Source organism: Melanaphis sacchari, unplaced genomic scaffold, assembly GCF_002803265.2.
Source record: "Melanaphis sacchari strain LSU unplaced genomic scaffold, SCAv2.0 Contig241_pilon_pilon, whole genome shotgun sequence".
Taxonomy (NCBI): domain Eukaryota; kingdom Metazoa; phylum Arthropoda; class Insecta; order Hemiptera; family Aphididae; genus Melanaphis; species Melanaphis sacchari.
In genome coordinates this window covers 2,210-74,298 of record NW_020271116.1, presented here as the reverse complement: position 1 = coordinate 74,298, position 72,089 = coordinate 2,210, and the positions used below count along the sequence as shown (strand labels likewise).

General features: G+C 24.7%; 4 protein-coding genes across 5 annotated transcripts; 2 read left to right on the top strand and 2 right to left on the bottom strand.

The window, feature by feature from the left end:
* Window positions 1-9,784: 9,784 nt before the first annotated feature.
* Window positions 9,785-36,347, bottom strand: LOC112594843 (MFS-type transporter SLC18B1-like). Its single transcript, XM_025339854.1, is given in 15 exon segments — window positions 9,785-9,955; window positions 10,080-10,244; window positions 10,246-10,278; window positions 11,370-11,463; window positions 11,727-11,801; window positions 13,045-13,140; window positions 15,185-15,378; window positions 16,822-16,976; window positions 17,058-17,148; window positions 17,239-17,307; window positions 17,423-17,570; window positions 19,760-19,833; window positions 20,315-20,410; window positions 26,685-27,245; window positions 36,200-36,347. Coding segments are annotated over 14 exon segments (1,896 nt in total). The 5' UTR covers window positions 36,254-36,347; the 3' UTR covers window positions 9,785-9,955; window positions 10,080-10,088.
* A 15,225-nt stretch (window positions 36,348-51,572) lies between these two features.
* On the top strand, window positions 51,573-55,576 carry LOC112594842. Of its 2 annotated transcripts, XM_025339853.1 has the most exons (10): window positions 51,573-51,635; window positions 51,714-51,821; window positions 51,890-51,970; window positions 52,031-52,325; window positions 53,290-53,602; window positions 53,684-53,783; window positions 53,901-54,250; window positions 54,328-54,586; window positions 54,740-54,907; window positions 55,011-55,576. In XM_025339853.1, exons 2-10 carry the CDS (start codon window positions 51,759-51,761, stop codon window positions 55,554-55,556), a joined length of 2,175 nt encoding a protein of 724 aa, XP_025195638.1. In that variant the 5' UTR covers window positions 51,573-51,635; window positions 51,714-51,758; the 3' UTR covers window positions 55,557-55,576. The 2 variants fall into 2 exon arrangements, with proteins under 2 accessions (XP_025195638.1, XP_025195637.1); XM_025339852.1 differs by lacking the exon at window positions 51,573-51,635 and having other exon boundaries at window positions 51,648-51,821.
* Window positions 55,577-57,085: 1,509 nt separating this feature from the next.
* LOC112594840 (cytoplasmic dynein 1 light intermediate chain 2-like) lies at window positions 57,086-60,771 on the top strand. The gene is made up of 10 exons (XM_025339851.1): window positions 57,086-57,248; window positions 57,479-57,552; window positions 57,615-57,731; window positions 57,830-58,060; window positions 58,888-59,015; window positions 59,467-59,696; window positions 59,841-59,952; window positions 60,013-60,222; window positions 60,285-60,402; window positions 60,491-60,771. Exons 1-10 carry the CDS (start codon window positions 57,226-57,228, stop codon window positions 60,685-60,687), a joined length of 1,440 nt encoding a protein of 479 aa, XP_025195636.1. The 5' UTR covers window positions 57,086-57,225; the 3' UTR covers window positions 60,688-60,771.
* A 5,607-nt stretch (window positions 60,772-66,378) lies between these two features.
* On the bottom strand, window positions 66,379-68,425 carry LOC112594845. The gene is made up of 2 exons (XM_025339857.1): window positions 67,408-68,425; window positions 66,379-66,401 (listed from the first exon to the last, which is right to left on the bottom strand). The coding sequence occupies exons 1-2, from the start codon at window positions 68,423-68,425 to the stop codon at window positions 66,379-66,381; spliced, it is 1,041 nt and encodes a 346-aa protein (XP_025195642.1).
* Window positions 68,426-72,089: the final 3,664 nt, after the last annotated feature.

The window sequence follows — 72,089 nt, the reverse complement described above, 5'->3', positions numbered from 1 at the left end:
TTAAAACTATTCATACTATGTATAAGTTTTTTAAACAAATATTCAAAATAAATTATTCTCAGGTGCGGAAAAAATCATTATATATTCACTAGGTGTACTAGGTATATTGTCAGTGTAATGGTTTTCATCGAAAAGTATAATTTATATTTTAGGTGTTTATACATAGTGACATAATAAATAATGATATAGTATAGTGTATAGTAAACTAGTTACTAAATCGTAAGTGTAGAAACATATGTCTATCATAAGCCAGATTCATAAGTCATAACCATTCAATAAAGATTAAAACTCTTGTATATTTTCTTCATTATTTGTATCAATAATAATATACAGTGAAACCTCGATAAATCTAAAATTAAGGTAAATGTAATTATTATGAATTCTTGAGGATTTTAACTTAGTAATTTTTTGAATTATCAAGGTTTTGAAAAAAAAATTGACTTAAGTTTTTAAAAGTATGTATGTATTAAATATTATAGTTTTTAATTATTGTTTAGTCTTTGGTATACACCTACACAATATAATTATTAGAGTGTGTATTGTTAATATTATTATTATTTTAAAATTATTTCTATAAATTTATGATAAAAAATGTGATTAAATAATTAATTATCAATAGTAAATGTTTTTAATTGTGAGGCATTTTCACACTAACTACACCTTACACGTTTAACCGATCGATCGCGAATTATAATATCTAAAAATACCGAATATTAGCGAATATTATAGTGATAATAAACCGAATGAAAAATATAATAATAATAATAGTAAACGTGATTAGGTTAAATTATCGGAACGCATTTATTTTGTCGAATAAACAAATGACTAAATATTTCCAATCATTATCTGTTTATATTTGGAACGCAGAATGTTTGAGTTATCAATAGGTTTTTTTATGAGTAATCGAGGTTTTCGCAAGGGAGTAGCATTTATTTCGACTTTAGAGCTTTTACTAAAGTAATATGTGTATTATAGTGATTTTTTGAAAGACTATACGAATTTTATCAGTTATTAATGACTTATCATTATGTTTCTCCGTAATATTATACAACATACAAATACATTGGATTTTGCATTTTAAAATTGTATTATGATACTATATCAAAATACCTAAATACTTTAAAAAAAACCCATTTTTCATAGTTAATCATTAATTTTGAGTATTGCTTGTTTATTTTATTATAATAGTTGTTAATTTAAATTTGCAGGAAAAATCATCGATTTTAGATATTTGTGCCTACAAATAACACATATTGACAAAAATAATAATTATTATGTACATTGTATAAATTTGAATAATATACTAATTATTAGAAATGTTAAATTGTATTATTATGTTTTTGTAATTTTATTATTTTAGTAATAATTAACTTTAAAGTAAAATAATTCCTAAATCATAATCTTTATGTATAAATCTAAATAAAAAAAATCTTATATTTTTATTGATTGATTATTTATTTTTGTATTTATAAATACATTTTTATCTATTATTAATCCATTTGAAATATTTTTAAATGAATTAAAATAATTTTTTTACTAAGATAATGCACTTTATCTTGGTTTCAAACATTAACGGGTTTTACTTGATCCAGAACGTTTACTAAAAAAAAAATTTTTTATTTTAAAATATTTTAATAATATATACTAATTATAGGTAAATATTTTTTCTTCTGAAACAATCATATAAATCGTGTTTTTGATTAACACTTTATTAATTTTATTTTATCGTTTTAATTATTTATAGGTATAATATGAAATACGAAAAATCTTACCACTTTTGTAGTTGTTTCTTATAATAAGACAAACATACAAATGTAGATTTATTACATTTGCACTTGGAACACTTTCCGCGTAATCCGGGTACTCTATTTCTTGTCATTTTTAAAACCACTGGCCTCATCCATCCAGTTTTTTGCCCGCATTTCACACAAAATGATATCTTGTAATTGGACATAATAGGATTCTAAAAAAGTCATATTTGCTGTATAATTGTATATTCTAAGTCTTTAATCATTAAAATACTTACATTTATAGAAATAACACTTTATTGAAAAGTAATTTACTGGGTTAAAAAATGTTTAACGATTAATTGCAAAATAAATAATGAGCTAGGTAGCAATAAATTTACACAACCTAGGTGTTTCAATAAAAATGTAACATTCTTCTCTGATAGTGGCCAGCACAGTTTTTTTATGTAAAAATTACTATCTGTGATGACTGATGTAGCCAGTAACATTAATATTATTATTTTAAACATTATATGTATATAACAATAAAAAAAATCATTTTAATTTAATTATTTAAAATATTCTTAGTACGCGATCGTATTGGATCAAATTGCTTTGGTATGTATAATGTACTGAACATTTTTCATAATATACGCCAAGCATATAGGTATATTTGGTAAAAGTTAAAATATATGTTTTAATAATCATTTCAACTATAAAAGCTTATTCAATTAAAATTGTGTGACTATTTACCAATCATAAGTACGATTTATTTCATTACGACCTAAAAAATATGTAACAGAAAATATTTTACATTTTCATATAAATAAATAAATAATCATTATAAATCCCTAAATTAATAAATGTCAATATAATTAAAAAATAATTATATTTTTAAAAGATCATTTTTTTTTAATAGTTACGAATCGGTTTTAAAACGCGGTTAACAAAACTTTTGATTTAGTCAAGGTTAAATCATTTCAAGTTATTTGTTAATAAACAAAAAGTATAATCTATTTAAGTCTTAAATAATAAATTGTAACTTAATGAAAATAAACGTTAATTAGATTTTGTAAAAGCATTCATGTTTGAACATGTCATATTTGTTTATTAATAGACGTCAGTACTAGACGTCGATACTTACATTGCTATGAATAAATATTTCAATCTACATTTTTTTTTAGTTTATTGTAAATCGTATTTATTTTAGGCTATATAGTAATTTGTAAAAAATTTCTAAAATTTGATATATTTCACACAAAAATAATTTTTGTAGGTTATGCAATAGGTAAATCTTATAAATTAAATTAATCATGTCACATAATATAGCAAATCTGGTAATAGGTATACAATTCGGACGTCTGCCAAATTTCAGATATACGATATACCTATAGGAACCAAACTAGGACGATGCCAGTTCTTTTTGTTCCTTACTTTCTTAAAAGCTAAAAGTAATACGCATATTATGTTACAAGTTATTACAGTAGGTACATGCGCTTAACACGCTCACACTTGTATAACACTGATAAATATAATGTTTACTTTACAATCAGGCATATACACCGCCGGCGGCACCGTAGCATTGCAATCAATGTACACGGTAACATCGGTAACTCATCAAAGTTTCTCAAATTTCTGTTTGCGAATATTCCGGCCCATTTCACAAATGTTTAAAATTAGTTTCTTAAAGCGCGTTTATAACCGATACGATGGAAATACGTTTTAACGTAACTGTTTTATCGGTAGAGATGTATTTATGATTTTATGAAAGGTGAGGTGTAGGTTACAGCTCCCGCACCGAGTTTCATATTATTATTATTATAAGTTTTTGAAATACGTGTATTTATATATTAATACACTGTTATGCAGGTATATTGTAGTTATATGGTTTTATATGAAAGATATATACAACTTAAATAAAAAAATTGAATTAATAGTAATGCAGGTAGACAGTCATATAATATATTATTTGAAAGAATTACATTTATTGTTAACGTATTATTTCATCGTAAACATTTCAAATATGTATAATAAATCGAAAACTACAGCCCACCAATGTTTTATACTCTTAGTAATTTTTTTAAATTTGACGGCACACCCATCGGCGAATTTTCAATGTTAAATTCATGATTAGATTAATAACTATTCACTTTTAGTTCATAAATTATAAGATTATATTATAATGCCTACAACTATCGTCTTTTTGCACACAGCGTGTGTATACTGATGAAGGTATATACTATAGTAAGGTGAGTGGTGACCATACATACAGCCCGTTTAAAATGGAGTTATCCCTTTTTTGAGCATTTTGTCCCCTTGTCTCAACAAACTTCGAATGAAACATTTTTGGTTCTTTTTTAGTAGATAGTCCCGTTTTAATTTGGTTATTCTAATAATTTTATATCTGTAGATGTGTTCGTAAAAGAAAAAAATAACATAACATTTTACTGTTTTGTATTGAGTTGTTTGTTATTAATGATAGTTATTAAAAATATATTCAAGAGCTATATAACTTATGAATAACAGTTTTTATTACGAGCACGGAATGATGATGAACTGCAGTAATCAGCGATAAGCATGAGACATGTAATTATATTGTCATGTATTGGTTGATTGTACTGTAGTGTAATATACATACGAGTGAACATCATTTTTGAAATAATTTACTAAATACTAAATCATTACAATTTTTAGAACTTTTTTTTTTTTTAGATTTGAGCCAAAATCGTTTGTCTCGTTTTTTTTTTTTTTTTATATTCATAAATACGATAATTTAAATTACAAACTATAATAATATAGTCTATAAATGTTAGAATTTTTAATGATTCACAACAAATTAAGATTAATTTAGGTTCGAATATTTTCTTTTGCACGACATTATTCAACACGGCAGAACCATCTTTTTCTTCCAATCGAAAAATTAATATTTACTCTCCTAAAACACACGCATACACATACTTGTTTTCTCAAATTATTGACGACGATTTTCTTAATATAGGTGCAAGACATACGTAAAACCTACTATACTTTCTGTATAGTTGTTAATACCAAACAGTGTGTAGGTGTCACTCATTATGTATATATAAAATATTGTATATGCGTATTAGCCCGTATATAAACTCAATCCCATATCCCCCACCACCTGACATTGATTTCCCACTGCAGTCATCGTCGAACCCCTTCGGCCGAGCATTACTATGGAAACGCTTCATTACACGCATCACCCCCTTCCTTCCTCTTAACACCATTCTAACCACTCGAGTCACCCCTGTCATAGTCCAAGGGGGATTTGAACGTCCGCATGACGTGTTGATTTCGTGATATGTGTTTGGCACTCGTTAATTAATATGTTTATTTTCTCTTTTGTGCCAATTGCTTATTCCGTATAAAAGTATATATGTCTGTAAGGTATAATATTTATATCTATACAGCACACTAATTCTACGTGTAACTAAAAATATTTTATATTATATTATTATAACGTTACTACAATAACTATTCGATTATTTTACACAGTATTCAATTTTTGGCTATAAAATATTGGTGTTAGATAGGTAGTGGACGGGCAAAAGGATCGATATTAAAATAATTACATTATTACCGGCAATAGGTATCCATTGACCATTTAGGTGTTATTATAATTTACTAGTTTTGTAATAACACGATATAAATATGAAAATTTAACAATAACTAATTTATACATTTTTTTCTTGTATAAAATATTTCGAATTTTGATGTACCAAGCTAGTCTTGAGTAATAAGTTAATAATACGAAAGATATAAACTACAAATTATATATTTTTTCTTTTTAAAAATATATTTAAATATAAATATAATAATAATAATTTAACCTGTATTATTTTTATAGTTTAACATATTTATATAAACGCATACATTATAAACTAGTATATATACATAAAACTTTATAAGTATATAGTGCAGAAAACGAGTGAAAAAAATAAATGAATTAAGATACCTAACTATAATATTCGTCCGAAATTATTTTTAATATTTAATAACTTCCTACTCATAAAAATACAAGCACCTTAAGTTTATGCTAGTTGACTGTATAATATGGAGAGCGCTTTTTTTTTTATGTTTGCATTAAAAGTACAAGCGTGTATATTGCAAATTAATATAAAACTTCTCTAAATTCTGAATTCTGGTTTGAATCTGCCGGTTGAACAAACAACAATAATAATAATAAATAAAATCTGTGCAATTATTAATTTTCAAAATTCAAACTAGCTAGTTTTTGAATAAATGTTTCATTAAAATGTACGCGATAGAACCAAAAGAGTAGTTTTAAAAATTAAAAACACAATTAATAATATGGTCTGATCGTAATGACTGATAACTTATGAAGCCGTATAGAAAATTAAATAATATAAATGATTCGTTGACGATATGATAAACGTACATAGAAATAACTGTGCGCAGTATAACCACACCTATTTATAATATACCAGCTCGTCCGGTCATGGAACCCACTAAATCAAACTTGTAACTTAAGCCACAGCCACTAGGAATTCTTCCACACCTTCGTTTTGCTCAGTAAACTAAGCTTGTGTACAACGCGAAACTACAGAAGGGTGAATATAATATAAGTACTGCAATGTATAGGTGTGTATATATATATATATATATATATATAGATATACATAGTATATGTATACACAAGACACGACCCAGTTCTCCTGTATATGTAAACTGCTTGCGGGGAATTTATTTCTTGTCGTTACTCACAGACCGCAGTGTACGTGTATTATGTATAATATTATAATAAATATATATTTATATACACGGTCAGTACGTGACGCTTTGTTCGCGAATCCATCCCCTTGTCGCACTTGTCTCTTTCATTTGGTACCCCCCCCCCCCCCAGGTTTATACGCTTATACACTTTTGTACAAATATACCGTTCTACGCACTCTGCATGTCAGCACAACGCTGCACCATACGGCGTGGTCTTTAGAACTCAATCCCCATATTACAATATGATAATGCGCGCGTAACTATGTTATTAAAAAAAAAAAAAATTGTATAATCGTTTTTTTTTTTTTTTTATCAACACTATGAAATGAATCCTTTCTTCACACGTGTACAATGAAACGTCTCTATGAACGGATACCATAGAATAATTCAAATGGGTGATTGTAAACTCGGTCCCGATATTTTACAGGTAAAAAACATTCATTTTTTTTTAACTCGAATTGAATCTAAAAAGGGCCCCCCTTTTCATACCTAATTACTAATTACGTATTGCTCTACAAAAAAAAAAAAAACATTTTTACGGTCAACGATTTTCTTCTGTGACGTCCTTTCAAGATTTTAGGGGATTCTATAAACAGAGGTTTCACAGTATATAACTTAATGGCTTTATGTAATAGTTGACTATGTTAAATATATGCGATTATCCTGTCTAAAATTAAAGTTTAATTATATACTATTTGCACATCGTTGTTCTACACTATAAATTATAAATGGGAATATACTTACGTATACCCAAGAATAAAAATGAAATTAGACTCAACGTGTTTTTCGGTATTTAATAATTCGATGAAGGCTGAATTATACACTGAAATAGACATATATTATGCTAGTCGTACAGGATATTCCGTAATAATAGTTGAATAAGAATTCTGAAAAAATATTTCAATTCGTCACGGAGCTTACTAGAAATGACTTTTACACTTTTTTGAAATCAAACTATAAGATTTTTATATATTGTATATTGAGAATCTTAAATTGTTAAAAATATTGTTTAAAAAACAAAATAAATAAAAATAAATGAGATAGTCATTTTAAAGTTAATTTAACGATGAAATAAAATATGTTTGCAAAAATCGTATCGAATAAAATGTATATAGGTTAGCAAATTTCCAAAAGATTGATACAAATAAAAAAAAAAAAAATAAAAAAAAAATATTAACATTCGTATACTTAGTGCATTATTAACAAATATGTGCAAGTTCGGAAGCACTCCACAATTTCTTTAACATTACAGTCACTATACACACACACACTAATGATCATTTACTAAAGCAAAAATGTACACAACTTTCTCGCGTGCACTTAAGAGTATTGCCTATATTGAACTCCTTCAAAACAGTCAATATTATATGCCCTTAAGTCAACAAATGATGTATTTATTTTAATTTCCATGTAATTTTATAACTCATAGTTACAAGTCAATTATGTTTTAGTTAGAAAAATTTTGTTTTTTCAATGATTCCATTATAATAATAATAATTTTATATGATGTCTAATTTGGACTGAACATACTATAGATATTAATAAATATTATTAAAAATGCATACTGAAAAATTTAATTTTGGCCAGATTTATACGAAATATCCCACTGTTTGACGTTTGACCGTCTATTGAATATCAAATAGTAAATTATGTATAATTTCTTATACAAGTTGATGGAAACGTCATAAAAATCACCGTCAATTGAAGCAACGTAAGATAAAGAAGCTAAGAAATTTGTACAATGAGTTTATCGTGAAATCGATACAATTTCGAGTTTAAAGTAATGTATCAAAAGGATTTTAGTGGGTATAGGTAAAAAAGTACGCGAAGTATATTATTTGAATAAGTAAATAACTAATTATTGTTTGATTTTATATCGATAGTGTAGGTTTATAGGCACTATATTTGTATACGTATATTCCTACGATTAGCCTACTTCTAGTATACTTATTTGTATAATTATAATAATATATTAAACGCTAAAGGTACGTATAAACTGCAATTTTATAAAATCTGACAAGGCTCATTATTTTTTTAAATACTTTACCTTCAAATTACAGAAATATGTTTCATGTTACGACTTAATTAATATTAATAATATTTATTTTCAGTCATCAGAACTTTTTTTAAATTTAAATCATATTATTAAAAATAAGTAGTAAAATCTTACACTGGTTAGATATGTATAATAAAATAATATTATTAATATTAAAATTCAAAATATAGTTAACTAGCACTTTTTTTTATAATAGAAAAAAGTACATTTATTTTGAGCATTTAGTTACTTTCACTACAAAAATTAATTTTAATTAAAAAAAATTAATATTTTTTTTTTGTTTTTAAAATGGTAAGATGTAAAATAAACATGATAATTAACATAGATTTATAATATTTTTTATTATTGTTTCTTCAAAACTTAATCAAATGGTTAAATTTAAATAATTAAGTCACTATTAATTTTAATTTAAGTTAAAACGTGTTTGTGAAAAGAAAATGATGAAAACCACCGTGTTACATTTAATTTTATCGAATAATGTACATACTTCTCTGATTCTGTAGTACGTACGTAAAAATGATTTTCTACATAATTTATTGCAGGGGTGGTTTGCATAATGTTCCCGAGAGGGAATGAATTAAAATATTTAAAGCTATATGCGTATAATAATACGAGAGAGAACAATAACTAGTAATAAAAATCTCCAGAGTATACGATCCACTCAACATCCTCAACAGATATTCGTCACTGTTTATTGTTATATTAACTGAATGTTGCCAAGTTAAAAATATTGGCATTTTATTCGAAAGTTTTCTACAACAGTTTTAGGGGTTTTTATTCTATATTTAATTGTATATTAGTACCATACGACTACGCAATACAACTACGTAGGTATTATTACGACTCAAAGCAATCAAATTTTAATCCATAAACTTTAATCATATTTTATTATCTCTCACACTGTTGTTGATTTAAACTTATTTTGTACTTAATATTTAAATCAATTAAAATTATAATAATCAATAATCTTGTACAATAAAATAAATATAACATTATAAAGTAGTATTATGTATTTATATTTATTTTTACAAACAAAATATTGTTTTTTTTTTTTTTTTTTTTTGTGATTCATAAAATCAGTCAATTTATAATGCAATATTTAGTATAACATTAAAAAAACGTGTACTAAAAAAAAATCTTATCTAATTCACATACAATTAGCAATATTATAGTTTAAAATAATTAATACTAAATTTTTAATTTTACATACTATAAAATATATTTTTTGAAAAAAATGTAAAGGTCAAGCATAATTATTTTTGAAATAAAATAATTTATCAACTACCTATATAGTTATTTACTAACTGGAATAATAAAGATAGTTTCTAAAAATAAGCTATTATTAATGAATCATCCTCATGTTGAAAACGATAAACAAATATAAAATGGAACTTTCGACACAGGTAGAATAGTTTACCTGAAATATAAAAAATTATTATTAATAACCTGCTACCTGCAGATAGTATTCAGTTACATTATTTTTTAATATACTAATAGGTACATAAAAATAAGTATTAAATAATGTTTAATTTGTTACTTACAGATTTAATTTACACTTCAGTGGTTTCCGTTTTAGATGAAAAATTTGAAATTAGCATTGATCTACCTCGATCGTCGTTCAGTGAATTATATCGTGGATGTATAATTTTCGGATCGTTTAGCGGACTTTTGTCTGAAATCGTTCGAGGACGTTTTTTTTTTTTTTTTCACAAGACCAAAAAACCCAACCGAAATCACACCCTAAAAAAGAAAGTAATAAATACATGGTACATAAATTGTAATTCACAATTGTATATCGTATTATGAAATCAAAGAAATTTATTGAAAATATTTAATGTTTAAAATTGTATTAAATTTCGTAGTTAATAGCTAATTTATTTTTAAAATAATAGAGCAACAAAAAAAGTCTTTAAAATACGAATAAAAAAATATAAAGCTTAAATATTATAATGATATTATAAATGTTTATTAATATTTATTATTTGTTTTATTATGAATTGAAGAAAAGTTGTGGTTACTTAAGTAAATATTTGACATTACTTTTACTTTTATTACGAAAGGTTAAAATACTTTTTATTAAATAGTTTAATAAATGATATGTATATATGTATATATATATTATAAGAAGATTATGTATTTATTCATGCATAAATATCGCCAAACTTAATTAATCATTTATCCAAAATAATCAAACAATAAGAAGTAATTAAAATAAAATAGTATACCTATTTAACGAATAAAAAAATAATAATTTAAAAAAACATAATATTAATAATAAATTTACAATCAACTAATAATAATTTATTATTTTTTAAGTGTTATAATTGAATTGAAATACGCATTTGCGTATATTGTTTGATTTCGACATGTATTATTTAAAACAATAATGAAAGTTAATTACTAATGGCCTTTACTGCCGAGTTTGTACTTGCGATCAATAATAAAAATAAAAAAAAAGTTAATTGTTCCTTTACGATAAAATTAATAGAATATTGGATATTTTTAATCAAATTTTCTAAAGCATAGTTATTCAATTATAATTTATGATAAAGAAAACGCTTTCCCCACGCACTATGCATGACATATATAACTTGTCCGATAGTAATTGATAATTAATAATTAAACTTTGACGCACCCCTAGATACACAAAAACACAATTATAATATAATTCACAGATAGGTAGTTTAAAATTAGGTAGACGTCAATGATAAGTTATAATAATTTTTTTTTTTAAATAACTTCAATAACATATTAATGTGAAATTCTTTTAAATAGCACACACAAAATAATAATAATTCTTGACATTGAAATTAGTATTTTTTTTTTCTTACCACTACTAAACAAAACAGACCCATTGTAGTCATACATATAGAAAACCCGAAATGTTGTAAAAGAACGCCTCCCAATGATGGACCGGTCATATCACTGAAACGATCAAAAAAACTTGTTAGCTACATTTTATTTTCTTAAATATATTATATAAATTATAATAGCCAATAAAGTTAGTATATGCCGCAAAAAGGAAACAAATATTATTAAGCATAGATAATAACACTGTTGAATAAACTAAAAAAAAAAATTATGATTACATTTTCAGATTTTCATAAATCTACGTTTAAACGAATTTTATTTTAAAAATATTTTGTAATTTAACATAATATAATAATAATAATAATTGTTGAAAGTACCCAAGTGAATAGGCCGACGACCAAAATCCGGCGACAGTTCCAAATGTAGAAACGCTTTCTTGAAATCCATTTTCTCTAAAAATAAATATGTTCATGTGAATTAAATAATTATTGATTGTACAGTATGTTAGTGTACCAATGCGTTACGTTGCTTTATTGTGATAAGTGTACATAATATAATATACCTAAAAGCATAAGACTCATATGACTATAAGAGTAATATATGGTGCTAGCGTAACCAGTGATCCCCCCAAAAATTTACTGAGTTCCCTAAAAATGTTTATAACAAATAAAATCGTTTATGTTATCATATAATCATTTCAAATTATAAATTATGAGATAAATTTTTTAAAACAGATTATAAAAACTATTTTTTTAGCAAGCATATTATTATCGTACTGGTTTCAACAACAACTCTTATACACTCAACGGCTCAACACATTATAGTTATATTTTAATAGTATAATATTACATTTATCACTAAAATATTAAACAAATGTCAGTTTCCAGAGCATTTTTTTTTTTTTATTTTTTTTTTTTAGATCAAGTGAAAAATAGTAATCTTGCGTATGACGGAATTAATTAAAATCAATCCAGAACTGCTAGGTCTAATACTAGAATGAATTGACCTATTTTTTTTTAACTTAGAGATATAAACATTATCTGTGTTCATACATTGATATTTTTACGGTATTTAAATTTGAATGCAAGTTTATTAGTAAATATACATTACATATGTAAACAATTATAGTTTAAAAATGATATTCATGATACAGAAAAATTTAAACATCATTAACCCCTATTGTAAGACACAAATAATGTACTGAACTTAAAATTTGTTAATAAGTCAATTAAATCTAATATTTAATAAAATAGTACTATAGATTGGTTCATCGAACAAAAATTTGTTTTATTTCGCGTAGATCAGAAAAATAAAATAAAAATATATAGTGTGCTAACATCTTAGTATAATATTATTTCAATTTGTCGTATCACCCATTTCTAATTATTTTGTTTTTACTACAGCTATCAATGCTATCATTGTTTTCTATCATTTTTTTATTTGTAATTTTAGTTTGTTTTATGGTAGTTCGGTGAGTGGGGTACAACCTCTCTGACCCTCCCAGGGCGTCCCAGATCTCAGTTATTATTAATAATATATAAAAATGTTTTAATAAAATATGGCACTTAACCTGTAGTAATTTTACTACGACTGGACTTTTTGGCGTACCTACATTTTTTCAGCCTCTTCAACATACACTCAAATAAATTAAGATTACGCTTATATGAATAATATATGAGTTAATGTGTTACTTACATTGCGCTTGATAAAATGAAGTTAAATGCTGGCATCATCGTTAATGACGCGGACACGCCCAAAATTCCAAGTCCAACGAGGTTCAACCATAAAACACTATTAAGTATAATATTACATTCAAAATAATTATGTTATATAATATATATTATATTACACATTATATACACAATCTACAACACATAGCGTATATAAAAAAAATAGATTATAATAATATTTTGTTTTTTTTACACAGTTATTAAAATATATTTTACTTAAACATACACGCCTACATAATTTCATTAAATATTAATCATATCTTTTAAACCTAGTCAATGAATAATTAATAGTATTATTGTGACCTATATTTTCTTTAGTTAATTGGACAATTATTTGACATATAATGAACAATATTACTGACGATTGTAACTAAATAAAATTTAAAGATAAGATCATATTAACAGTATGTCTAAGTAAATAGTAATTCAAATTAATACTAACGGTATATTAACACTTGTATATAACTAAAATACTATATTTAATTCTAAATTTTGGAACTGTATATATGTACTGCTTTATGTTATTACTAGAGCGCGGATTTCTATGCCATTGCATATTTTTTTCCTTTTAATATTTTTGGATTTTTGTCAGTTATCTCCACGAATTATCATAATTTGAAGCTAATGGTGAAATTTTTTTTTGCATATTTCTGCATATTTGAAGGTTATTGCATATTTTTGCATATTTTGACAAAATTCAAAATTTATTGCATATTGAAGCGAAAATTTAAAAAAATGTATAGGATAATATTTTGTCAAGTAGAATGATTTAAAATTTATATCTATTCATTTGGCATTTTTAGTGATAAAAATAGTCATAAAAAAAACTGGAAACTCGAAATATGACTTTATATCTAAGCTTTTCAATAATTGACGAAACGAAAGAAAAAATGCAGTCTATTCCTGGATTGAAAGGTGTAACACTTACAACAAAATTAAACGAGCTTTCCAATAAAAATGAAGGTCTGAAAATTCTACGAAAAATTAATTCAGTGTTATTAAGTGAAAACGTTCATCTTGAAAATCTTTATCAAGATCCGACAATACTAAGTTGCTTCAAATATGCCCCAATAACTTCGGTTGACGTCAAACGTTCGTTCTCAGTCTTTAAAAATATGTTAATCGATAAATGATACAACTTCACAGAAGAAAAACTTGAAATGCATATGATTATTAATTTTAATAATAAATACAATTTTAAAAATAAATTAAGTTTAGAAAATTTCCTAAATTATTTATTATTAAGTATTTAAGTAATTAATTATTATAAGTTTTATTGTAAATTTTAAATAAATAAAAAATTCTTGTATATTTTTGCATATTTTCATAATTTTGACTGCATATTTTCATTATTTTTACTGCATATTATATGCCATATTTCGATACTTTTAAGTGCATAAAAATCCGCGCTTTAGTTATTACACAGCGAAACTAAAGTTTCAAAAGTTCTAAATGTTTCATATGTGTTTATTCTAGTCTTCAAATAATATTAGCTTTTTGTTCCATCGACAATTGTTTTCTTTTACTCGTGATAAAAATACAAAACTGAAAATGTTCACTATATTATATTCCCATTACACAATAAATCTCACTCAACCAATATAGTCTATTCTCAGTCTAAAAATACGTTATAACACTAGTTTTGCCAATTTATCGTGATAACAACAAACTATGGATAAATAAAATAAAATAACAAGGAATATAGATCTATTTTTTTTTATACTCTTAATACCAAAAGATACCTATAAATTATTGGCTTGATTGTTTTGTTTTAATATATCTCATTAAAACATAAAAAATATCGCTGAGGTCACTTAGCTGTATTATATGTTTCAAGTGTACTTAGTTATAGGATAAGTCAATGCTATGTATACACAAATGGGTAAATATAAAATAATAATATAGCCACGTAATGGTGAAAACTTTGAATTCCTTATACGATTAATATTTATTGAATTATAGCAAAATAATTGAAATTATAAATTAAAAAAATTGTTTTTTGTTTGAATATAAAATTGTATTAATATATTTTATTAATTTAGATTGCTAAAAGATATTTTCTAATTGCCTATACAGTAATTATAGTTATTTATTATTTATCTTACTCTTGATTCAATGGTAACCATGGAAGAGGAGCTAAGATAAATAGCCCGATAGCCGATGAAAACAATCCAACGGCCATCATTGACCAATGGTTATTGTACTTGTCAGCAATGTAACCCCAAAATGGACTTGATACTCCATACAGTATTGAACAAAACAGAAATACAAGTCCCACCTCATCAGTTGATAAGCCCATCTGTGAAATTTAATTATTTTATTATTACACTTTATAAGACAAATCTATAATTCATCAAATAATTTTTATTGTTCCGTATAAAGTTGCATACATTTATTTATTATTTCAAAATGTATTCATGTTAAGTAAGTTATATTTGAAAGCTTATATTTTTTTTAATTAGGAAAAATATCAAATAACTTGCTTGAAATAAATATCAATTACTAAACTTTTGATTAAATATTTGTCAATAACTATTATAATTTATATAGTGAAATATATAATATACTTGTATAATCGTTAGTTGTTTGGTTATTCTCACATTCATTGTGTTCAACCCTAGCAATAGCCAATAACTTACATTAATATTTTTTGGCATAACTATTAAATAGTCAAAAATATTATGATTTCTATTATAATTATATAGTTTAAATATACCTCAACTCAAAATTAAAAAAAATTAAAATTTATTTAAAAAAAACCTTAGACTTGATAGTCAGTTTATGTAACTAATTTACGTAGATATTTAAAAATTAAGATTTAAATATTTAATATTTTCTTTAATTATTATTTTAGTAATTATATGTATTTTAAATTTGAGCAAGGGATAAGGATTATATTATATATTTATATAAATGCGTGAGTAGATATAAATAGGTATAAATATACATATTGTATGTGGCTAATTATTATAGTATAATACACCTATAGTTACTCTACCTGCCTCCCGCTTAATATTAAAACGTATTAACTATTTTAATATTTAAAATTTAAAATGAATTCATACACTTTGCATAATCCTATCCGTATTATGGGTAGACCAGGATGGGAAATATTCAAATATATCTCAAATTTAATAATAATTTTCCAAAAGCATATATTAGTTAAAAGTTGATGGAGACAAAAACATTGAGACATTCTTTGTAGTAGGTACTAGGTATAATGTATAATTTTATTACGTACAATATACGTCAATTAGGTTATAACTCTTAATATGATATTTTGCTGTTTAATTTCTATAATTTGCTATGTGGTAATGTGGTATAATATATATTTAGAAAAATACTTTTACTATACATGTATAATTTGCATGCTATATTAGAAATATTATATTATGTAGGTTATTGTTTATAAGTTATAAATCATAACTATTAACTATGTTAAATAAAATGTGTGTTATAACTTATAAATTAACGTATAAACATACAATTCGTAAAAATAAATCACAAGTCAACTACAAATTCGCCTTGATATAATTCCATACAAAATATACCTACTATCGCCCTCACTGTGACGAAGTCTTATTCCCGAGACAATTGTTGTTTGTTTGACTCGACAAACAAAACAAAAAGTACCTAAATCATGCATGGGTTGTAAGTTGACAAAAGTATGGATTTTAAATTTCATTGTTATGATGTAACGAAATACATTGACATGTACGAAATAATTATATTTATTGTATACCTCTCTTAAGTGTGGTTCGAGCGTCGGATCAAGTGACGCCCAAAAGTTGGATGTAACTGTAATGACAGCGCCGACAACAAAAGCTGATGGAATTATAAGTAATTTAATTATACCTTTGGATCGGCTACCAACAGCTTGCGATGCTTTTACATCATCTATTTTAATAATCCAATACATACATATATATTATAAGAATTACACTTCGGTAATATAATAAACAAAAACAAAAAACTTACCTCTAATTGGAGGCATGAGGTAAATGTGTAGTGGCACCGTAGCCACCATTAAGAGACCTACAACGAAAAACGGCATCGCATAACCTCCGACCTCCATGGAAAAATAAATCGAAATTATTTGATTGGTGAGAATTTTGAATAAGTATATATATATTTATAAATTAGAATATTTATTACTTACCGAAGACAACAATCCTCCTATTGCAGGTCCGACACTCATACCTAAACCAACAAATGTTTCTAGTATACCTTTAAAAAAAAAAAAAATGTTACAAAACTGATATGAACACTTAATGCCGCATTTTTCAAAAAAAAAAAATAAATAAAATATAATATGACATGTCCTATATATATTGAAAACTTACTAAAACACTACTGACGTTTTCTGGGAATAGTTGAATGACATAAACAAAACTTGATGTAGAGAATGCACTAGCGCCGATCGCTTCCAGTCCTCGTACTATAAAGCACAGTACTTTAAATTGGAAGTTATCTTGTATCATTGGTAACAGGCTGTAATAATATAATATAATAATGAGAATACTATTATTAATTATTGATAAGTCCAAATATTTAAAAATTATGCCATATATCTAAAATCATCTAAATTCTAAACGTTACATATATGATTTCGAAACTAGATATTGAATTTTTTTTCCCCGTTACACAATGTTATTTTATCTATTCAATTTTTAATTTTATTAAAAATTATTTATATTTTTATAATTAATTTTCTTTTAATATTTTACAGGTTAGCAATAAAAGTATTTCTTTATTTTCATTGGTTACTATTATATAAATAATAAACTTATAAAAATTTGTTAACTTTAAGTTTTTCTATTGATTTTATCCTATTGTTTAAAATAAGAATCAGCAAGTTAATTTTATCCAAAGTTCAGTTAGATTTTAAATATTTAGATAATTTAAAACTTAATATAAACTCATATATGATAATATGATATGATTTGTACTTTGTAGTTATAAATTACTTACATCATACAATATTGTATAAATATGTTTTCATTATTATTTTCAGACATGTGAATTGTGTCACAGAAAATATTAGACAATGAATTCATAAATTGGTTCAATTCAATTTAACAATTATAGATATTATAGCAGCTAATATGGTACCTAAATTATATTTTTAAGTATTTTAAGGAACATTAAATATCTCAAATCTCAATTAATTTATACAGTTTAAATTAAAAATAATATGATACTAGTTGTAATAGTATAATGTACAATTTATATGTACTTTATTTAAGTTAGATTTGTGTATCTATTTTTAGTTAAGAACTAAGTTACTCAATCTACATTTTTCTTACAAATCGAAAAAGGTCCAATAAAAATTATAAATTAAAATTTTTATTTAAATATGAGTGAATATATGATGAATAAAAATAATTTTATTGTCACATCCTTTGAGTGATCAAATTTTAAATTAATAATTAATTATAAATGCATATATATTATAATGTACTACTTATATAAAAGTAATGGCCATATTAGTATTGAATCTATAAATAATAATTGTTACATTTTGAGTAGTTTAATATCTTTGTAATAATGTAAAAGATGCCAATATAATGTTAAGTTAGTAATTTAATAAGACAACTGGACCATTTTTATTAAACATCAAAAAACATTTTTTATTTATATTTAAAGTATATCACTTACAGAATATCCCAATAGAAAAAGTAAATATAAACAATTTAAGTAATATTTCAATCTAAAAACTATTAAGATTAAAGTGATTTTTGCATTCTTACCGACGATATCGGTCCATGGTTCATGTACTTAAATGTATTACGAACGTAATATTGATTTATAAAGATGGTCTGCACTAGGCGTAATTTTCATCAATCTTACGACAGATATTAATTGTTAACTTAGTGGTATGTTAGTTGAAATATTTTATTCTCAAATAGAAATATACAAAAAATACTAAAATTAAATTTAGGCCACATGAACTACAATTTATTCCTAATATTTAAAGTTTAAACAACTTAAAACTTTATAATAGTTTGTTTACTTGTTTTTAATAAATTAGAAAACTTAAATATTAATAGTTTGTTATAGCAGCATATACGTTTAGTTTATTAAAGAGTCTAAGGTATAATTCAAGGCAATTTAAAGTATCTTAACTCTAAAGTTACTCTGAAAGTCTGAAGTTTGTTTATCATACACGAATATTTAAAATTGGTAGGCACTAATTGGTCAAAATATATTATTAATACGGTAAAAATATTAATTAATTAAAAATCAATTTAATATATGCCTGTATATGTGTGTAAATAATAAACATCTAGTAAATTTAAATATATTCTATTAATTTTAAAAATATGAATATTGTTTTTATATACTTTATAAAAAATGTTAACATTTCTATACTTAAATTGATAAGTATTTAAAATTATAAATAATTTAAGAATAATTTACCAGCAATGTCATAAATTTTCCCAATTTTCTCTAAAACTATGAGAAGTTTTTATTTTTTAATGTCATTCGATTTAGTATATAATATGTACAGAATATAATATATACCCACTCAGTACTATTTATATTGTATCCGTGTTACATACTTTAACAGCCTGATAAATTATGCTCTCCAACAAAAATAATATTTTTAAGTCAATAATATTTAAAATAAAAAACCAAAAAAATCATAGTATATTTTATATGTCACAATGTGTACTTACCCAAACAACATATTGCATACTCCGGAAATAAATACGCCTGATATAAACAAACATTTCGTACCGAATATTGGCATCTAAAATAAACATTTGAAATTTATAGTAGGTATTATGGTATTAACAAACGCATTTTATATTTAAAAACGTTAAACTTTTAAATCAAATAGCAGGAAATGATTTAATTTAAAACAATCACATTAAAAAGTGTTTAAATATTTAATTTTCATAACAATATATATAGTTTTGTAAAATTTTGCAGTTTAATTTTTTTAATTATAATAATGTATTTTTCAGAGAGGAGGGGAGTGAACACTTGTTGTATTTTTTGATTTGTCAATAAATCGATCCGTTTTTCGTTATAATAATGAAAATAATATGGTTAGTACCTACAATATATATACTAATTTAATTTTAAGCTTTTTCGTTGAAATAAAAAGTGTTTATATATATAATAAAATACTATGTAAATCTAGCGTAGGAAACTTCTACTCAATGGCGATACTTAATTAACATCATAAATATCAAGTATTTTTATTCATAAAAAAAATTTGCACTTACTATCGATCCCATTGCTGGTGAGAGTAAAAACATTACCAAAGCAAAAAAACTAAAAACAAGGCCAGCTTCAGAAACTGTCATATCTTTTTTTTCAGCCTGAAAAAAATAATGAAAAAGTTTTATTGTATTTTTATCAAATTATTCACATTTATAAATTATACAAATAATAATCAGTAAAATAATCATTACTGAACACTTTTGTTCACATGCCTAAACATATTTCATTATATTTCACATTTAATCACACAATTGCGGTCTTACAAAATAAATGTATAAATCCGAATTATGCTTGAATTAACAAAATGTTTAGTATAATCTTAAGTCATTTACTGTAGATAAGAACAAAAATTATTTTCAACATCAGTGGTTTGTACAGGGGCTGATTGAGAATCATTAATAGATATCCATAAACTATAGTATTTAGAATGTTTTAGGATACTATTTTTTTTTTTTCTTAACAGAAATGTAACTTTATTATATTTTGTACTACCTAGTATTTGTACTTTTTATAATAATACTACATTATTAATCGACGGTTAAGATCAGTGGCACTTATCTCCATTAACAACTACCTCTTAAGAAAATGGTAGGTTAGCGATCATGACAAAGTTATTTATAATAAATTTGCTTTATTTGTTGTAAAATATTTGGAATTATAAGTTTAGGATGACTCTCTTGTTTTCATGTTTATACATTTATGCTATCGCCTTTCAGTATGTTATCGGTAAATAATAAACACTCTTGTTTATGTGTAATACGCAAATATTTATACATATTACCCTCATACATATACATATTGTAAAAATAGTATTTAGTAATATATAATATTATCTGCGCTATATACCTATATATTTAATTATATTATATTTGATATTATTTACATTATTACAAGCGTAGATAGGTACTTACAAACTTATATTTTAAAAACTCATAAAATATCAATCTAGGTTTTTTTAAGATAGTATACATAACTTAATTTTTTAATTCAACGAATTAAACTAATTTTTATCAATAAAAATGCAAATTGTAGAGTGTCAGATGAAAAAATAAAATTAGTATGAAATAATTTATAATAATTATAATATTTTAAAAATTTAACTGTACATAGAACACGACAGTATAAATAACAACGGACAATTTAAAGTGTATCCGCCTGATGTTTTTTGAATTACAACAAAATAACTAACATTATATATATATATATATATATATATGGATATATACATAACAATAAATCACTCAACAAATGTTACCGCCCGGAGTCCAAGCTACCTCCACCCTGCCATCTAAATACATCGCGGATTGGACGTACTATTTATGTATATCTAATACTTATAAATATATAAATTAATATATTCATGATCATAATTGTAGTATATTTTTGAACTATTCTAATCCCTGAAAATTAGGCTAGGTTTAAACGATTTAACGTATCTAAAATGGTAAATATTAATAAATAATACCTAATAAGTCACATCATATTAAAGTACTCAATATTGATACACGTCTACATCAGTAGATAAGTCATGAAATGGAATGAAAAGTTAATCTCTAATGTAAAAGGTACTCATAGAGCCTAATTTAAAGAAGGGCTAAATAGGCTGCAGTCTATAGACTATCATAAATTATGCCCCTACCACAATTTTCTAATATTATTTAACAACAAATATACAAATATTTATTTTATTTAAATTTACACATATTAAAAAAATTTAATATGATCATTTATTTTTCTATTTAAAATTAATTTTTTGTAAAAAAATAATAAATATTTTTGCAATTTATATATTATTACAAACTGAATTACCCGGCTTCGCCCGAGTGTAATTTATGCTTTCTCAAAATTTCACTTAATTTTATCAAGTACTGAATAGTAGTAGTAACTGAATTATAAATAAAACAAAAATATAATAATCACTCGTAGGAGTATTTGGTATAACTTAGTGAAAAAAAATTGGAAAAATATCAAATAGTGTCATTACAAAACGGAAACATAAAAAAGGGCTGTTCTTTTATATGCATTAGGATTGTTTCAACATAATATGTTATATGAGTTTAAATACTAGAATAATCCAGTATTTTTCTTTTGTACCGTCCGTGATCGTCTCATTCGAATATTTCCATCTTTCGAAGCGTTTCAAAATATACTTATACGTGGGTTGGAAAATATACGTAAAAGGTCATAGTTATATAACGGTCAACGACGTATTCAACGTTGTCAAAACCAATTAACATTTAACACTAATATCAATCATCATTATTATGTCGGACGCAGTACTAAAAGTAAATGTTTACACCTTACTAAGTATAAAAAAAATACAAAGTTTTAGTTAAGTGACTATAAACTATAGTACCTATAGTTGTTATTATTATTATTATTATTTAGTCATTTAGCGATTAGTGGTAACGAGTTTATATTTTCTACGCATTTAAAAATGGAAAATTATTTAATAATCAAAAAATGTATTATCCTGTTTAGGTATTCATTTGAAATCCCCATAGTATATTTCACCCTAGTGCTCATATAGCTAAACCCGCCCTTGTCATACACTTTTCTTAATATTTTTAAACTAAACGAGTCATAACATGCTGTATTTTTACCTATAGGGTAATTCAAATAACATGAATTACTGTAGTTTCTGAATATTGTTATGTATACTGTATTTTATTAAAATTGTCATTAGTGTTTTATTTTTCTTTGATACGATACTATTATATTTTATAAGTATGTGTACACTAATATCGACTAAATCGATTGATTTACTTTACGTTAAACCTTAATCTTCGACAATACGTTTTATACATTATTGTACAGTTATTTACATTATTCTATACTGTTATAGAATATATGTATATAATATATTATTATTAAGATACCTACCAATGGATACTAACGAAACGTAAGCTGTATTATACGTTTTGGAACACTAAAAAAGGATAAATATCGTTCTGAAGTCCGCATACACATAAACCCATCACGGAATCCCTTAAAACTGTAAATGTAGGTAACTTTAATATATTGCGCAGTATATATAAATAATAATACGGTTGTGTTTTGTGCAGGATTTTAAGGGTTGACGGTGGTCAACGAGTGAACGTGAGTATGTATAGCAGATCGCAAAAACAATAGTAAACCCACGTCTTCCTGATGTGGGACCTGTAGAAGCCAGCAACCACGATAACGACGTGGTCGTGCGTTTTACATACGGACGCATGAACGTCTGCCGACGTGAGTTAATTATTAATGCGTATAATTATTATAAGACTCGGTTACATAATATTACGATTTAAAGGATTGAGTTTTAGAACCTGTGGAAATTGAATGCGACAACAGCGTCGGATATAAATGCATACATGTTTAAAAAACTTTTGAAATGTATTTAAATACATTTTCTAATAAGTGCTTAAATATAACTACATTTGACAAATGTGTATTTAAATAATACTTGCTAATCAATGAAAACTTTTCTTTTTGTTATGCTGATTAAATGTATTTTAAATTAAATTATTTTTGTTTTATGTATTAATTTTAAACAAAAGCAACAAACAAATTACCATAAGGAATTTAGCATACAAGTACAGTAATTTTAGTATTTGAACTTTTGTTTTTAGTGCTTTTGAATACAAGACTATGAAAAAGTCATTTTAATTACACTTAAATTACTTTTTTCATACGTAAATCAAAATATTCGAAATGTGAGAAAATCCCAGGGAATCATTTTGCTGTATAGTAGGTTTCAAAAATATCTTGTTATTAAGTAGGTAGGTTACTGTAATAAATGAGTTGCATTTGAATGAAATTATGAATTAATTATGTTCATTAAGATTATTTTGAACGTAGCTTCTGTATATATTTGTAACTATTGACTATGAATGCTACACCCATATGTGTTTTTTCTGTCTTACAAACATACAACATATCAAATTGACATTCAGTAGAACAGTTTTTGTGTTGTTAGCTTTAATTTTAGACTCTAATTCACTCTCAATAGAGTGAATATGATAAATGAAAAATGCAAAAATTATCTGTTATCTCTCGTTGGTTTTTATGATATTTTAATAACTAAGCGAGTTCTAAGTACCTGTCAAATACTAATACACAAAAATGTTTATAATTAGCTTAAAATTTAAGATATCGTAAAAAATTGACAAGATAAAACAGATAATGTTCCTTATTTTAAGTTTTATCAAAGGTCAATTCATACTCATATTCTAATATTAAAGCTAACAACACAAAATTGGTGTAGTTTTGCTATGTTCTATGGCTATAAGACAGAGATAACATATATCGGTCTTAAGTTTATCCTCTTAAGAAGTATGTTTGAGATTAACATTACTTAAAGTTTATGTAATACTCGTACCATATTAGATGTATAATTCAGAACTTAATGAATGATTAATTATCGGAATAGCGAACTAAACTTAAATCGTTAATATAAAATCAAAATTTCATTATTTTTGCGTCATTATACAATAATTTTTCCTAATAGATTTATTTATAATATTCAAAAATAGAAAAATTGCATCTCATAATTACTAATAAGGTAACACTAACTACTTAATTAAAATAATTACATATGAGTCAAGTCTTAAGATTAAAAAGCTGTCAAAAAAAAAAAAAAATAAATAATAACAAATAGCATTGTTAGATCACTAGATCTTTCGCTCCACTTACAATCAAAAAAGTATGCGTATATATATAGGTATATTTAATTAGAAAAAAAAGGTTAAAAGTGAATTCTAACTACCTATAAATTTTTATACAGTATGAAATTTGTTTTGTGCAATCGGAATAAAACGCATTTACCTTTAATAACCTAATTTCTTTAAAACTCGTCACACTAAAAATTGCCTATCATTTAATCTCACACTTGAATGCGTTGTATCATAACCACTGGCCAATTTTACTGGTAGTGTTGTTGATATTCAAGTATAGTTGCCGCTTGTCGTACTATGAATAAGGAGCACATACTTATCGGTTGTGCAATTTATCTCCCTCGTTCTTTCAAACCCAGTGGCTCTTGATATTTATACTTATAATCCTATCCAGTTAAGGAGTGGTTAGTTGGCTATTTCCTATACACAAACTGGTCTTGCGATCGGGGTTTTAAACAATTACAAAAAAGTTTTTTAAGTTTTATTTTATTGGACTTAGAAACGTATGACCTGCATTTGAAGTACCTAACAATCGAACATAATATAACAACACATATCTCACATTTATTAAATGTTTGAAATATTAATAAAATAATACAGTAGGTGTATTTGAGTAATCCTGTTCTTTAGGGTAGTGTAATAAACTTTATTTGAACTATTAAGAATATTAAAAAATAGCCAAATCGTTCTATCCGTTTCTAAATTATGTGCTTACCAACGAACAACATTTTATTTGGATACATAGATTATAATGGCAAAATATATTTTGATAAGTAAAAAATTACACCAGTAGTGAATCGATTTAAAATTACTAATGTTAAAAATGCAGATTTCACTGTTATCTTTTGCTTCGTAAGCCAAACCTGACTATTGTCCATGCAAAAAATATATACGCTCGTACTTAACGTCCTTGTATTCTGCTTACCTATGAACAAATTCACCCAGTGTAACATAAACACCGTGACGGTAAACGTTTCCATAAGTCGTGTAAATAAAGTTTAAACCTCAGGTTGGCACGCGAACTCATTTCTAAGTTTCTCGGATGTTCGGACGGAGATATATTGACTCCGCTGTCTACTGTTTAAAATATCTACACATTGATTTTTTCGAATACTGCTCATACTAAGTACCAATTTCTTGGGTTATAAAAAAAAAATTTATTCATAACTATACCCCACAATTAATAATCGCCAGAATCGATAAGTAGTTATTATAAACAATAACTGCCGATTCGATACAAAATCGGTGGGCACAATCGATATATGTCCGTTTAGACTTCAAGTCACAGGTACACAAAATTCCAATCAGATTGTCAAGGGTCATTTCTATATCACTTTATGGTCAGATAATGGTATCAGATATGGTACAGGTTAGATACGCTTTGTAATATAAATAACTGCATTAAAATCAAACATTTTTATAATGTTTATCGAGTTAAATTGAGACTATATGCACAAAAATATCTAATGGAAATGTTACCCCTCCACAATTATGCCATTGTAACTTTCACAAAAGATAATCGTCAATCTCATTCGTTGAAGTTGAAAGTCTACACTTACACACAGTATCCAAGTGCTAACTGCTAAGTACCCGCACTACAACCCCTTACCCCTATCCTTAGAAGACACTATGTGCGTACAACATTTTCACCAACTATTTACTATTCATTTAAGTGAGCATTAGGTAGGTATCTAAATATTAAGTATACGAGTACCTCTTTCGGAAAGGTCGGTGCCATGACAGACATGGAACAAAACCCGAGAAAGTCGACCAGCGCGAGTGAACCGAGCGCCATGTACTGTTTGATGGTGAACCCAAAGTACCGGCGGACGCCTTTATCACGGTCCTCCAGTTCATCACTTCCGCCATTGCCTCCGCTACCACCACCAAGTTCAAATGGCACGGGACTGCGTGAAAAGCGGCACAGTTCGCAATAAGCGTTCCGTTCCATGGACAGTGACATGCTGCGAGCGTTGTGAAATTTTTTCGGGTATTCAATACGGAACTTTTCGATTCCGGTCCCGTTGCTCCCATCACCCCCAGCGCCGCCATTGCGAATACCATTGATGAGCGTTTTTCCGGCAGTCGCCTTGGACGGTCCCGCGAACGACGTTGAGACGATATTGTTGTCGTCGTAGTCGTCATCAGTGTACCGGTTGATTCGTATGTGCTCATCATCGTCTGCACTACCGTCCTCTTCGTCCATGCTCACCCCAGCGGTGGCTAAGTTGTTGTTGGACTCCAGCCCACATGGTAAGTTCGTCAGGCTCTGGAACTGCGTGCGCGTGAGAGGCAAAAAAAAAAAAGTTTTAAAATCATCCATTTTCAATGATTTAATTTGTGAGAGATGGTGGGGGGACGAGGAGAAGTCGGCAGAAAATGGAGTCTACCTACTTTTTATACGTAACATTTTTCATACTTATCAGACTAGAGCGTTTTCGAATATAATTGTATTTAGATTTTAGATGATTATTTAAATAACAGTTAATAAGAATAAAATATTATTCGAATACATATTCATTATGTATTCAAATAATTTAAAAACATAATAATTCGGATAAAAAATAATTTAAATTAATTATTAATTATTTTATTAAAGATTAAGAAGATATATTATAATTTTAAACACGCCATTATTAAAAATAATAGTTAGCTTTGGATTTTAAGTTATACGACTATAAATTTTATTTTATTCGGAATAGATACAAAAATATTATAAAAAAAGCATATTATAAAGAACTATAAAAGAAAGTATATTATAAATCTTAATAATGTTATAATAACTTCGTAAAAGGTAATTTTGACGATAAATTATAGTAAATATTAAATACTAATAACAGAAACAAAAATAAATAATTATAACAAATATTTATATTAATGAAATTTTAAATTCGATTACAAAATCATCTTTTTTTCAAACATGCTAGTTTGTTGTATTTTAGTAAATTGGTCATAGTTGCAGCCATTACTGGTATTACAAATTAGATTATGTACAGTGTACATTGTACACCAACACATTTTTCGATAAATAAATTATTAGAAAAAAAAATTTATTTTATAAATAATATTTATATGAATATATTATTTAAAAACAGAATAGCTAAATTATTCTAGATGAGACTATAATAATGAAAATGAACTATTTACAACAATAATAACGTATTTAATATTTATAATTGGTAAGGTATATAGGTAAGTACGTCATAAACATAACGAAGAATTTAATAATTTTTTATTTATCATTATTATAGTTAATATAAATTATACTATAACACATAAGTATTAAGATTATGTTTGAAAACATTTGAATAAAATATTATCTAAATAATCATCTAACTACAATTTTATTCAAATAACGCCCAATGATACACTCGAATACAGTGATTTACATTTACATTAATACATTTATTCGAATTCTGAATGTTAGAATTTTTAAATATTACTTAAAACACTTACTTACATAACTACCATACTACTTAAGAGTTGTTTCATAGCGATGCAAACTTATTTATGTTTAAATGAAACCCTTATTAGTGAATTATAGTGGATAACATTTTTAAAAATGTAGATGTACCTAATTAAAAATTCAAACGAGCAGTTCCTCAATTACTAAAATATTTATACTTAAGTCAATAGTCCTTAAAGATAATTTTATCCTAGTAAAAAATGAATTTACCTAGTATTTGAACCAATTTTATAAGTGTTGATAGATTATTATTATTATTATGAGGTAATATTTTTAAATCATCTCTCATACTTACCAAAACCATTATCAGAGCCCTTAGTGTACTCTTATTATACGCAAATTTAAATAATTTAATAACCACTCATTCAAATTTTAATTTTTTACGTCAGAAAATTATGTGAAAAATAATTTTAAAAACAGAAGTTTATATCTCCACAGAACGTTCCTTAAGTAGTAAAAAAAATTCTATAATTTTAAAATAATATGTTTTTTAAGTATATTTAAAAACCCCAAAATCAGATTCTGAATAACTGAATAATTAAAAAAAAATTGGGGTGATCATGTTTGATAGATCAGATTACATATATTAATATTGTAATTTTAAGGTACATACTTAACAGTTTTACATAAAAGTACTAACTGTTGTTCATATTTTATTTTTTACACAGTATAAACATTTTATACAGATACTTATTTTATACAATTAGATGTAAGAAAATGCAATGGGTTTGCAAATAAATTTTTATACTAAAATAACAAATCCTAAAGTTTTTGACTCCGTTCCCCGAAATAGATTCATAAGTACTGATATCTAGTAGATACGTAAATAAATATAAATATCTATGTGTATTATATGAATTTAACAAAAATGTAAAATTACTCTTATTTTAGTCATAAACTAAATTTAAAACTAGACAACATTTTTAATATATTTATGAAAATATAAATATAATATAATAAAGTACCCCATAGTTATACATATTTTAAAAAAGTAATTACATCAGTTATATATACATTTTCCAATATAAAAATAAATTATTTATTTTGATATTTAGATTTACCACTTAATAACAATGAAATATTTCTTATTCAGTTCTACAGTTTACAAAATATACTCCAAACTTATTGTTAATCTGGTCAATTTAAAATAAATTAAGTAGCTAAGTAGTTACACTGCTCATGAAAAGTTTCTATAGTATACATATAGCATAGAACATATTATTTTCTTTAATAAAATCTCAAAGATACACACAAGTTTCAAACTTAACCTAATCGTTTTAATTGAACAGAACACGGAATCAAAGATACTATTATAGTATAATTTGATACTAATTATCAACTTCAGAAGCTGCTGTTTCTTGGGATCAGCAGCCTCACACTAATATAATACCTAGTGTATTGCAGGGCGCGGTGTACTGATGATACTTTCTACGATAATAATTAGGCAATCAATTAAAATAGATATACTATATCATATTTTAGATCTTACTGTTAGGTATTTACTTAACAGGAAACGATTATGGGTTACAAACATACGAGGAAAAGTACCTCCTCTCTGTTCGAAACAGAAATAGTACTCATATTATGCTACACAGTCTGAATTTAAAGCACTTCAAAAATCTAACGTGATTATATTGACATTTATAATTATAATATTATATTAGTTTACTTAACAATGAACACATACAATACGGTTTGATTAAAAACGGAAACCCTATACAAATATAGTATAAAAGGTCAATGAAAAGTACATGCTCTTCCACGAATAAATGAAAGAAAAAATAAAATAATCAACTGCTAATTCAAATCGTATTTTATAGTCTACAATTAACTAAGTATTAGGCACCTAGGTAAACTACAATTTTATTTAGCATGCATTTTTAAATTACATGATTTAAAATTTCCAGTTCTTAGTGGTTTCTAGGCTGACACACAAAAAAAGGGTATTAAGTATATTCTATTTTTTTATCTATTCATATAATTATCTATTATGCCATTAAGAGTATGTGTTATGTGTATGTATCATGATAATATTTCGACGAGATTATTTTTTCACGAACTTCTAGATTTTAAATACTTACATGGAAATGTTATTTATGCATTAAAATATTATTCAATCCAATGTTCTAATAAATTGATGAAAAAAACTGACTATTGGTCGAACAATCTATAATACTATAAGGGTAGTACCTATACTTATTTAAGATTTTATAATTATTGAGTATAATTTATAAGTCTGAATAAAACAATCATAATAGTATTTGCATACTTATTACTATGAACTGTAGATACCCATACTGTATAGTAATATCATCTTTTAAATAGAAAAGCATTATTTTATTATTTTTTTTTTTTTTTACATTGTAATATGAGGTATTTCTCGTTTTTGAATATAATAGGGCTTGTCTAAATAAAATAAAGTTATGTTTACATGTACATTAGGTAAGTATATGATCACGTTTCTGAAATGTTTTATTCACATTTATTTTTTAGCTATTTATTTATCTATTTTAAAAATAATATTCTTATATATTATTAACTTATATAGTTATATTTATATACATTTATTATAGTCAACATTTCGCGCATATATGATTTGTTTTGGAATAATAATACATACTTACTGATAATTTTATTGTTAAAAAAATAGAAAACCATCTCGTTGGAGTCACTTTTACCTACATTTTGTCATAATCGAGTCGGTATGCAGGCTGCCCATATTAGTATTATTACGTGTTATGTGTGTTGTGTACAAATTACAAATTAATATATTTTCTAAATTTCTATAGTTATAAATAATTTTCATTGAAAATATTAACTATATCAAAATAGTTAGTCAATACGTATTGACACAATTTTGATCATTGTTTTTATAGTTCAATAACGAAAAGTAATTTAAAATTTAAAACGATATACGCAGTAAACAAACGTCCAATACTAGATAGTAGATACCAATATACGAGGCAATGTAGGTAATAATAATTGTATTGGATTAAATGTATAGTATAAAAACGTGTGTCATAAAAATATGCATATTTATTAATAATTCACTTATGTGTCCTATGATAAGTTATTTTTCAACGTATTATAATCTGAATTCTTAACTTGTTTTATTATTATTGTATACATACATATGAGGCATGTCAATGAATCGTAAATGAACAGGTCACATGTATGTCTATTCTAAATCTTTATCTATACACTTCCATGAAATAATCGTTAGATAAATATCCAATAACCATAAATACCTACATAGATCTCAGTTTTCTCTATTGCATTTAAACCTGTATTTACAAGCATTTCCAAACTCAATACGAGTGTTATGTTTATGTACGTACAGTATATTATTACTGTAAATTATAAGAAAAATATTCAAGTATGTACATGAATAAAAATTACGAAATAACAGTTTTTGCTGTTGAGATGTTATAAGCTACAGAAGTGGGTAGGGTAACGTACCTAAATATACCTATACTAGTATACTACATCAATCGATATTATTTTATGAAATGCAGTTATAATAACTGATATATTTATCACTCCGCTAAGAATCTAAGCAATTCATCTATTTTGAATTTAAAAACAATACCTAATTGTTTTAAAATATTTAAAATACATATAATAAATAGGTAATAATGAAATTATAATCGATATTAAATCAATTATCTTCTCTATTAATAACACAATATGGATAGTGAACATGGTATAATTATTACTTACCTAATTGTAATAATAAATCGAATAAAAAATACTTCACGAAAAATAAATTTTTTGCTTTCCACTGTTAAATTAACCCGGGCTCGACCAAATTAACCGTAACGCACACACACACACATACACACGTATATAAAACTTTTTAGTTATATGAAAATAAAATAAATATATATTAATGTATATTATGATTTATGAGGTAAATACTCGAGAATATTATTTAACAAATGCTGCTCGTTGGAATTATCTGAAACATTATTTGATTTAATGCATGATTGTGGATTATATAAAATATATATATAATATATTATCTACTTTCTATAAGTATGTTTTTGTCAGATAAATATACTGTGGTCGTGAATAATAAACCGCTCATGTTTATCGAAAACAAAAATCCGTGTACCTGGGTATAATACATAAATATAACCACTATACGAGTATGTACCAGTCATCTTATACGACTTTACCCGAGTCGTTATGTTCTTATTCGTATATGTTTTGTAAATTGTACACGTTATTTCACAACACACTTATAAATTTTAAGTCTTAGATGTACAATATTATTAATATATTACTCTGATATAATGACTGATACATATTATGTTACACACACACACAAAAGTTTTAGTTAATATCTTTGTGAATTGAGATGTAAGTCGGTACTCCTAATTATATATATATATATATGAATATTTGAATATTATTAATTATTATAATATATCCACAACTCTGCTCAAGTTATTTACCTAATGGTAATAAATTAGTTGTAAGTATACATTAAACGTTCGGACCAACAGAATTTGATCACAGACCTTTGTAATCCCGGGATTCCGTGATTGATTACAAGAAATCCAATAATACCTTCAGCACTACATCCGTAAACTTGTTAAAAAATTTAATTTATTAAGAATGAATTCAAAAGGATTAAAAAAGTTCAAATTATTCTCGTTTATAACAATTATAACTTTAAAAACCATCTATAACTATTTACAAACGTAATCGAATAGAAATAATCTAAACTGTTTAGTTTTTACATCATAGGTACACGTGTTATAGAGAAAGCTCGTATATATTTATATGTAATACTGCAGAATTCATAATAATACCCATAATATATCGAATAACAAAAAAATTATACTGTGTTTTTTAATTTTTTTTTTTTTTTTTGTGGGGTTTCAACTTGAAGATATTACGTCAAATTGCATACGATATAATACGTGTATGTCGAGCATGTCGTGTATTTCATACATGTATTTTTTTATTTTTTTAATCAATTTTAAATCTAATTTCGAATGAACTTGTTTTGCAAAGGTTGTCTTTTGAAAGTTAAGTATTATTGTTTTTTGCACTAAAACATTCGGAGAGAAAAAAAATATGTACTTATATTTATTTTAGTTGCTGCCGAAGTTAAATAATATAATATATTATTGTATCTATGCATGAAGAAGATTTAAGATAATATGATATCCTCAATTCTTGATCATACACATTTGTTCGTCATAAGCTGAATTATTCAAATAGATATTATAAGTATTTTTTTTCTATTTTTTATTCCCGTAAAAAAAAGGTTTATTTCTGTGAAATAATAATTTTCCCAACAAAATGCGTATTAGTATTTTACACTCAAATGTAATAACCTCGTTATTATTAATATTTAAACACTATTTTTGAAAAATAATTTGAAAACATTTATTTAATCAATACTCGATAGGGTTTAAAGTACTGGTTATTACATCTAATCCATAAAAAAATACTGAATTTATGGTTTTTTTTATAAAATTATGTCTATATAGAACATAATAAATATAAATTGTATCATTTTTTTTTTCCATAAAATATTCAAAAAATTAGAAATTACGTAAGTATACATAAAATAGATAGTTAAGGAAATTAAAATTCATGATGTACAAAAAAATAATGTTCGAATACTTTTTCAAGTATTTTTAATATATCTTCAATACTTTCAAGACAAGGTATTCTTTTACTTTTTCGTTTATCCAAAAAAGTGTTTAAATATTCTGAGAATAAATATTTTTTACAAAACTGATAATTGGCGTAACATGTTAATGATTGAAGTTTAACTATATAATTTAATAATTAATAGAATCATCGGTATGTTGATATTTCCACAGGTTACAAGCCATAATTATTAACTAATTAACTGTGTTCAATGATATGTGTACGTGCGACTGATACAAAGCTATTGTGGGTACCTACGTTTAAAACACAATATCACAGATTTAATATTTTTACAATAGGTGACAATACAATTTTATGTTTACCTATTGAATTACACTTAATATAATTTGTAAATATAGACAATAAATTAATACTTATATTTTATGAGGGTTTTAAAAAATAATTTATTTGTAATTCTGTTTTATGCTGATAGGGAGCATTGATTTTTTTTACACAATAACATTTAAAACGTTCTATTTATAATAATCAAATCAATGATATCTATGTTTTAGTTTTTACGCATCAAAAATATCATTCAAGCGATAAGGCAGCGATTACTTATGCTACATGTACTAACAATTATAATTTTTAAGTACCATTTTGTTTAGTAATTTAATATTTTTCATGGAGTAGGTACTTGAAGCTAATATATTTATTAGGTGATTATTAATCATTTATACGTAGTATTATAATTTTTATTTATTTGTTTATTTATTAATTTTTTTACTTATAGATTATATTAATGAAACTTAGTTTTATCTGAAAATAATAATTATTTTTTAATACTCAAATAAAACGAATAATTAATATGACTTATATAAAAATAGTATAAATTTGGTTTGCGATCACAAAAGCATCTATTACCTTTTTTTTATATTTTATCTAAATTCTAAATATCCACTAAATATTTTTTTATTAACCGGTAATATCGTGAAATTCAGAATAAGTTAATATTTTCCTAAATAGATTATATTTTTTAATACATTAATATTTAGCCGAGTTAAGATCAACAATGTTTAACGTAGTTAATATAAATTATTTTAAATATTTATAATTATTTATTTCAAAGAATGTTAATACTTTAATAAACCTTTTTAATTAAATATATACCTACATAATTAATAATTAAAAATCAGTCGATACATTACATAAACTGACATTTTTAAACAATTTATATTAAATAGTGGTTGTTATAATGTTATCTTTATCCAACATTTTTTATACAATCCGCTCTTAAAATGTATTTTGTACTTAGTAACCAAACTGTAAAAAACAGACAAACTTAACCAAAAACAATATTTATTAGGGTTGTGCAATACTTTTTTATTTTTTCTAACGTCAAGTAAATTTCATATAAGTATTCTATAAACTAATATGAACATTTTTTTAAAATTTAAATACTGAAAAACGTTGGACAATGGGCAATATATAATTCCTTTCCAAGTAAATTTGTTTGGTCACACAATAAAAAATATTTAGATTAGTTTTGTTATGATGATATTGTAACGATTGTGTAATATATGATTATGAATAATTATGATACAACAGTTTATACGCTGACATCTTACATAACTTCCAATAAGTATTTTTAATTTTGTTTTAAATATTATTAAACAGATATATTAACATTTGATAGGTACATAAAAACCCAGCATAATGTGTACGACGTTTTAATTAAATTATTTTACATTAGTCGGTATTTTATCATTGATAAATAATTTAATAATACGACACATATAAAATATAAATTATAATACATTAGTAATTGTACTTTCAAGACTTGTAAGTTTGTAAGTACTTTTCCTATTATTATTGCCACGTTTTATGTATTAAGCTAGTCATAATGAAACCAATAATAAGTTAATCCAAAATTCACCTTTTAGCTGTATACATTAGCATTAATCAAATAAAATATAAATTCGAAGAGATTAAATTAGATGATCTAACATATACGACATTAAGACATCAACACTTTTTATACCGTGGCTCGCGTGTATTTTAAACATTGAACTCAGCTAGGGCATTACCGCGGGTTTGTGATTAAGTTGACTGTATAGATAACTGTAATCGAATCAATGAAGTGATTTACGTACTTTAAGAAGATAACGTTCAATGAAATTGCACAGCGCCAACAATAATTCGTACATGAAGCCGTATGAAATTAAAATTATAAATTACATTGGCTCGAGTACCTGTTTGTTGCTCTCTCAACTGCAGCAGTTTGAATGAAACCAATTAAAACACTAATTATACCGTATAAATACAAATAAAAATAATCGTAAGTAAATAGGTAGGCGCCCGCAGTATTATAGCAAATCGACTGGGTAACAGAAACAAAAAAAACTCTGTTCTCGTGTTAGCTCACCACTAAGTATTATATAATAATATATTAATGAAAAATAAAACAAAACCAACGAGCTACAGACGTATTAATATATGTACACGAGAGAACTTCTCAATTATTAGCTGTATTAAATTTCCAGAGGTACAAAAGTCTTACGGCTTCTGTTGGAACATATTCGTAAACCGAGAACTTTTGTACGAAAGTGTAGAAACAGATATATGTTGTATTAGAAATTATTATATATTATTTATAGTATTATACAAGCACAACGAGATAAATCAATTGGACGGGTTTTTCTATTATTGTAATCCAAGTTTAAACGTATAATTACATCCAAACAAATAAAACCTATTTATAATACATTTCAATATTTTTTTTATGTTAAAAAATAACATCTATCATCGTAAAAAAACTTCTAATGACTATATTAATGGTGATATGGATCGAATAATTTACAATGGCAAAAAAAATCCGGTATTTTTGTAATTGTTTTTAAAAAATGACACAAATCTCCTGGAGAGTTTTTCGGTCTTTGCTAAAAATAAGCATCGAGATCGAGTAAACATAGCACAGAGATTCTTGAATCTTCCATCATCCATAGCACAATCATTGGAAAGAATATTTTCTAATTTCAAATTGTATTATGAAAAATTACTAAATGATAAATTGTGAACATTTGATAACAACATAGTTAAGTATATAAATTTATTAGAGTACATGTACAGAATGCAGTTTTACTGTTTTTAATTGTTTATTAATTGTTAACACGAGGTAATAATATTTATATTAGCGTGTTGTGTGTAACATTTAAAATATAATTTATTAATGCGCTGGTTGTGACGGCTATAGCTTATTTCTTTAAAGAAATTATAATTGTATATAAATATTTAATGTATAATATAATGTTATGTAGTTATTTTGATTGTCTTATTAATTATTTCATTTTTTTTTTTTTTAATTTAAACAGTACACAGTTATAAAATTACACACAGCCGTAAAAAATAGTAATTAAAAATGTTTTGAAGTGAGAAGGTTTGAAGTTTGAAAGTTGAAAAAGGCAAACGAGTGTCTGGCGTTCCGGGACTCGATGGATCTTTAATTTTTAATTAAATTATTATATTTATTTATAACTACTATTAAAGAGCTCTGGAAATCATAATTATAATAATGATAAGTTTAACGTAATTGCACTTAAAAATTATTTCAAACAATAACTTCTAACTATTTATAAATTTCAATTAAATATATTTTTTTACTAATTTATTTTGAATAAATGATTTAATTTTTATTTCGGTCTCACACTGGCACGTTGCTCATTTTTAATTACTTAAACTGATAATGATTCACTAAAATGTCTGGTTATAAAATATATTGTGGCACTTTTCAGCGGTATTACTATATTATTTGTAAAAGGTATTATACTTAGTGTATTGTCGAATATCGATAGGAAAACAAACCAAATTTCTATAATATAATTAAATTGGTTTATAATTTCATCATAATGATGATCTATTAAGTTTGTACAGTTATACATGAATATATTTATAACAAACATATTATTACTTTACAACATTACCACGATGAGTTGATTAAACATAAAATATGTCTGTTTAAAAAAATATATTTTATAAACAATAAAATTTAAATTTAAAAAATATTTAACAGTTTTTTGTTTATATTTATTAATATATAATAATATTGTCTATAACTTATGAAATTTTATATTTTAAAAGTAAACTGTTTTAGGTATTTCTTATCAAAAGTAAGGACTGTTTAAACAAATTTATAATACATCTATAATTTTTATAAAATATTGAAGTATAAAACTCAGCCCAATGTGTTTATGTACTATTGACCATTATTCAGTGTTTTCATTAGTAAAATTTCATAGATAGCATTCGGATAAATTTGTTTATTTACAAAAATAAAATGGTAAGTATTCAAGAAATGGAGCAATACATTTATCGCTTAATTTATTTATTTAAAATTTAAAATTTACTAACAGTAATGCTGCTTTAAAGAGTGTTTTAATTTTCTAATATTTGCATCTTAACAAAAAAAAAATAAAAATATATCCTTAACAATATAGTTAAAGCTTAAAAAAGTCGCCACACATTGACACATTCATAAATTGGTTGTTAAAAACCATTTCGTAAGAACAAGAACCACTCAGATTATAATAGTTCTATAGTTAAAAACCAAATTTTGATCACAAAAATAAACGTTCAAAATTTGACTAAGTAATTTTGTTTTTATTTTTTTCGATAACATAATAAAAAAATATTATTTTTTTTTTAGTCTGTTTTTATATTTATAAAATTTGAATCACCTTTTTTTATAATTGTGATAATATGGATATTGCATGAAAAAAAAATGTACTTCTTTTTTATAATGAACATTTATTTTTAAATTTACATTTTTAAGTATTAATGGTATTATCAACCTTTTCAGTTCTTTCCGGCGTAATACAGTTTTTTTTTTTTTATTATTATAAATTAAAATGTTTCAACACACTGGGTGTTTTTACAAGTATTTTGACAGTTTTAAAATTTTATATGTAACATATTTATAACATAAGTAATTATAATTTTTTAATTATGAAACAACTATATCTATAGATAAATAGCTTAAGAATAGAATCACTTATAAGTTTCTTTGAATTACCTATAGTGTTTAAATATATTTAAAATTTTAATATCGCTATAATCATTACACCAACTTCATATTATTAGCATATACTTTACATTTTTATAATTTATAATTTTATAAAAATACGACCAACCAAATGTTTTTAAATAGTTTGGATGTTTAACTCCTAAGTATAACATTGACATTTGAATAATAACTAATAAAAATAATGTCTGCATTTTTTATTGTTTGGAACTTTAAGGTGTTATACACTATTATTTTACATAATTTTAACTTGTTAAGAAATATATATTTTCTAAAATAATATGTTTTTTTTATTTTTATTTCTATTGTTTTTTAATAAAACAAATTGTATTTTTATCATCATCATTTTTAAATACTTTAATTTTTTAATGACAACGTGCATTTTAAATTCCTTATTTTAAAACAGAATATGTTTTGAAATACTTGATAATTGAATTTTATACAAGAAATGTATAAATTATAAGTACCTATTTAAAGTTTAGATGACCAATATAGATAAGACACTAGACACGGACGTGCATAAAATGTTGGTCCACTACACTCAAATAAAATTTAAATATTTATAATTTATAACTGATAAACTACTTATTCGAAATTTGATTTTTATAAATCGAAATATATCTACTTCAAATAATATTCTGCATAAATATTTAATTTCATATAATTCATATATTATATAAAATATATGTTGTTATTAATAAAAGTGAGATACTACGATACTATATTGATGTATCTCGGTTTTATTGTTATATAGTTAACTGGAAAATCGACATCGAGTGTACCTCACATTCTCGAATAATTTTACCAATATGGTTGGATGAACATGTGAATGATTGGATATAGCATTTAGGTTTTTTTTTTTTTGAACAAGATTCAAACTACTCTTTGAACTTTTCTGATATATATATAAGAACAATTAATCTTATTGGAAAAATCGGTCAAGTATTTTTAAGTTCTTAACAAATATAAGGAAATTCTTGTACATTTGAATTACAAATAATAAATTTAATATTATTTAATAAAAATCTATATTAACACGCATGGGATGGTTTGGCTAATCTATACATTTTTTATTATTATTATTATTATTATTTCTGTTATAAATAGCAACCATATATAATATTATAATCATACAATTTATTATTCGATTTACGTGAGCCAAAACGAAATTCATTTACGAGCCACTCCTTAGATGTTGAAAAAATAAATTGAAAGTTGGTCCTTAAAATCTCACTCAGAATCTATTGATAAAAATATTTATTGAAAATTTAAATCGAACTGTTTCTAAAATAAGCACGTTCAAACATACAAATTTTTCGATTTAATATTATTAAAAGGGGTGACATATATTAATAATTAATGTTTTACTCTATATACCGCTTGATATTGATTGCCGTTATGTTATAACTTATAAGCAATGGTCATTATTGCATTAATAATAGTTGTGTAATATACTATTTTACGCATATATTATTGAAATTAATATATGAAAGCTACACAAATCATGCTTTCATTTAAAGTATCTAATAATGATAATATTTACTTCATCAATATTCGGCATCAAGTTAATAGTAATATAATTTATAATACCGTAATACTATGATTCAGGATCTTACAGTGACGTCAATTCATGTTATTCTATGGGTACTATTGCTAGTGGCATATGACTAACTAAATCAAAACCAATCGCTTTGTTCGTGAGATTGTAATAAATTAATTTTGTATTTGGACATTTACCCGAAGGATTTTCTACTGTAACAAACAAACTTCCTCTCTCCTTATGAGTAGCTAAGGATCAACACAACGTGTGCTACATGAACGGATGTCTGCAGGAAAGAGGCAGTATTCAATAATTGTATATTCATTTATAAATTAGTGTATTGAAAAAGACTTGATAATCCCCCCCTCCTTTCATCTCAAAAAGAGGCCAGTGCTTTACTAAACTCAATTTCTTTCGCAATTGGCATTCAACTTTTTAACATCATCAATAAATAATTATTTTACCGTAATATAACGTATAGTTATTGATCTGATCGATTTCCTCAAAATGATTGTTAACTATATACGACGAAATACTAATAACACAGGAATCATAAAAATATTCAGCTTTTAAACAAATTTTTGAACAATAAAAAACATTAAATACTTAACAGTTTGTAAAATTTAAATTTAAAAACATAAGTTTAGACATTTAAATTCTATGTTTTAAACTAGAGGATCAAAGTAGGTAAATATGCAATTTAAGCGTCTACAGATCAACGTTATTTCTAAAAGTATTAATACATTTATTACCGTAAAACAAATTTCTTTTTATTTATATTTTATATTACTCATCACGTCAACAAATCATATTAAGAAATGGAAGTTTGACGTAGAAATGATCATATTCTTTATAATACATTGCTGTATCTATCACATAAACATAAATATTAAATTGTGTACTGAAATTCCCGATAAAATTTAAATGTTTATAAAACTTTGACATCAATATATTAAATTATTAACTATATTGAGTAATCGATAGTTCTAAACTATGCAACTATTGCACGCAACTATATTGTTTCTGTTAGTTAAATTGATAAAATAAAAAACTGTGTAAACTAATAATATTATCGGTGATATAAGATGCAACTAAAATAGTTTTACTAATTTAATAACAGATTAACACTTTAATAAAAACTATTAGATACATATGTATCTATATTCTATCTATAATAATCATAATATAAATACAAATATCAACGAATAAATGATAGTGTTCATAAAAATATAAGCTCCATTACTTTAGCAAGTAATATAATTTATAGTTTATAGTTTATTTAATTAAATAGTCAGTTAATTATTTTTATTTAGTCAAATTACTTGTTAATAATGAAAGCAGTAATATGTAACCTAATATTTTAATTTACTTTTTTTCATTTTTAATTACTGTAAACAATATTATGTTTTGTGTCGTTGAAAAAAGCTCGTATAAAGTTACAGTTTTTGACCGAATTTGATAGTTCGAAAATCATACAAGAACAATTATTAATAATGTTATATTTTTTGCTTTAACACATGATTTTGGTCACTTCTACTCGATTACCTTTTATTATAATTTATAAATAATAAAATTCTATTCAATATTCACTACCTATTCCAGTTTCGACTTGTAAATATCGCTGACTAATGCATAACATGATATTCATACTATTGATGATTTTATTATTTTTTTTTGTTTACATTTTAATCTTTTTCTTATGTTTGTTAACTAATCTAATAACCATATTTTTTATCGTTTAATGTATCAACTGCGTAGTTATTAGCTAGTAATTACATAATTTATGTAATTTAAATAATCATTATATTTAGACTATATAACAAAATATCAATTAGGTAAATAGTAACATACTTCGGAATATAAAATATCAATTTATTTATTCTTGAAAAACACAACATAATCAAGTATATATTACGTGTATTTTTGTATATTATATTATAACATCTCATGTTAATATAGTATACGTAATAAATAAAAAAATATAGCATCTGTAACATACGTATATTAACAAAATAATATTTTTTATAATGCTCCATCGCATTTACATCGTACAATTTAATGTTCTTTAAAAATGTAATAATAATTATCCTGATAAAATATATAGACAAGTAGAACCTGAATTCTGAAATAGCAAAATGGAATATGTAAAAACGAAAATTGCTAATTAGAGTATTATTTATTAGTAATTACTATAACAAATAAAACGTTGGTACAATAAATTATATTCTATGATGTTCTGAACACGTGATTACATTGTAGACGACCTAATCATTTTAAGTTTATATTTGCAATAATTTGTATGATTAATTGAAGTGTCATTCGTGATTATTTCAATTTATATACTTTATATACTTAAATTATAAATTAATTGTATAGGTAGGTGCCCATAATACTTTTTTCAAAGATTCAAATACCCAAGTAAAACTAATATCATTAAAAAAATCTATGCTTCATAGTTAATACCAAAAAACCACAGGAATATAATAATTATAGTAGGTCAATTACAATGTATAACTATAGGACCTATAATATCAGTTTCTTCCTGTGTTTAAAATCAAATAAAACTTTAATTTTATTATCTCTTGTACATCTGTACCTAAATATGAATTTTAAATAATAAGTATGATTAAAATATTTTATATTTTTGTATATGCCATTATAATCATCGTTGTTTTATAAAAAATTTCAAAAGCTTATTAGTTATTAATAACACAAAATATATATCGTGTCCAGAAAATAATGATTCAAATATTTTTTTGAAATTTTCAAATTTCTACAGTAATTCATTTTTTAATAACAATAAAAAAAGAGCGATTTATCAAAAACCAATTTTGTATTAAAATTATTTTTTCTTTTTCCTGACTGCTTCGAAAGTTATAGAAAAAATATTTTACTTTTGATAAACTAAATACAGTTTTTTTCAGAAATCACGCCTAAATTGAAAATTGAAACATTTTTATTGGCGACGATTGGCACTAAAAATAAAAATTTTGTATAAAAATAGGTACACGTATTACTGTAAAACTATAATAATCGCTTTGTTCAGAATCTAAAATATGAGTATATCAAAAATAAGTGTGTTTACCCAGTGTGTACAATTTGACGATCAGCCAAATTTATTTTAATAATTTCTAAGTTATTAAATGTTTATCATCTAACTAAATATACTTTTAACTTTTACAGATAATTATTATGATCAACTGAAATATTTCAAAAAATATTCTAGATATTTAAATATTTAATATATCTAGTATTTTAATAGTTAATAATAACAATAATTTCAATGCAATTTTAAGATTCATGAACAAATTAATTCTAAAGATAAATAATCAAATCTAAATTTAATAATCATTGATAATTACTTATCTAATATGAATTATATTGCATAGAAATATATTTTATGATTCATATTATTATACATTTCTATACCATTATTAGCATTAATTTTAATATTTGACAAACACATAGATTAACTTCATGGAGCTATGAAATGCATGACATGTCCGGTTAACGTGAACTTTAGTCTTTAGGGTTTATGAGTAGGTATCAAAGACTACAGATACGTCTTTTGTGCATCGTTTCAGTACAGTGTAATTAAATATTGTACTATTTGTTTTGACTGTTTAAATAAACTCAGTGATATGCATTTGTTGATACGTCATTGATAGTAGAATATACAAACAATTATTTTCTTTTGTTTTACATTAGTACATTACCATAATATAGACATTGGTAACTGGTGAATAAATGTATGGAAGAACACACTTAATAACGCGTTTAATGATTTAAACATTCGAGAACAATAATCTGCAATTGATCGTGGTTAAAATGACATACGCATAGCAATTATTAAAAAAAAAAAAAAATTGTAATATGAAAATAGCAACAAATTATAATAATTTAAAGAGATAAGTCTCTAAATTTATATCCATTGTACGAATACACGTATAGACCTATTAAAAAAACTTTTTACAAATGGATATAATATGTTCATAATTAATTTGTAAAAAAATATGATAAAAACAATAAAATTAAGCCGAAAGAGCGTAATAAGTAATAATTAAAATTTGAACTGTCTTATATCTATGTATGTACTATTGGATAATTAATTATTAATAATCAGCGATTATAATACGGTTTTTAAATCTTTTAATACACATTTATTACCTTTATATGATTGGTAAAATGTTGACGTCTGGATTCGTCGAAGAGCATAATATCACGTGTTTTTATCAGACACCGTTAGTTGAAAAAAGTTGAAAAATTAATTACTTAAAAATTACTAAAATAATTAAAAATTAAAAATCAGAAACAATTAATTCGATTGAAATGAATGTAAGTAGTTTTATTGGTTACAGGTTAGATCACTGATGATCACAGGTCGCAAGTGTCTGAAGAGTTTTGAACGATTGTTCAGAAGAAAAAAAGTCAATAATAAGGCATTAGTTATCTTATAAAATACACCCAATAAAAACACGTGAGATAACGTTGATCGTTAAGTGTGACATAGACCCAAAGTACAAAACTATATAGGTAGTTATAACAATAATTAGTGTCATAATAATACATATTATTGGATATTCCTACTGTGTAGGTTCTCATTTATGTATACTATATTATGGGTAGTACTACGGCAAGAGAATTTCTATATAAATTATTATGTTTATTACAATTTCATTAAAATCGATTTATGCATTATTATTCCATTAATTAATATTGATAGGTCCTGTGTAGATAATGTGCATAAACGTACATACACAGATAACGAGATACAGATAATCGCTAGTTATTCAAAATACGCATTACAAGTATAATATTCTATATTATATTCATTTTTACAGCAAACATTGCAGTAGTTTTAGTCGAATATTTTTCGGTCCGGTTAATGACTAATATACAGAAAGTTACAAGGAACGAGCGTTTCAAGTACTAATTGTTAGCAAGTTTATTTAAAACTTAAATTTACCTATAATAAAACTAGACTATGTATACCTAATGGTTATTAATAAGTTAGGACTGTTAGGAGTACTGTAATTATTCGTAAATTGTGATCAAACAAATGATGGAAATAGATATCGTGATAAAATAGATGTGGTAAACACATTTGAAAATTGAAATACAGTATTCAAACTATATATATAAGTCAACAAAACAGCAAAATTCTGTTCCCCGACAAATGTGCGATGAATAGAAGATAAAATGGAAACATTTACGAGACATATTATCCAAACTGGCTACACCATATTATGTACGAGTTTTTGCAGACATTTTCAAGTCCGCTCAAAAGCGATTTACACCAAAGGGTTTTTGTTTTGTTTCTGTCTGCAGTAATATTTATGTATTTGATTTATATTTCATTTCAACGGGTGTCGACGTTACATTCAATAAATTGTATTTGGATAATGAATGTAATAAATGTAATATTTTGCCCCGAAAATGTTTCTATAAAGTATATTGTTTAATGGCTATAAATGAAGATTTGCTGATTCAATCAAAAATATACGGAATGACTCGCCGTCTTTGTATTCCTAGTTGTCCCACCTGCTCACCATTGGTATTGCATTAATAATATAATATAATTATACCTACTTATAAATTCACATTTAAATACGTAATATACCCAGCTGCAATTATTCTTGATGTCAATTTAAATTATATACACATATACCTGTAACTAAGAAATAATTGTATAATGGAGATGTTAAATTATTCAGTTTTAAGAATATTTACATAAATTAGCTGTATACATTTACCATATCATATTTTCAAGTAATTAATGAGAAAACAAATTTTTGTTCTTGTAACTATATAAATGTGACTCTAAATATACATATATATATAGTGATAATTTTCAAGTTTGCGTTAACAAATATTTATCCAAAATATATTCACAATGACAATAATATAATTAATGAAACTTAAAGAGTCAGAAACACTTAGGGTTAAATTTAAGACTTTTCACTTTTGGAACAGTTTACGAATATACCTACATTTGTATAAATATATTTTGACGTTATTCATATGTAACTTCTATATTATTCATTTGGCTTCAATAAATTCAATGTTAATGGGAAAAACAGTTTCAAGAAATCATTATAAAAATAATAAGTGCATAGCGTATAATAAGTATAATATTATATATTGTATAGCATAAATGTCTTATACTCGAATAGTGGAACTTTAAATAATTTCTAAATTATAGAACAGGTGTTTATTTATTTGGCATAATTATTATTATATAATTATGTACAATCAACGGATGTTTTTAATTATTTCAAACTCCTATACATATACGGTGCGTTATAAAAGAAGTATAGGCCGGTAAGGTAAAATAATTATAACCCACAAGTTTTGTTTTTATTTTTGTTAACGAAATATTGTAAATATTTAACTCTTTTTTCCTTTGTATGTACTTTCTGGTGCATTTGAACTACGTGATTCAAATTAAGGCTTAATCATGGATCAATTGACGTTTTGTGAAATAACCAAATCTAATATTTGTGTTAGATTAGATACCGACATAATAAGCGTATAATATATCATCATTTATACCTATGTGGTATTATACGGTGTTTCATAAGAATAGTCAATATTTATAAAGAATTATAACTATAAATCGAAACATCATTTTATCATAATATTTGTATGTGTACCTTATTTATTCTTCCGAATATGAGAAGGATCACGTAAAACAGTAGATATTTCATCATCTACTAATATTATAATTGCTATACTGTTGACATTTGCCCATTAATTATTATAATTTATAACCATATTGACAACATTAAAAACGGTGTTATGTTAATGTTATATAAAATATAGCAGGAGACTTATGCACACCCGCTTAAACGTATAATTCTATGGGAACATCACAATAAATCAATATTAATAATTTAATAACGATAATTCTATTTCATTGTTTTGCATATGCAATGACAAATCGACAGAATTGAGAATAACATGCAACATTTTAACAACTGCGTTTTAATAACCATCCGGATATGTATGTGTTATATATTTAAATGCATTAGCATTTTATTGAACAGTGCATTTATGTACATGTCTGTGTCCCTACAAATAACCATCGGGTATAGGTATATAGCATACACGTATAATATTATATAAATGTAATGTTTTATTTAATATTTATATTAAATCATAATACAGTTTTAAATTAAAATTTGCTGTTGATATGATAAATATTTTCATTAATTGAAAAATCAAATGGTAATGGTAATATACAACAAAATTATTTTAACTCGAATGAAATAATAACAAAAAAAAAAAAAAAATCATTATTTTCATGATTTCAAGATATTTAAATATAGCAATTATGTCAAAATGCTCTGTATAGTGTTCCTTAAAAAATCATTAACATCAATAGTCAAACAAAATAAATGGTACTGTTTGTTTAGACCTGTATAGATAAATAATGATAATGAAATTGTAAATTATTTTTTAAGGTGTTAGTGAAAAAGTGTTGGTACTCAAGTTATCGAGTATCTAGATACCATATATGATATAATTTATTAAAAAATTGGCATAAAGGAAATAAATTCAGTAAGTATAGGTAAGTAGTAGATAAACTACCCACCTATCTAGTTTGCTAAATGAAAGACTCTTTTTTAATTACCTTCTTTAATGATTGTAAATTAGAAAGGTAGGTAAATTCTTACAATACATGCTCAGAAGTTTAATAACTATTGTTTATACCAACATGCATTTGTATTTGTATGGTATTGGACAGTAACTTACACTGTATACTGTCCAATCTGTCCATGAGTTTTCATTCACTCAATATACAAACGAATCTATAGTATAGATGTATGTTTTCTTGAAAATAAACAAAAATTATTTAGTACCTAGTTAACAATTATAGTTATATTCACATTTCACGCCAATCTCCGCTCGTGATGTTGCAGGCCACCAGCTGGTAAGTACTCGATTGAGTAGTCTAGCAATAACGAATACGTTGAAAGACCGTGATGTGTAAATAAATACTTTATTATTGTTAGCTACAGTTTAACATTTAAATATCTAATCGTATATAGTATTGAATGAAATGCAGATCCAACGATCAAATAAAATATTATTAACCTATAAATTCAAATAATAGTGTCATTCGAATATTTTAAGTGTAAAGTAATAAAATTATTCCTAGCAATTTTATGTAACATAATATATTCAGATGAAAATTACTAATTTTTAAGCGTCAAGTAACAAAATTAGTATCGTGACGACTGATATGAAAGTGTTCAGGCGTCAGATTTAGATATGTATACCGATAATAGTCTACTACGATAGCTTTACATGGGATCTTTCTATTATATAGGTGTGTGCTAGCAGAGCCTGTCGATAGAGTCATTTATGATCGTCTTGCTCGAGGATTATCTCAATATATTTTATTATACTTTGCCGGTCAATCATCATTAGTTGCCATTACATTATTGTCTATGTATTATCACTACACGTCTCATTTAGTTATTTAGATAAGATTATAATGCAATGATATTGTGGCTCTACAAGTGGAGTATGGTACATAATAATAATAAAATATTATTCCTATTATATTGCACTATTGCTACGTATTTATGATTATTTTTTCTATATGATGGTTAAAGTCTGTAATGGTACGCATTCAAGCGAACACGTGTGACAGCAAACGATAAGTCTCGATTACATTGTGTGAATACACCATTTACCAAATACGAACACATTTTTACACGAGAGGTAAAGGCTATTCAGCTATTGTATATATGTCATGAGTCATGAAAAACGAGCCGTATGAGACTTTTTCTTATGTATGTCGTATGATAACATTTTTGTTGCGAGTAAAAAAGCTTGAAAATCTTACAGCAATTAAAAAAATATCGAAAATAAATTGTCGTAATTTTTTTTTTTAAATAGTTATTTGATTTTTAGATGTTGACAAAATTCATTAAAATTGTGAATTATCTTATACATATAGACCGATAATCGTCTCAGCTCAGAATCGTTTTTCATCTTCTCCAAATTATTATTATAATCGATAATAAATTGATGAAAGCATTGATTATATTATAAATAAATTATAAAATATATCCTTCGAAATAAAAGTTGACTCATCGTTTCTACTATTAAAGTCATTTTTTGTATATGCAATGTTTGTATGACCCATTACAGTGACCTATACTGGCTATACTATAGCTATATACTCAATGACGAAGTACTCTCATCACCTGCTTCATACAACAGAGTGGCTTTTTCAATTATTTTTGTTATGAAATAATTAGTATCTACGTAGTTATAAAATCATTTTAATATGATGTTTTTTTTAACACTATTTTCAAAATATTTTTAGTTTTTTTATCAATGATTATTATGTATAGTTACTATGGTTAATTTAAAAAAATTGCCAATATGTATAAATCGCAGTCTTATTAAAAAAATATTTTTTAGATGTATTCAGAATACGTATTTAAATGCTTGGTATCATTTGTATTTGAAATAATATTTCGAATACTTTCGAAATGTATTATAATATAAATATAAAAACTTTACAAATACTTTTTTATACCTAGTTCAATAAATTTTATTTTGAAAGATAATAATAATATGTATGTTAATCACAAATAAATTCTTAAACTCATTTAAAAGTATTTACATTAAATACATATATAGTTATAATACTTTAATAGTTTCAAGAATTTCAGATTCGGGACCAATCCGGTTAACTTTTCTATTATCTACTTATTTGATGAAATCTTATGATAAATTCTAAGTCATAATGAAATATTATTTTAAAAACAAAATTTGAAATAGTAAAATATTAAAATTAAAATACTGGTCATTGCTGCCTGGAACAGTAATTATGAAATATCGAAAAGATGGTCACACTTTTTTTTTTTTTTATTGTTTAATAAAATAAGTTGAAATATTTTTATGAAATTCTTAAAACTATGAAAATATGTCACTTATTTTTGTAGTTAAAAACCCTTACGATTTTTAATTTTATCACCTAAGAATTTTTATTTAAAATTGAATTGGTTTTGAATTTTTTTAGTTTTCACCATTAATTACCTATAAAAAAATACATAAATTATTATTTATTTTCTATACGTACTTAATCAATGACATTTTCAACATTTTAAAGTTAATTTAAGCTATTTATTCAACGAATCTATTTTCAACGTTTTTCGAGTGCCTATACAGTATGCTCAATATTGACTTATAAATTAATAACATTAAGTGCTGTGTGCAATTTGTTTTCTATGCTGGTCGCTGGGATATTTATAGAAGAACATTCTGTATAACAGGACGGAGGTAACAAATTATAACATTTTAGTCAAAATGTTTACCTATCAGTTATACAATGTAATAACAAATATTCAATTTTGTTATTATGGATATAATTATAAATTTATTATATTATTTTATCAATTCTTTTACAAATGCATTGAACTTTCAAATTTTTACAAAGAAGTAAAATTTTTGTATTTTACACGATTTAAGATAGTAGGTAGGTACTATCATAAATCAAGATACTTTTTGACTTTTGGTGAGTGAGTAGAAGAACGCTTTGCTCCTTACATTAAATTAGCCCACTAATCACTAGTTCATCCATCATATCACAAGTAATGATTGTACAATAAATTTTGTAATTACTAATTATGATGTTCAACAATCCTTTTAAACCTACCTATCTTAAATTAAATTACCACCTGCATACTTACTTTGCGCTAAACAAAAATATCGAAATCTACCTAGGTACCTACCTAAGTAAATTTGGACTATTTGGAGATTGATAAAGTATAGGTAATTAATAATTATAATATTATGAAAATTGTGAATTATAGTAATCATAAGGATATTTTGATAATATTATCATTGAATGACTTTGATGATAAGAACATTCGCGCCAATTTGCTATCGACATTTAAGAATTTCATAGTACACTAAGACGCTCTGTTGTGTAACACACTAACACTATACGGTATGCAGTCGTTTCGTTGTTAAGTCATTAATTATTATTTATGTTTTAATTGATTAATTTTGAAGTTTTTACATTTAGAAAAAAAAAACATTACTGTATTATGTTCTAAAGTACCATGAAAAAATGATGGATGACAGTACTGAAGAAAACTTTTTAAATGATTTTTATGACGCAGATCTGATAAAAGTATTATAATAGTTATTTATCTAATTATTAATTGAAGTATTTAATTATAAATATTTAACTGATTTTAGAAATTGGACGACGTAAAACAAATCATCAATGATTCAAACTATGAAGGAAGTAAAGAATCCTCTGTACATAAATTATTGCAGGTACTATAATATCTGAATAATTTCTAAGAAAACAAATAAAAAATTTTAAATGCCTTTTAGGATTGCATTGAAATACTGAAAACTGAGAAAAATTCTATGGAATGTATTGAGAAAGGGTCTTGTATATCAAACAGTATAGTTAATAATCTCTTAGCATATGAAAAAAACATAATTGCTTTGTTTAAACATTGTTCAGAAAGCAATCTAATTTATGGCAATTTAATTATGAATGTAAAGCAATTACTCACTGAATTATTCAAAAAGGCGTCTGAAATACAGTTATTATTTTTTGGTATCTTAGAAAAAGTGAAATTTGATTTATCATTGAAAGAAGACTTAAACTTATTGCTTAAAGGTAAGATATTGGTTAATGTGATTATGTATATGATTTTTGGGTAAACTTAATTCTGTTATTGTGATTATTGACTAACACAGTTTAACATTGTGTCTTATATTATTTAAGAGGATTTTAGCGCAATATTTGTTTTCTGCCTAAGGCCCATACATAACATAAATAAAATACATTCACATAGGTACATTTATTTTTATTCTTATATAATTTTTTTTTTTTTTTTTTTAATTTTAATGTACCTATATCAAGTTGTTTTGAATAAAAATTAAATAAATTGATATGTTAAACCTTTAAAAATTAAAAAAAAAATGATATGATTTTTATGTGAATATATTTAGTCTATGTTATATATAATATATATTGACCAAAGATAAAAAACAAATAGTGTGTTGATATTTTCTTATAAAATAATTTTGCTACCTAGATGACAAACTAATAAATTAAGTTTGTTCTACAAAAATTAAAGCAAGAAGTATATTTCAATGGACCAATTCCCTGCAAATTCCTGTAATACAAATAGATTACCAATTTACTTATTTTTTCAGAACTTTTGTTACATTTCTAAAATATCTATTTTCCTAGTATTATTTTGATTTGTGACATATATCTTGTTTATAAAACACTATGGTTTTTAAATGGTAAATCTCAGATATTTGAAGTGAAAATATGCATTATCAAGAATTTGTTTGTTGTTTGTTATGAATTGGTCTTATATACTTTATGCCATACATTTTATTAAACAGACCTATTATTAAATTATTTTTTCTTGTAAATTACAAAATTATCTTTAAATAATAAGACGGTGATAATATGGAGTAGTCTCTTGAATTGAGTTTACCAAAATATTATATATTCAAGATAGTTACGATAACTAATAATCATCGATATATTTACTGTTTCATGTTAATAATATGATATTAAATTTTAAAAGATGAAAATAGGAATTTTAATGTTTGTGTGTCTATAGTATTACAGTATATTTGGTATGGTGCTGAAGCAGTATATAATGCAAGCAACAAAATTATGGCTTCTCATTGGAAAGCATATATTACCATGTTAAAAAAATATGCTGCAGAGTTAAAAGATTGTATCATAAATGATGAACCAATTGATTTTCTGTGTTCAGAAATTAAAAAAACAATTTTATCTCATAAATTTTATGACGAAGCATCATTAAAACTATTAACATATATGATGAGTGTTTTAGTTAAGCTTTGTTCATATGGCCGTGTATCAAAATCTCATAATATATTGTTAGAATTTATTTTATTCTTAAATAGGTATGAATATATAATAATATCTTTTTAATCAAATAAATTTATATTATTTTATGCTTAGTGATTTTTTATTTGTTATTCTAGCTATTGGTTATCTGATACACAAAATGCTGTCGCTGTCAAAGATAGATTGTCACAATTTGTTGATCAGTTAGTGTTGTTATCAGATGATATATTTGTGGAGGTAATTAAAATTAATTTTTATTTATTTATAAACAACAAAAAAATATATGTAATAAGCCTAAGTAAAAAAATTAATTTTAAACTTATTAATAAAGTGTTCAAATTTCTTATATTCTAGACATTTCAGTCAAGCTGTCAAGACATAATTAATAACAACTCTTCAAATCAAAAGATGTCTGCCATGTACATTGCAATGCTGCTAATAAAACGTTTAACAAAAGCTCCTTGTGATCAACAAGCTCGTCAGATTATATGTGTCGTTTTTAATTTGATTAAATCTACAGATTCTATAATGTGTTGTTACAACATAAATATATATGAAGATTTACTGATTAATGTAGCATCCATAATTCTAATATCAGATTACAGCTTGTTTGAAAATGTTGAAAACATTTTAATTCAAAATATTCTAAATACTAAGTATTGGCCAGCCTTGTTCAGTAGTGACTTGTGGATAATTATTATGAGGTTTAATTTAATTTCTTTTTTTTAAAACACTTTTACAAAACATCTATTTATTTATTTATTTTTTGTTTTATTTTTAGATATTTGTCGCCAGATTTATGTATCTTACAATTTTCAAAATTAGCTAAACTCTTTGAAGCATTGATTGTTTTTCCATGTTTTGCACAATGTCCTCAGCACATTTATCTTGAAATGTTGTTAAAAAGACATTTCTCTTTAATAACAAATAAAAGTCAATTAGTAAACTGTTGTCCTCAACTAAAATTACAAAGTCTGAAATCTGCTGTTGGAATACTGCATGTTTCAACACTTTCAAAATACAATCAATTATCAGAAATGGTATTAAAAACTTTTTTAGTTTTGCTGCTTCAATTAATTTTTTAAGTTGAAATTCTTTATTTCAATTATAGTTATTGTCTATGTATATTTTGTGTAATATGTTCGTATAACTAAATTTATTATATTATAATAATTGCATGTTATATTTTTTAGATAAAAATTATACGTATATTACCAGAACAAACAAACTATGAACACTTAAATGAAGAAATAGTATATTTATGGAATTGTATTAAAGATGAATACCCATCTGAATATTTATGTGCACTAGTAGAAGTCAGTATTGGCTCTGAAAAATTACTAAAAAGAATAATTCCAAAGGTAAAGCACTATTAAAGTAAATTGAGTTAAAAAAAATACTTTGAAATAAAAAAAAATATTAATGCTATATTAAAATAATATATTTGTTTGTTATTATTGTTAGACTATTAAAATATTAAGTAGTTGTGCTTATGATGATACTACAGAAATGAAGCGATGCAGACTACGCCTGATCCGATCAATATTATTACACATGCCACGGTTTCAAGAAAAACTGATAATGGATATTTTTCTTCAATATTTATTTGATCATCATCCATTAGTTCAACAATGGACTATTGAAACTATAGTGTATTTTTCTAGTATCACTGAAAATCAAAATCATTTAATTTCTATGCTTTTTAAACAACCTGAAGTTAGAACTATTATAAAAGATTATTTGGAGATGAAAATCAATCATAGTTATAATTATGATGATTTAATTCAGTATTTTGAACAATTATCCTTAAATGGAGAATTTCAACACATATGTACATTTGATGGTAAATTAGGCAAAGTATTGGATACATTAAAAATAAATATTGATTGTTTGAATGATATTGTAAGTAAAACTCAAATAACAGCAGATGAATTAGAAAGATTAAAAGAATATACATCTCTTTTAAATAATATTTGCGAGGCAATGAAATTTAATATTGAAGATTTTTAATGTTTCGAGTCAAATGTTAACTTAAATCAGTAAAAAAAATGATGTTTTAATTGTATATTGTAATGTTATTCAGTAATTATTATTTATAATACATTTTAAATTTTTTTATATAAAGAAAACTTGATGTAATCGGTATTAATTTTTTTAAATATAAAATATTAAGAATTTAATAAATTAAAAAATCTATAATTAAAGTGAGTCAATTCTTTTTTGAATGTAATGAAATTTATTTTATACTAATGTTAAATTGTCTTTATTTTAAATACCTGGATTTTTTCAAATTAATATAAATAATTTGTTCAAAAATGAATATTAATAAAATGTACATGTATGTATTTTTTTTTAATACATGTATCTGAACAAAAGTTGTGTAAAACAAAATGTAAATATGTTAATATTTCTAATTATTTTTTATATAATACCCGTTAAATAGTACTGTACAATCATTTCAAGAATTCATCTTGGCCTAATACTTATTAATGGATTAAATGTCTTGTGAAATAGATACCAAAATTATTTTTATTTTATTTATGAAATATTTATCATCTCTATAACTAAAACCAGGTTCACAACTATGTTGTCTGTCATGATGTGTTCAAAATTTGAGCTCTGTTCAATATATTTTACCTCAGTTAAGTTATAATTAATTATTTAAATGTATTTGTATTTAAAAATAATGCATTTCTATGCATGTTGATATAAAGAAACTTAATATGTAATTTGTTATTACTTATTAGTAAAACTTATCACCGAGCTTAGAATATACACATCATTATAATTATTATTAAGTGTACAACACTGAATACGCACTAGTAATTTACGATATATTAATGCAGTAATGCATATCATTAATCATCAAGCTATATTGCTACTTCAAGACACTGAGTCGGAGTTTCAAAACCGATACACTTACTGAATATTGACATAATGTGTGATAACTAACTAATAAATAATAATTAATGATCTTGTAATATGTATAAAAAAGAATTTTATTGTTAGATACTCAGATACTAATTATATTTAGCCGTGCACAGTATAATTTCTCAGCGCAATGGACTAAATTTATTTAATAACTAATAAGCATATCACGGAAAATGTACTAATTTCAAATACCAATATCCACATAAATCTCAACCACCGCCACCTCTAACTCTGTAACTCAGAACATTTTTTGGCTCTTCGCGTTTGACATGTTTCAGAACACCGATCTGCTTCCAAAATCCATTATAAGTTATAAGTTAAAAGTGTACCGAGGACCTGGCTTGCAGCTTTGGTATATGTGCACAATATAAGCGAATGGCCAATGGCCATTAACTTTCTGTGATAACAATTCTATTATATGTCTATCACCATTTTTTCGACAAATATTCTTATCAAGTCTTGTAGTTTGATAAGGTTTTATCATAATCGCATCAACAATATCACTAAATAACTTCAAAACATGATGAAAAAAAAAAAAACTAACAATTTCATAATTTATTTAGAACATAATGACAAAATTATTTTTTTACTTTATTGTGTATAAGATTTGATTATTTTTTTATTTTATTGACTTAAATTTTTATCGTGTAAATATTAGTGCAAGTTTATTATCATTGTCATAACTTTGTAAGCTAGCAATATATTCTGCTGTTAAATCGTCAAGCATAACATTTTTTTTTATTTTAAAATGCAAGAAGAAGAAAACTTATGGTGAGTGATCAATACCATTATGTAACATATTAAGTATATACTATAACTATACTAAATGTCAACAGTAAAACATAAATGCTTGATTATAAAAACGTCTGTTTGAGTTTGTAAATCATTTAAAATTTGAAACTTGAACAATATGATTCCGTAATTGTCTAATAAAATCTGGTTGATGTTTAACAACTGTTAAATATCCTCAGATGTGTGTAATATTTAATGTTTTGTTGCAGGAATTCCATGTTGATCTCATTAAAAGAAAAGGGCGGGACTCGATTACCGACTGACAAGTCTATGATTATAATAGGTAAACTATAGAAGAATCATATTTTTTTCGCTTTAAGTATTTTAACATTCATTTTTTTACAGGTGATAACCAATGTGGTAAAACCACTCTTGTTGCAAAGTTGCAGGGTATTGATGATCTAACAAAGGGAATTGGACTGGAATATGCGTATATTGATATTCGTGATGAATATAAAGAAGGTTAGTTATTTATTAGGTGATAATGTAACTAAATATTTAAAAATAAAATTTCTCATAAGATATTGGAAGTTTCATTACAAAATAATGCTATTTTCTAGATCATACAAAATTGAATGTATGGGTACAAGATGGAAATCCAAAGTACTCATTTCTATTAAAATTTGCTTTGTCAGAGAAGAACTTTAAGAACACATTGATAATGTTTGTGGTTTCTATGAAAACGCCTTGGAATATAATGGATCAACTAGAAAGTTGGGCAACATTACTGCAAGACTACATTGACAATCTACCAATCCCTAGTGAAGAACTTCGAGAATATAGACACAATTGTAAGTGTTGAATTGAATTTAGTTAAAAACTCATTTTTTAAAGAAACTTAATTTATGCTATAAAAATTGATGAATTTTATTTATTTACATTTTAGTATTCTAGAGAAAAATAATTACGGTTCTTGTAAATGGTATTATAATTACATGATATGTATCACTAGATATACTCGTATGATGTTGTTTATTTAATCTTTAATTTTTCTAAATTTTCATTTAATTATCATATATTTTTAACATATTTAGTCTTTATTTTAATAAAAACTTATATTTTATTGTTTTTATAAGTCAAAAAAGAAAAAAAAAATACTTAACATACTTAATAATATTTTAAATAATTATTAAGTTATAAAATATCCTAATAAATTTAATCATATGTTATATTACTTGACATCATTGTGTGGTACTTGTAGTATACTGTTCTGTATAAAATGTAGGTATTTTACTACATAGGTGGTTTATTTTATTTACTTTAAAATATTATGAATATACTAACTTAAAATTGTATTAGTTGATACAAAGCCCAAGGTTGTACACATATATTGTAAAGTAATTCTCCATTATTAAATAATATTACTGTGAACACAACATTTTATGATTTTTATACACATAATTGAATGACATGAGATTAAAATTACTGTTGTAAAAAAATTAATTGGTGTATTTATTTTATAAAACATTATTTTGTATCATACAAAAGCTATGTTTACTATATTTTACTATGATAATACATTAAATAACATTTTAGATTCAATTTTATGCAATTATTCTTTTTTTATTTAAACACTATTTTTTTTTATCTAATAAATATTTTTGTTTCTTATTTACAGGCATTAAGAAATGGAACGAATACATTGAAGAAAATGTTGGTGATAAAAATGGGTATTGGGAACCATCACTTGGAGATGGAGTACTTACAAGAAATTTAGGTTTAAATATAATTGTTGTTGTTACAATGGTATGTATATTTATTGGTATTATTAATAGTTCAAGTATTTTTATTAAAATAATGTTGTACTCCCAAATGTACTCTATTTTTGCGTAATATAGCAAAGTTTTTACACAGTTAATTCATTTTATAAATTATTTTATTATAAAATTTTAAAGGTATTAATATTATCCAAGGCTTTAAATGGTACAGATTTTAAAATACTTACTAAATCATAACTTACTTAAAAATAAAACTTACATGAGATCATGAATAATATTCTTAGCTTTAGATTTAATAATAGGTCAATTCATTCTAGTATAATAAATAACTAGGTGAAATGAATTCTTCTGTTAATTTTTTTTTTTAACTTGTTGTTATATAAGTAAGACAAAGTTAACATGTGTCAGGTATGACGTCTTCTTAAAATAATTATTTTATAATCAATATTAATAGATACATCCATTTTTATTTGTTATAGACTGATTACATAAGTGTTTTGGAAAAAGAAAATGATTATAAAGATGAACATTTTGATTTCATACAGCAAGCAGTGCGTAAATTTTGTTTACAGTATGGTGCTTCACTGTTTTATACATCAGCCAAAGAAGATAAAAACTGTGATTTATTATATAAATTTCTTACACATAAGATTTATAACTTTCCATTTAAAACACCAGCATTGATTGTCGAAAAAGATGCAGTTTTCATGTAGGTTTATTATTTAGATATTTGAATTTTGATCGTTTATTAAAATGCGAATTTAAAAATTTATGAATTTTAATATAAGATATTAGGTTTTTGCTATTTTTTAATAAACTTTTATGACACATATAGTGCTTGGTTTTTTTTCAGACCAGCAGGATGGGATAGTATGAAGAAAATTAGTATTCTCTATGATAACATGCAGACCATAAGACCTGACGAGTTTTATAACTCTGTTATAACAAAAGTTAATACAAGAAAGGTTTGTACTGTATAGCAATTTATATAACAATTTTATTTATTAACCATCTATTTTTCTTAGGCTTTTGCTAAAGAACATGAAATCCAAGCAGAAGATGAACAAGTATTTTTGAACAAACAATTAGGATTACTGAACCAAAGTGCAAGCCAACAGTCAGCCATTGGTATACCAAGGCAAGACTCTGTAATGAGATCACTGACAGGTGTTTCTAAGTCAGGTGATAGACGTCTATCATTAACCAGTCAAGGACAAGGTTCTCCAACAAAAAAGGTTAAATAGCTCCCTAAAACAATTTTAATAGTTTGATTTTACATCTGTTTACTATGTTATAGATTGATCCAGTAAAATCAGCTAATACATCAACCCCAGGTGAAGGAGTGTTGGCTAACTTTTTCAATTCCTTGTTGCATAAAAAATCCAGTCAAAGTCCTGTTCTAACCAAAACAACAAGTAATAACATATTTTTGTTGCTAAATATTTTTTCACATCATCATCATCATACTATAACAATCTAAACTATTTTAATTGTATATTATAGGTGAGTTATCTGGTTCAAAATCTCTATCTTTAGAGAAAACTGAATATCATACAGACACAGAAGCCGAACTAAACAGATTGACTAAACGAACATTGAATTTGCCACATGAAACGTCTACTGAAACAAACTCATCCGAAAACGGAATTGAAGAACAAATCTCTACTACTTTTAGTGAAAAATCGTCGTCAGAGTGTTAATTCAGGGTTGATAAATTATTTTTCCTATTTTTGTGATAACCTAATAATCATTAACATTTTGTGCAATTTTATTTATTTATTTAGCTTAGAGTAAACATATAAAATATTTATTTATTTTTTTGATATTAAATCTTTATTTATTATTTTAATTTTTTAAATTTTATTTTAATTTTAATTATATTATCGCACGGTATGTATTTGTATTTTGAAACAATCAATAATTCTTGTATAAGTCGAGCCAAACTTAGATAAATGAGTTATAAGTAGGACTCTGAAGTTGATACATTTTACATTTTTTTTTTTGGAACTTTTTAGACGATGCTCTTCTGGCCACAAATCTGTTTCATAAGCATGTGAATCTGAATAACTAATTTTTATTTTGCATTTTTTGGTGTTTATTACTTTTTAAGTCATTTTTTGACATTTTTAGGTCATTTTTACTGATTTCACACTAGTCTATTTCAGATTTGCCCCAATCACTTCAGTAGACGTGGAAAGAAGTATAAATATTTATTAACAAATAATTGTCATTCATTTATTTTCGATAACATAAAATATGCTCTAATTGTACAATGCTGATTTTGATTTTTAAATAATTTGTAAGCTTTGATAAATTTATAAAACAAACATTTTTTATTTTTTTATTTTCTTATTTTAAGGACATTTTTATCATTTTTATGTTATATTTTAAATTTTATAGTAAAATAGAATAAAATATTTTTAAAAAAAACATATTTTTGTTAATATAAAATTAATATTTGTAATTATTTGGTCATTTTTTAGGACTTTTTGCCATTTTTATGTCATATTTGCATATATATTTTTTTAGGTCATTTTTTATTGTTTTTAAGGTTATCAACTTTTGAGCCCTAGTTATAAGATACAATATTCTTAGGATATGAACAATGAGGAACAAAATTATGACAATGAATTTTTATTTTTATCATCTTTCTTATTTTAAAATTTCTAAGTTATTAAAGTAAATATAGCATTATTGTATGTTAAGTTTATTTATAACTTAATTTTATGGTTTGTTTAGAAAAAAAAATTAATTTAATAAATTAATTGTGTGATGGTTAGGTAAGCAATAATTTTTCAAAATACAGGCAAGCAACAGTTAAAAAAATTATACTTTATTTATATTGATCTACTTTTTACACAGATTTAAATATTATTATTTTAAATATAAAAATATTAAAGTGAACTTAATTTAAAAACAAATTTTCCCTGTAAAAATTACTTCTAAGATGGGATATAAGTACATCATCGTACAACTCAATATTGATGTAATGTATGTATGTACTGTATATTAATTATAATATTGAAGTGCATAATACATACCCTTTTAACATAGCTTTCAATTTTAACTATTATCTATATGTTTGTAAACATTTATAGCTTTATAAAATTTGTAACTTTTTTTTTAACTAGTACTATATTATATTTGTTATTGTGGTTAACATGCACTTTAAATATGAAATAATCCTAATACATTTTGTAAACATTTAATGGACCATTTTAAAATGATCAAGCTTAAATCTTATAGTTTTTTTATATAATTTGATGCTAAATGAAATCACTTGTGTAATAAATTGTTTAATAAAATTAATCATTTACAATAAGGTACTAAACACAATTAACCATATTGCTATTATAATGATTGTATTCTATAATTTTTAAATATATCGGAAAATTAAAAAATTATTTATCTTGATTAGTTATATAAGGCTTTAATTACACTGTTTAAAAATATGACATACTAGCGTATATAGGAACACCGCTAAAAGTACTTAATTTAGCACTAAATTTGTCTTTAAATTACATTTAGTAATATTTTTTAATTCACCCTGCGAGGAAGGAGATAATTACTTCAATCAAAATGTACCAACATTTTGCTAATCTTACATATGATCATAATAATGTAATTATATAGTTTTAAAAACTGATATGATTTTATGATCATATTAACTTGAGATCAATCAAGCTATTTTTTCAAACTATGTCTCCAAACTTTATACATTTGGTAATGAGCATTTTTAAAAATTTATTATTTTTTAAGGAAGAATTATTATACAAAATGAATGAAAAAATAATGGTACAATTAATTAATATATTATTATAATTTTTAACTAGAATAAAAAAATGAGTAATTTTTTCATCTTCTTGTACACTATACATTTTGTTATAAAAATTTTAAATATTAATAACTTACACATTCATACTACCTACACTTAAAAATTAAAATATTATAAAAAATGATGACAGAACACAAATAATGTTTTTCCTTTAAATTTAATAATAAGTAAGGCTGCGAATTTGTAGAAAAGTGCATTTTTTTGGGTGTTTGTGAGATGTAGCTTTGTAAATTCACAATTTGAATTATTTAACAACATATTCATTTATGAAACTTAAATTTGCATTTTTTTACGTTTTGCATTTTTAGGTCATATTTTCTTTTTTAGTTTATTTCTAGTATTTTAAATTAAATTCTGTTAATTAATATCTTTAAAAACCTAATTATTAACAAAATAAATATATAAAAAAAATTTTTAAAAATGTTTTAGGTGAATAGCATTATACAAAATTTAAATTAAAATAATTTAATCAACATTTTTAATATATTTTTTTGTTTTTATTAAATAAACACATGTTTATGAATTTTAAATATAATGTACCTACTAAATTAATAATGTCCTCTACTATCAATATAAATATTAAAATTTAATTAAAAACCATTTTAAATATATTTTATACTATAATTTTTGACATTTTATATTGCATATTTTACATTTTAAGTGCATATTTTATTGAATTTTTTTTTTTTTTGACATTTTTAATGCATATTTTAAAGTTTTTAGTGCATTAAATTCATAGCCCTAAATTAATAAACTATTATACTAATATTTAAGTTAAATACACAAAATTAGAATTGAGATATGTGTATTAATATTATAGAACAGGGGTCTTCAAGCTTTTGAAACAACGGGCCACCCATTTATTTTTTTTTTTTTTAATCTCACGGGCCACATTCGTATTAAAATTTCAATTTTATTATTATAATTTTTATGGTTACATTTTATATTATAAACTATTATTGTTATTAAAATATATCATATAAGTATATTAATATATTTCAATTTCAAATTAAAAATTATTAATTTTATTTTTAGTGTGATAACTGAGATTGTTTTTCATTACTAATTTTTCTATATTTGATTGTATCTGATATGATACAAACCTCAGCGAGTTTTTTAAGTGAATGTCAATTAACCGAGCTCTAGTTTTCGATTTGACAATTTTCATTCGTGAAAAAATATGTTCACGAGTGTAAATTGGTACGAATATATTACCAAAAGAGACATAATATTTAATACGTTATTACATATTACTTATTTCGAAATTCGAAGATAAGGAAATGTCTCCATATCAATATATTTTGAATAAAAAATTTAAAGTTTAACGTTATTGTACTTTTCTTTTAATATTGTATCATTATTCATTACATCGAACTAACAGGCAACAGCCAACATTTATACAATTTATCTTATCACATATTTCCCAATTTTTTCAATAGTGATGTCTTTAAGCTTAAAGGCTGCACACGAATTGCATCCGACTTTATCTAAATGACTACATGAGTTGCGTCAGACTTTATCTATACAACTATTCTATAATTATATTTTTTCCCAGTTCCATTTCAAATGGTAAGATAACTTTTAAACGGATTATACTTAGAGTTTGTATACGGGTAGGAAAATTATGTTTTTACGTTGGGACGCAATTCGTACACACCGAGCTTAAATTATGATTTATGACCGTTCTAATTTTATCAAATCTGTTCGCGGAACATAAATAAAGACAAGGTATGCCGCGGGTTGAAGACCCTAGTCATAGACTATAGGTAGTATAGTATGCATTAGTAAGACGAGACAAATGTTGGTAAAACGTCTTCTAAACATATTTAATGAAAACAAATCTAATATTCCAATCAAATAATACATTTTTCAGTTTTTAGACTTACCGTGAATAGGGCGAATAGACGTGCTCAGTAAAGAACAGTTATTAAATAATATGAATTATTATTATTTATTATTATTCTTATATATTATATAAAAGAATATGCCTTTTTTATGTTCCATTTTGTGGCAACACTATTTAACATTTTTCCAATTTTTTATCCAAAAGTTTTATCAAATACTTCTACAAATGATCTATCATTCACAATTTAATTTTATTCATGATTACAGTTATAATCGTTTATGCACTCTTTCGTAAATAAATACCTACTTGCCGAAATTATAAACTACAATATAATATTTTTAATAGGTAATAGTTTTATTATTAGGAAAACACCGACTAGCTCAATTATAAAAATTGCGTTATCGAAAAATAATAATATTATTCTTATAATCTTATCGGTATGCAAACAACACTCAATATATTATATAATATTAGCTGAATTACCTGGCTTCGTCCGTGTGTAGTTTTTTTCTCAAAGTGAAATTCTTAAATCAACACGCTTTGTGGTGTTTTAAAGAAGAAAAAATGTATTTTACTTAATTTTATTAAATTCTAAATAGTAATAGCATAGTAGCTGAATTATAAAACAAAAATGATAATAATAAACTGAAGATCGGCACGCTTTCGGCGTTGGGCGGATCGTAACACGTTTGAGTGTTTTTCGCATATCGATAGGAAGAATATTATTTTTCGATAACGCAATTCTTATAATTGAGGTAATCGGTATCGGTGTTAGCATTTCGCCAACATTAGCTTATATTAGGATTTGGGAACCATTTGTTCAAATAAAAATAGATTGATTTGAAACTCCATATACCTCTTATCCAAATAATAATACTTAAGTTAACAAAAAATAAAAATCCAGTACAAAAACGTCCATTAGTGGTTATTATGATCCGTTGAATTTCGCAATATTGCGATTATGTTTGCGTCCCGCTCGTACGATACTATCTTGTCGTTGTTTTCATATTACTTTTATACACGAAATTTGACAAAAATTGTGAAAAAATGTCCACATGGTTAAGTAAGGCTGAGGATGATCACGTATTAAATGGTTCTGATGATACCGATGCCGATTTTTATTTTTGTATTCCAAATAATGTAGAAAGTGGAAGTGATGAACATAATATATATATTTATTTTTTTTCCTATCAAAAATTATTTGTTTTTAATTTTTTGTATGAACAATTTGAATGACAATTGATATTAGCAATCAAATATTGGTAGGATATTACTAAATAAATATTTTTATTTTTGTCTTACTGTTCTAAGTTTGTTAAATAATAAAATTCACAGTATCGAAAAAATGATAATGTTAGCGCAATGCCAACACGATATTTACTAGCTATGATACAAAAAACAAAACGTAACGATACTTGTGATTAGTTAAAACTACATATTATTAAAAATATGATATTAATTTGTAGTTTACGATAGAGTGCATAAACAATTATAAGTGAAATGACGAATGAAATTAGATTGTGAATAATAGATCACTCTTAGGAGGATTTGGTACAACCTTGTAAAAAAAATTAGAAAAATGTTAAGTAGTGTCGTCACAAAACGGGAACGTAAAAAAAACCAATTTGTTTTATATAAATATGAGTAAAAATACAATTCCCCCTCGGTGTCTTCAGACAAAAAATTAAAAATCGGGTGACGTGGTGACACTCAAGAAGGTATTTTGAACAACTCTGTGAAAAAAAAATTGGAAAAACGTTAGTGTCGCATTGTTGCTACAGAATGGGAACATAAAAAAGGCCTATTTTTTTATATATATTTTAAGGATTTTTTTTTTTTTTTATTATAAAAGCCGCTAATATAAACTATGATAGCTTGAAAATTACATAATAAGAATAAAACAGTATAAAAATTAAGATTAACAGACAATTAAGTACTTATATATTATACTATATAATAAAGCCAGCCTCCTGTATAAAGGCAATTATTGTTTTGATAATTGTTTCAGAGGGCGTATGTAATTTGCGCCAAAAACAACCCAAAAAAAAAAAAATATATGTAATTTGCGCCACATCTAAAATTGTATTTTGGTAATTTGCGCCACTTTTTTAGTTTGTAATTTGCGCCAAATAAAACTAAGTAAAAAGGCAATATGTAATCTGCGCCATCGTTTACCTACAAAAATTGTAATTTGCGCCACAGTTCACAAAATTCACAAAACGAACTCCATGTATATTAAATAAGTAAATTTTCGTTTAGTAATAAAACATATAAAAATCTGATATATAAAAAATGATAATATGCTGAAACATTTTAATTTTAATAAATAAAAAAAAAAAATAATTGTAAATAAATGAATAAATATAAAGTTTCGTTTAGTATGTAAAATTTTCGTTTAGTAATAAAACTTATAAAAATCTGATAGGTATATAAAAAATGATAATATGCTGAAACATTTTAATTTTAATAAATAAAAAAAAAAAATAATTGTAAATAAATGTATAAATTTAAAGTTTCTTAAGTATGTACAATTTTCGTAGTATAACGTATAATTTTTGAAATAAAATACCTAGCTACTTATAATACTTAGCTTACTCACGTTTTTTTTATATTTATAGCTTAATGACGAAACTAAGCCTTTTCTGTCAATTTTATTTTGTCTGTAGTCTTCATATATTTGTTGAAAAGTTTCCAAACGAATTTTATTTTTAGTAGAATTTCGTTTTTTAAGATGTATACTTTTAATTTTAATCAATGTTTCGGTTTGAAATCCTTTCAGTACATCCAAAAAGTGGTAAATAGTAGGATGTGGGTGATAGAACTCGGAATTGAAACGTGAATGATATGATTCGCAAGCATTAGTAGTGAGAGATAGTGACGCGATATTCGCAGCCCAAATTATTGGTGGAAATTTAGCCTCTTCACAGATATATGTGTCAACTAAATAATCGGCATATTTTTGAAATCTTATGTCATTAGGAATCGATGACATAAAATCTTCAATAAAACAGTTACTGACTTCATTTGGAGAAATAAATGGCAACCCAAATGTATGGTTTAGCCACTTGCTTTCTTCTGTTTTATTGTTTTGATATACGTTGGATAATCCTAATTCCTGAATTTTTCTATACCACGACTGAGTTAGGTGAAATCTACAACCAAATATTTTAGTGTCATCCCAGACTTGTCTCAATGCTACATGAATTGCTTCTTCAAAATCAGATATAAATAAATTTGGTTTTAGAGAAAGTTCACGTGCATTACACAAATGTATGATATTTTTAAATAAATTTACGTAAGTTGAAGTTTTTTTGTCTGGAAGTAATGCAAATAATAGTGGTATATAATGATCATTGCATAAACCATGCAAAGAAAACAATTGCGTAAATAACTTGGGACAATATTCAAAAGTTCCATCCATATATATAATCTCAGATTCGCATAGAACTTTTAAATTTGTGTCACATGAAAATATTATTATATGACAGTTCGGATCATTTATTAATAAAAATTGCTCATTGAGGTCCGTTTTCAAATTTAAATTGCTTATACTATTTTGCAATTCTTCCATTGTTTTAGGTAATGGTGGCACCATTTTTCTACGGGCGTTATAAATATTACGTCGAACTAGTGATATATCATCAGTAGTGATAGTTTGTAAATTAGATATATTTTCAGAAATTTCAGTTCGTAATATCTTACTTGGTTTAGTATACAGATTTTCCACAGCTTTTCTCTTACATCCGTTTGAAAACATTTTTCTGTCTATACTTGGTTGATCATGCCCGTTATGTTCATTTACAATTTCAACTATTTCTACAATATTTTCTATAGAAGTATACACTTTTGCAGTGCAAGTTCTGACAGTACAACGCCATCGTACTGAAGCATTTTTCGATTCATGCACTTTGCGATACGTAAAATTTGAAAATAATAATAAATCTTTACCTCTGGTGCTTTTAATAATTTCACCAATATTTGTACTATTTTCCATTACTTATATTTTTATAAAATTTTAAAATAAAATAAATAACATGAACGCACACGCGATTTATATCGGACTAATTGTAAATATCACGATTCGCGACATTGCTGTTCAATATTAACAATATGTAACAATAGATTGAAAATTTTCGTTAGATTAGACGTAATCTAATAGAGATGATATGTCTATTATCAGTAGAACACAACAATATTATATTGGATACACGTCGATACGTATTATTGACTATTGTATATCCTATGTGATTATTTCAGTAAATTTATCTGGTAAATTCCAGCAATACTGAAGTTAAAAGTGTGGCGCAAATTACATATTCCTTTTCGTTTTCTGTCGTGGCGCAAATTACCAAAATTAATTTGTATATGTGGCGCAAAATACATGTTATGTTTTTATATTTTGGCGCAAATTACATACGTCCTTAAATGTACCTTTTGATGGCGCAAATTACAGGTAATTAAAATGGCGCAAAATACCATCTCCCGTTTCAGAATTGGAGTTTAGGATGAAATAAAGGTTGATGGGAATATTAAGAGACATAAGAGTGTTGAAAAGAATTAATCTTTTAAGTCGGAGAGCAGGGCAGTTAAATAAAATATGAGAAAGGTCACATTTATACTTATTAGGAGGAAATGTGCAAAGTGGTGAGTCGTTTAGTCCAAATTTAAATGAGTGACTAGGATATTTTAAGGATTATTATTATAATTATATTTGTTTATTTAAATTACAGCTACTAATACTATTTAGCACTTGATAAATTTAAGTAAAATAAATTTTTTTCTACTTTAAAACACAACAATGTGTGTTGATTTAAAAATTTAATTTTGAGACAGCATAAACTACACAATACACACGGGCGAAGTCCGGTAATTCAGCTAGTAGTCCTAGTACACAATTATTTTTATTATTTCTAATAATGAAGAACAGATAATAAATAATTTATTACCTTACATAATATGTTATATGCGTAGAGTTTATTTTTATATAAGTTGTGGGTTTTCGACAATCTTTCTTATCGTTTCGATACAAATCTATTGTCGCCTGCGTTTGTATTATATATTATATAATATTATATAGTACATACGATATACCTGATACCGGAAAAAATGACCATTTAGAAATTATCATCATTCCCTAATCATTGTTGACAATTACTGATGATGATAGACATTGTTGAATATTTCGTAGTTATGTCTACATTTCTGTATTATTTTAAGCAATGTAAATTGTTACTGTGGATTGAACAGACTATAGATTATCTTAACTAGGTTTTGTGATATTGATTTCTTGATATTTATGTTATAGTTCATAATAATAGATTATTGTATATCGAACTCGGTGTATCTATCGTTTTGTAAGTCGAACAGTCTGGTGAAAGCAGCGGTAGAGACAATGCTGTTTGGGCAGTGTTCAAGAAAAGTGTTAATTTAATATTTTCAAAAATGGATTTAATGTAATGCGATTAAAATTTTACAACACAATTTCATTATTAATTTGAAAAAAAAACCTAATTGCAATAACTTTTTTTCCAATCATAACGAATATTGTGAACGAATTGAAGAAATAAAGTAGTCTAAAATAACGCTATCCAAGGCCAGCAAAAGAAGTATACAAAGATTATAGAACATTGGTAAGTATTATGTTATTTTTTGAATCAACCTTCTTGAACAGCAATTTCGACTCATAAGGTTTTACAAGATACAACTGTAATACACAATGTAAAATTAATAGATGTGTCTTGTATAATGTCAGCTTTCTTCAAAATTATGTAACTCTAAGTACCATATTAGTTTACCTTGATGTAATAAATAATAAAAAATAATTATTATTTATTTAATATTTTAATATTATTGAATATTAAATTTAGCATCATTGTCTTCTTTATTAGGAATTAATGTCAATTACTAGTCATAAATGACAATTTCTTGCCAACTCATATATGTATCGTGTGTGTGGTAATCGTTCAAAAACTGTTTTAAAAGTTGGACAAAAGTCCTAAATTATAAAATATTCTATTAAATTTCATTCATACCTAATATAATTTATTATTAATTTTAATAGGTTCATACATATACTCAAAATATTAACATAAATTACGTTTTCAGACAATGACAAAGTTGTAACTGTACGTTTAATATTCAAGATTTAGCTTCCTACTATTTATATATTTTATCACCTCCATGCGAATATTCAGGTTCAATTTAGATTTTTAAAATCTAATTAAATTTTATTTAAACGCGTTTATTAAAAATAAATGCTATTTTTAAATAGTATAATTTTTAGTTTACTATTGGAAGTTACTAAAATATCAGGACATTTTTCTTAATACTAGAAACGAGCTTACGATGAACTTTATATAAATTTCATTATGAGCACTTTTTAATTGTTAACAAACTCCATTTCAATTAAACGTTCAAGGATACACACCGTGTAAGGGAATAAATCAGTTTATAATTCAACCATGAAATCGATTATATCTAAGAGAAAATAAACATTATACCTATATAATGATTTATCTAGATTCATAATTGTGATAATAATATTGATTAACGTTTGTAAGTACCCATAATATTTTGGTAGATAACAGAAGATATTACAGCCGCGATAAACATCAATGCGATTTATAGGTACCTAACTATAATGGATTTCCGTTATTTTATTTATAGTTATATATAGTTATTATATGAAATAATAGAATAAGAAAATAGAAAAATAATATAATATAGGTATGTACAAACCATTTTTGGGGTTCTTTAAAATAAATATTTATTATAGAATAAATACCTATTTTGTATTTTCAGTAATTTGGTCAAACACTAAATGTGCATAGACTTTTTGCCCGACTGTAAAAACTGAATCCAGACTTTTTGTCCAACTTTTTAAAATTGATTTTCGTCCGCAATTTTAGATAGGTGTTGGTCGTATTGACAATCCGACGTTAGTCGACTTTAGAAAAATAAGACAAATGTTAAAATACCTCGCCTACATAGGTATGTAATCTAAATATAAATAAAGACTATTAAACACAAAAGAATTAGTTTATTTGAAACTAATGAAAAGAGAAATATCTACTTAAGAACCGTTTTATTCTTTGTAAGTGATAAATTATTATAATGATCTGAATATATCAATAAGGCATTTACATTTAGTTATTATTATTACCAGAACAAAAATTATTTTTCTTCCTGTACTTTCTTTTGTTTTACGATTATCTTCTTCGTCAGACGGTAGCTTTATTTTTATTTATCAGGTGTCGATCTAGTGTAACTTTCCGTCTGAATACCAAACTACAGCATTTACAGCAAATATAAGGCCGGACTAGCACTAAACAAAATATGAAAACAAAACATTACGACTTTCAATGAATAAGAACCATTAAATTATTGCACTTAAATAATTTACGATCGAAAACACTAACTGG

Coding starts and splice junctions, on each gene's coding strand:
- LOC112594842 (XM_025339853.1), top strand. CDS start 51,759: ATGATGGATGACAGTACTGAAGAAAACTTTTTAAATGATTTTTATGAC. Junction 53,784..53,900: donor CAGATGATATATTTGTGGAG/GTAATTAAAATT, acceptor CTTATATTCTAG/ACATTTCAGTCAAGCTGTCA. Junction 54,908..55,010: donor TAAAAAGAATAATTCCAAAG/GTAAAGCACTAT, acceptor TATTATTGTTAG/ACTATTAAAATATTAAGTAG.
- LOC112594845 (XM_025339857.1), bottom strand. CDS start 68,425: ATGTTTTCAAACGGATGTAAGAGAAAAGCTGTGGAAAATCTGTATACT. Junction 66,402..67,407: donor AACATTGATTAAAATTAAAA/GTATACATCTTA, acceptor TTTTTTTCACAG/AGTTGTTCAAAATACCTTCT.
- LOC112594840 (XM_025339851.1), top strand. CDS start 57,226: ATGCAAGAAGAAGAAAACTTATG. Junction 59,953..60,012: donor CAAAAGTTAATACAAGAAAG/GTTTGTACTGTA, acceptor TATTTTTCTTAG/GCTTTTGCTAAAGAACATGA. Junction 60,403..60,490: donor TGTTCTAACCAAAACAACAA/GTAATAACATAT, acceptor TGTATATTATAG/GTGAGTTATCTGGTTCAAAA.